Source organism: Lolium rigidum, chromosome 2 (genome assembly GCF_022539505.1).
Source record: "Lolium rigidum isolate FL_2022 chromosome 2, APGP_CSIRO_Lrig_0.1, whole genome shotgun sequence".
Lineage (NCBI taxonomy): Eukaryota > Viridiplantae > Streptophyta > Magnoliopsida > Poales > Poaceae > Lolium > Lolium rigidum.
The window spans coordinates 288,415,677-288,487,765 of record NC_061509.1 but is presented as its reverse complement, the minus strand read 5'-3'; the positions used below and the strand labels follow the sequence as shown (position 1 = coordinate 288,487,765).

At 48.7% G+C, this 72,089-nt stretch overlaps 1 protein-coding gene across 1 annotated transcript; it reads left to right on the top strand.

Annotated features, from left to right (window-relative positions):
- The first annotated feature begins 28,310 nt into the window (after positions 1-28,310).
- On the top strand, positions 28,311-56,794 carry LOC124691125. The gene is made up of 7 exons (XM_047224402.1): positions 28,311-28,399; positions 30,193-30,804; positions 54,849-54,927; positions 55,024-55,209; positions 55,656-55,871; positions 55,961-56,107; positions 56,423-56,794. Exons 1-7 carry the CDS (start codon positions 28,311-28,313, stop codon positions 56,792-56,794), a joined length of 1,701 nt encoding a protein of 566 aa, XP_047080358.1.
- Positions 56,795-72,089: the final 15,295 nt, after the last annotated feature.

The window sequence follows — 72,089 nt, the reverse complement described above, 5'->3', positions numbered from 1 at the left end:
ACCTTTCTTCCTCGTATATGGGGCCGAAGCCGTCCTACCAACTGACATCGAGCACGACGCGCCGAGGATCAAGCTATACACAGAAGCTGAAGCCAAAGAAGCTCGCGAAGATGGAGTCGACCTGGTTGAAGAGGTCCGGCTGATGGCCGAATCCAGGTCCGCCATATATCAGCAAAGCCTCCGACGCTATCACAGCCGGAAGGTCCAGTCCTTAGCATTCCGAGAAGGAGACCTAGTGCTCCGGCTGATCCAACGGACAGCCGGACAGCATAAACTGTCATCCCCATGGGAGGGTCCCTTCATCGTGAGCAAGGCGGTAGGCAATGATTCCTACTATCTCATAGATGCCCAAGAGGCTAAGAAAAACAAGGCAAACAAAGCCGACGAGGAGACTAAACGTCCATGGAATGTCAGGTTGCTTCGACCATTTTATACTTGAGAGCAGGAATGTATGTATCCCTTGTATCCCTTTTCTAAGCTATGAAAAAGCATGCGCCAAGAGCGCCGTTTCCGACAAGTTTTTCGCGTACTCTACTTTGTTTCGCCAATTGGCTTAAACCCTCTCACGCGGCCGGCTCAGTAACGTGATCCGGTTTCCGACAGCCGGCTTCCGATCCAGCTACAGACCGCAACCCGGCTGTCCGGAGTAAGGTCTAGGAAGCCGGCACGCGAAAGACGGCTAAGGGAAAGAGTAAAAGCGAGTTGACTTGCAACTTTTCATAAAACTGCCGAATTGCCAAATTCAGCTCGTTCGACTGAAATACTGTCGGCCTCACCCAGCGGCCCGCTCTTGATCCGGCGACGGATCGCAAGTCGGACGTACGACCGGCAAGAGCAAAGCCAAAGAGTGGGGCGGATGGGAAAAAGCGAACAAGTCGAAAGAAAGCAAGTCGGCACACAAGTGATTAACAAACACATTAAAGTGTGACATGATAAAAGAGATGATAATATTCATACATGTGCACCCGGCATCCCGGGGATTTAATAAATTGTCTTGGCAAAAGCAGCAATTGAGAGACAGGTAAATTAAGGACCAGCCGGAGGGGCATCAGCGGAGCCGGCTGCCGGGTCGTCCCCAGGCGCGTCTTCCGCCTCCTCGTCCTGCATCTCCTCATCCTCGTCGTCAGACGGCGGGTTCGGGTCCGCAACGAAGAGGCTCTTGTCGACGAAGTCGGCAATGGCGCTGGCTCGGGCAAGCCGGGCAGTCTTGTATTCGGCCGGGAGCTTGCCCTCCACGTCGGCTCGCCGGTACTCGAGCTGCTTGAGATCCACCTCGTTGTACCAGGAGAGGACAAAGGACAGCGCCATGTCGGCTCCAGCGCGCGTGGCCGACTCCTTCCAGTCGAGGAAGCGTTCCGGCGCCCGCTCCATCAAGGAGATGAGGTCGGAGATATCTTGCGGCACCGCCTCCGCGGGCCACAGCATCGGAACCAACTCCTCAGCCGCCTTCCCGTGCTCCCAGCCAAGCTTGGTGATGGGCTCGACGCGGGCAGCCATGGATGCCATATAGTCCTCCATGGTGAAGTACTCCGAGCTGCCCTCGCCAGTCGCCCGCCTCCTAGTCTCGCGCGCAACGCCAACGGCTGCTAATGCCGCATCCTGCGTTTCCGGGAAGGCTGCTGCAAGAAAAAGCACGTTAGAAATCATCAAAGCCGAAATAAGCTGAAAAATGCAAATTTTCGAAGTCCTAAAGTAGGCCAGGCGGCAGCCGGCAAGAGCCGACTGCCCCCGGTCCGAAGATGGAAATTCCGAAGGATAAAAGGAAAAGCCTGGCGGTAGCCGGCAAGAACCGACTGCCCCCAGCCCGAAGATGGAGATAGCGAAAAAATCAATTTCTGCCGCCGGCTGCCAACCTAAGCCGGCAGCCGACAGCCGAAAGCCGGCAAAGGGAAAGGAAGAAAGAATAAATGCACTCACCCGACAAGCCGCGGTCGAGTGCGCCAATCTCGCCCACCCAGCGTTTGGCGGTGGCCGACAGCTCCGTGGTCTTGGTGGTGACCTCCTCCTGAAGCGCAAGCCGCTGCTTCTCCACCTCGGTCAGCCGCTTGCTCAGCTCCTCCACCTTCTCCTTCTCAGCCGTCCTGAGGAGGGCAAGCTCCTTGAGGTGGTTCTCCTCAAGCCGGCGCAGCCACGCCAGCTCCCCATCAGCCACCTTGAGCTTGGCGGCAGCAGATCGGCCCGCCTCCTCGCTCTCGGCGCACTGAGCGCGAGCAACCCGAAGATCCGCCTCCAGCTGCGGGACCTTGGCGGCTTCAGCTGCAAGGCAGCCAGAAAGAAGCGTCAGCCAACCAAGGCTAAAGAAAGAAAACATCAAGTCAGAAGGAAAAAGATCTTACCCTTGACGGCCTCCAGCTCGCGAGCCAAGTCGGCCCGGTCCAGCTTGGCCTTGTGGTAGTGGGTCACGGCACGGTTGTACAAGCCGGTGCGCCGCTCCGCCACAGCCTAAGGAGAAAGAAAATCAATTAACTAGGCGAAACCCGGACCGGCTTCAAGCAGCCGGCCCATGCCTCGGAGGGCTACCAGGATGATAACCAAGTTGAAAAACAGATGAAGCGCTTACCTTGCTGGCTTCCTCCACCTTGGCGACATTGGCCGTGGCCTCGGCAGCCCTGGCCTTGAGGTTGGCCTGCAAGCTGGAGAAGAACATCTCCACCGATGCTTGGCCTGGGTTCCCCTCCCGGCTGGTCACCTCGTAGGAGTCGGCGCGGAGCCACGCCTGCTCCATAGTGCCAGCCGAGCCGAGGCTGGAGTCGGAGGCGGACGGCACGTGCAGCAGCCGGGCGCCCTTGGCCACATGCAGGCTCCCCATCGGCGCCGACGGGGCTTCCGTCCTCACCAGCGCGCGCGAGTCGGCGTCCTCCATGCGCGCCGGCTCATCCCTTGCCGGCTCCTGCCTGGCCGGCCCCTCCCTCGTCGGCTCCGGCGGCGGCGGCGCTCCGGGCGAAGCAGTTGGCCCAGTCGGCGCAGCCGTCTCCAGCACCTGAGGCTCCCCCTCCGGGCTCTCCTCCAACACCACCATGCTCGGCCCGGTTCCGGCCCCGGTCGCAGGCGGCGCAGCCCCGCCGGCTTCGGCTCCGGTCGAAGGCGGCATGCCCCAGCCGGCCCCAGTGCCTTGGTCCAGAAGACGAGCACGGCGCGGGAACATGTCGTCCAGCGTCGGCTGGTGCGTCGGCTCGGCCCGCGTACCGCGGCCAGGCGCTGAGGCCAGCGGCACGGCGAGAGAAGGCGCCCCTGCAGGAGGCGGAGTACCCGCAGGAGGTGGCGGCGTAGGCGCGCGCGATGGAGGTTGCGGCGTCGACTCCCTCCTCTGTCGCGGAAGCGGTGACACGACACGTGGGGCTTGCCGGGAGCCGCCGCCCTGAGCAAACTTGATGGGGGCCCTAGCCGAACAAATAAGAAAAAGATAAGCATAAAGAGTAAGGAAAGAAAAGGAATCAAACAAGAGAAAAAGAGAACTCACCCGGCCTGCTCCGGAACCTTCTTCGGCTGCTGCCGGCGGAGCTTCTTCGCCTTCGCCTCCAAGGCGGCGGTGGAGCGAGGGTCGCCGACCCGTTTCTTCCCCTTGGGCGCCGAAGTCGCCGTGGTGCTTGGCGGCCTCGCGCGCAGAGGCACGGCAGGGATTGGCCCCGTGGCGGACGTCGCCGGCTCCTCGTCCTCCTGCTGCTCCGGTGAAGGGGGCGGATTGTGCTCCCCCTGGCCGCCTAGATCAGGCGCCTGCAGCAGGTCGTCGTCGCCGGCCTGGTCGCCGGCTTGTCCAGCCGGATCAGCGTGATCCGGCGTCCACCTCCTCGTCGCCAGGTCACCGTCCTCGACGTTCTGGCGGTTGAAGAGCTAGAAAAACAGAAGACATGAGCAAACAGCAAGCCGGAAGTCGGCAGAAAGAAAGACAAGTCGGCCTCGCAGCCGCAAGCCGGAAGTCGGCCTCAACACTAAAAGCTTACCAGCTCGGGCAGCAGATCCCTGCTGCGGGGCGCCAGCCCGTAGTTCCACTCCTCCGGCATGTTCGCCTTGGTGACGTTATTCACCCGGTGGGCCACCTGGGCCTTGGTGAGCGGCGCCCTGGACGTCCGGGTCGGGTCGAACCGGCCGGACATGTGCCCAATCTTGTGGGTGCGCATCTGGAGCGGCAGCACCCGGCGCTCGGCGATGGTGCAGAGGAGGTCCTCGGCGGTCAGCCCGTTCTCGACGGCCGCCCCCAGGAAGTCCCAGAGCTGATTCACCTCAGCGTCCGGGTCCGTCGTGCGGGCGTTGTAGCTCCAGTTGATCCGGCCGACTGGAGGAGTCGGGTTGAACTCCGGCAGATTGATCCGGTCGACGAGCCCGCCCTTGTTGCGCACGTAGAAGAACGACATCTGCCAATTCTTCACCGAGTCAATGGTTGGAATCTTGGGGAAGGGCGTACCCGGCCGGGTGTAGATCGAGGCGGCGCCGCAGGCCCGCAGGCGGCCGTCAGTGGTTTGCGCCTTGAGGTAGAAGAGCCGGCTCCAGAAATCTATATCTGGCCACAAGCCGGCATAAGCCTCCATGAAGGCCACGTAGCAGCGGAGGAGGATGCAGGCGTTGGCCGGCAGGTGGTGCGGCTGCAAGCCGAAGTTGTTGAGGAAGTGGCGGAAGAAGTTGGACGCCTGCAGGCCCAACCCGCGGTCGAGGTGCGCGCCGAAGACGACGCGCTCGCCGGGCTCCGGCTTGGGCTCCGTCTCCTCGCCGGGCGCCCTCGCAACCACCGACGACGGGATCCGGCGGAGGCGCACCAGCCGCTCGATGTCGTCATCCCTCATGTACGACCCCCTCCACGGTCCGCTAGCGGATGCCATTGACGAAGAGGAGGGGGAAGAAGACCACGAAAGGCGGAAAGGTCAAGAAGAACCTCGCGACGGCGGCGACGGCGGCGACGGCGGCGGCGGAGGACGCTCCGTTGAAACGCGGGGCCCCGTGGCGCCGGCTCATCGGAGTAGCGGCGGCGGATCGGCGGAGATGCGTTCGCCGGAGTTCGCCAGTGGGAGACGCTCGCCGGAGCAGCAAGAGGCTCGAGCGCGAAGAAGAGAGCGAGAGGAGCGGAAGCGCGAGGAAAACGAAGTGAGGCAGTGGCCGCCTCGGTACCCTCCCCCGCGGCATTTATAGCCGCCCGCGGCGGACGGTTAGCCTCCAAGTGGCGATCGTGGCCACGTCGCCCGGATCTTCTGCGCATTAACTCCCCCCACGACCGCTGCCATTACCGAAAACCGCCACACCACGTCGCCCACGACCGCACCGGATCCGGAGGAGACATTGATGTGACCAGACGAACCGACGGCAGGACCCAGGCGTCAGACCGGTCAAGTCGGGTGCAGGACCCAAGGCGGCGGAGACTCCGGCGCGCCGCAAGCCGGAGCCGGACATTAAGTTCACCTCAGCCCAAAGTTCATCCAGCAAGGCGGAGACATCGCCAAAACTTGCGAGAAAGCAAAAGCTGCATAAGTGTAAATAGCAGCCGGCTAGAAGCAGCCGGTCGGAGCGAGCCGGATGAGGGCGCAGCCGGCTGAATGGAAATTCTCAGTCGGCCCCTCCGAGTGCCGTCAAATACGTTCAAGAAGCTAGGAAAACCTGCCTAGGTCCTTCTAAACGCAGGACCTTGCCAGCTTCGGGGGCTAATGTCGGGGGGAAGACCCCGGGTAGGGCAATGGACGCGGAGCAGCCGGCTCGCGGCAAAGGCCGGCTGAGGAGCAGCCGGCTGGCGCCGTGGCCGGCTGGTCCGGAAGCCGGCTGGCTCTAGGTCCTAGTCGGCCTGGCTACGGCCGCCGATGCTGTAGCTGGGCCGGCTTCTACAAGCCATATCCGACTGGGGGTTTGTACCTCAGACCGACTCGAGGCTGGCGAGTCTTGCACTAGAAGGAACCGGGTTGGTGATCCGGGTTCCCAAAGTCCACGCTGACTTCATCTTCCGTAAGCGCGGGGCACGCGTAGAGCAATAGTGCCACGCGCCGGACAGGCCATCATGGTCTACGTCGATCCGTACTGGCTACAGTGGCTGATGGCGACAGGGACACCTCCTCTCCATACCGCTGACCTTGGCAGCCGGATGGGACAGGCCATGAGGCCTCAACGGCTCCTGACGTCACTGCCTCGGGAAGGAGCGGAAGCCGGAGCCGGCCAAGCCGGCCAGTAGACTATAGGGTCTTATATGTAAAGTGCCAGCGCCTATATAAGCTGGGCTACCCCCTCGTGCGGGGACGATCGAGCATTCTCTCCTCACCACTTCCCTTAGCGCTGCCCTGAGAGAGAGACTTTGTCTTCCTTAGCCTCCCAGGAGCAGCCGGACACAGCTCAAGGAGCAACCTTGTATTGTGTGACCATCATATACACTCTAGCAGGAGTAGAGGTGTTACCTCCATTGGAGGGCCTCGAACCTGGGTACGTCGCCGTGTCGCTCGTCCCCATACCCGCATCCGGATACCGCCGTGAGATCCCTTAGGAACCACCTTCGTTAGCCACCCTATGGCATATGCCGTGACGACTCCATGACAGAAGGCCTTTAGTCGCGGTTGGCCAGGCCAACCGCGACTAAAGCCCCTCCCCTATATATACCCATCCAGCAACCAACACTTAGCCATTTGGAGCCATTCTCTTCACAAACTTCACAAGTGGGTGTTAGGTTTGCTTTTGGTTCCTCTTATGCACATAAGGTGTTTGATGAAATGCCCCAAGAGCATGAAACAAACATGATATGAAGTGTTGGAGCCACACTTGAGCTTTCTCATTTATTTTTTCCTCCTCGATCGCGGTTAGCAACTTGAACCTTTCATGTGTCATTGATAAAATATGCATGTGTGTAGTTCATTGTTTAATTTATATTGTTTGTAGCTAGTTAGTTTAACAAATGCATGATGGTTAATTATATATTTTATATTATAATAATGCAGATGAATCGGCAATGGATGTACGGTAACCGACTCCTCCGGCGAGTTCACTACGGGTTTGAAAGATTTCCTCGTAGTGGCTAATGCGAACAAGCATGGGGGTTTTGTTATCTGTCCATGTGTTAACTGTAAGAATCAGAAGGGTTACTCTTCCACAAGAGATGTTCACATGCACCTACTTCGGTACGGTTTCATGCCAAGCTATAATTGTTGGACCAAGCATGGAGAAAGAGGGGTTATAATGGAAGAAGATGAAGAAGGGGATGATTTCATTGATGAAAGCTATCTTGCTCATTTCGGTGATACTTTCATGGAGGATGCTGAAGGTGAAGGGGAAGGTGAAGGGGAAGGTGAAGAAGAGGCACGTGATGATCCCGTTGATGATCTTGGTCGGACCATTGCTGATGCACGGAGATGCTGCGAAACTGAAAAGGAGAGGGAGAATTTGGATCGCATGTTAGAGGATCACGTAAAGGCGCTGTACCCGGATGCGATGATGGTCTGAAAAAGCTGGGCTGCACACTGGATTTGCTGAAATGGAAGGCACAGGCAGGTGTAGCTGACTCGGCATTTGAAAACTTGCTGAAAATGTTGAAGAATATGTTTCCAAAGAATAACGAGTTGCCCGCTAGTACGTACGAAGCAAAGAAGGTTGTCTGCCCTCTAGGTTTAGAGGTTCTGAAGATACATCCATGCATCAACGACTGCATCCTCTACCGCGGTCAATACGAGAATTTGAATGAATGCCCGGTATGCACTGCATTGCGTTATAAGATCAGAGGCGATGACCCTGGTGACGATGTTGAGGGCCGTAAACCCGGGAAGAGGGTTCCCGCCAAGGTGATGTGGTATGCTCCTATAATACCACGGTTGAAACATCTGTTCGAGAACAAAGAGCATGCCAAGTTGTTGCGATGGCACAAAGAGGACCGTAAGTCGGACGGGGAGTTGAGACACCCCGCGAGATGGAACGCAATGGAGAAAGATCGACAGAGAGTTCAAAGATTTTGCAGCTGACGCAAGGAACATAAGATTTGGTCTAAGTACGGAAGGCATGAATCCTTTTGGCGAGCAGAGCTCCAGCCCATAGCACCCGGCCCGTGACTCTATGCATCTACAACCTTCCTCCTTGGTTGTGCATGAAGCGGAAGTTCATTATGATGCCGGTGCTCATCCAAGGTCCGAAGCAACCCGGCAACGACATCGATGTGTACCTAAGGCCATTAGTTGATGAACTTTGACAGCTGTGGGGCAGACCTGGTGTCCGTGTGTGGGATGAACACAAAGAAGAGGAATTTGACCTACGAGCGTTGCTTTTCGTAACCATCAACGATTGGCCTGCTTTTAGTAACCTTTCGGGACTGTCAAATAAGGGATACAATGCATGCACGCACTGCTTACATGAGACCGAAAGTGTACATTTGCCAAATTATAAGAAGAACGTGTACCTTGGGCATCGTCGATTTCTTCCGAAAATTCATCCGATAAGAAAGAAAGGCAAGCATTACAACGGCAAGGCAGATCACCGGCCGAAGCCTGCGGAACACACTCGGTGCTGAGGTATTTGATATGGTCAAGGATTTGAAAGTCATCTTTGGAAAGGGTCCCGGCGGACAATCGGTTCCGAAGGGAGCTGACGGGCACGCAGCCATGTGGAAGAAGAAATCTATATTCTGGGAGCTAGAATATTGGAAAGTCCTAGAAGTCCGCTCTGCAATCGACGTGATGCACGTTACGAAGAATATTTGCGTGAACCTCCTAAGCTTCTTAGGCGTGTATGGGAAGACAAATGATACAAAGGATGCACGGCAGGACCAGCAACGTTTGAAAGACCCCGATGACCGGCATCCGAAACGGTTTCAAGGTCGTGCCAGCTACGCTCTGACCAAAGAAGAGAAGGTCATCTTTTTTGAATGCCTGAGCAGTATGAAGGTCCCGTCTGGATTCTCGTCCAATATAAAGGGAATAATAAACATGGCGGAGAAAAAGTTCCAAAACCCGAAGTCTCACGACCGCCACGTGATTATGACGCAATTGCTTCCGATTGCTTTGAGGGGGCTCTTGCTGGAAAATGTTCGAGTAGCCATTGTGAAGCTATGTGCATTCCTCAATGCAATCTCTCGAAGGTAATCAATCCGGAAGTTCTACCACGGTTACGTAACGATGTGATCCATTGTCTTGTCAGTTTCGAGTTGGTGTTCCCGCCATCCTTCTTCAATATTATGACGCACCTCCTGGTTCACCTAGTCGATGAGATTTCCATTCTCGGTCCTGTATTTCTAGACAATAGGTTCCCCTTCGAGAGGTTCATGGGAATATTAAAGAAATATGTTCGTAACCGTGCTAGGCCAGAAGGAAGCATCGCCAAGGGCTATGGAAATGAGGAGGTAATTGAGTTTTGTGTTGACTTTGTTCCTGTCCTTAAGCCGATTGGTCTTCCTCGATCGCGGCACGAGGGGAGACTAAGTGGAAAAGGCACGATCGGAAGGAAATCAACAATATGTATGGACGGCCATTCTCCGATCGAAGCACACCACACAGCTTCCGACCAATTCCAGCTTGGTGGCTCCGTACTTTGAGAAACACAAGAATATTTTACGCTCGGACGACCACGGGAAGCCTCGAATCCTGGATTAGGAAGGCCCACATGGAGACTTTCGGCGGTTGGTTGAGAAAACATTTAATGAATGACGATCATGTTGTAGATCAGCCGTACATGTTGGCCAAGACACCATCTTCGACTATAACGACTTTCCAAGGGTACGAGATAAATGGGAATACATTTTACACGATCGCCCAAGATAAAAAGAGCACCAACCAAAACAGTGGTGTCCGCTTTGATGCAGCAGAACCGAGAATGGGCAAAAGGTCACATATTATGGTTACATAGAGGAGATATGGGAACTTGACTATGGACCCTCCTTTAGGGTCCCTTTGTTCCGGTGCAAATGGTTCAAGCTAACAGGAGATGGGGTAAAGGTGGACAAGCAATATGGAATGACAATGGTGGATTTCAACAATCTTGGTTACCTTGACGAACCATTCGTCCTAGCGAAAGATGTCGCTCAGGTTTTCTATGTGAAGGACATGAGTAGCAAACCGAGGAAACGGAAAGATAAGAAAACGATCAGTACATCATGCGATGATCCAAAGCGCCACATTGTTCTTTCAGGGAAAAGAAACATCGTGGGAGTGGAGGACAAGACAGACATGTCAGAAGATTATAATATGTTTGCTGAAATTCCGCCCTTCAAAGTGAACACCGACCCAAGCATTAAGTTAAATGATGAGGATGCTCCATGGATACGGCACAATTGTAAGCAAACAGGGACACAAGGGAAGAAATGATGTGTAATAATTTATTGTACCAAACTTTGTTGAATGGATCATGTGAATTATATTACCCGTGATGTGTTTGGTGTCCATTTTCGAATGATTCAATTGACTCGAGATAGCACTGATGATACATGAAATTTGGAGTGATTCAGCCATACTCCTCGCCTAGGCGTATAATATGCATACTCGTAGTCTTCATAGCCGCCGCCGTTGTACTGGTAGTCGTCGCCTTCTAAGTTGCCGCCGTCGTCGTCGCTGCTGTCGTCGCTGTCGTCGGGCGGCGCTCGTGGCTCGAACTGAGGGTAGCGCAGGCGGCCGGGATTCATCCGCTGCTCCGGTGTGAGGTCGAGGTAGTAGTGGTTCGTGATGGCCGCCCGGCGCGCAGTACCCTGAGGGACGGGAGGGACCGGCACGTCGCCGGCGCTTAGGCTCCAGCCGGCGGGGACGCGGTAGCCCGGTGGGCAAGGGTAGTTCGAGGCGCAAAGCTCCTCCACCTGCTGGTAGGTTAGAGTGGGTGCGGTGGAAGCTATGAGAGAGTGATGAGAGATTGTAGAGATGTGATAATGCTGGCCAAGCCGGGCTATATATATGTAGTGACAAATGGCGGGAAAAATGGGAGCGGGAAGACATGACGCGGGAAGAAAGTGGCGGGAAGAAAGAGGCGGGAAGAAATTGGCGGGAAGAAATTGGCGGGAAGAAAGAGGCGGGAAGACAGGGAAGAAATGGCGGGAAGACAAGGCGGGAAGAGGGGTCGCTGAAAGACATGAGGCGGAAGAGTGAGGCCAACGAGAAGACGATAGGCGGCCTGGAAGAAATTTTGAATTGAATTAGTTTTATTTTTATGAATTTATTGATGTATTATTTGTATTTTTAAAATTTTGAATTGAATTAGTTTTATTTTTCTGAATTTTTTGATATATTATTTGTATTTTTAAAATTTTGAATTGAATTAGTTTTATTTTTCTGAATTTTTTGATATATTATTTGTATTTTTAAAATTTTGAATTGAATTAGTTTTATTTTTATGAATTTTTTGATATATTAATTGTATTTTTAAAATTTTGAATTGAATTAGTTTTATTTTTATGAATTTTTTGATATATTATTTGTATTTTTAAAATTTTGAATTGAATTAGTTTTATTTTTCTGAATTTTTTGATATATTATTTGTATTTTTAAAATTTTGAATTGAATTAGTTTTATTTTTCTGAGTTTTTCTGTATTTTTAACATTTTGAAAAACAAAAAGTAATTCGAAAAATACCTTTAGTCGCGGTTGGGCTGGCCAACCGCGACTAAAGGGTACCCTTTAGTCGCGGCTCTCCTCCCCAACCGCGACTAAAGGGGGGGCTATAAATAGTTTTCCCGAACCGTCGCTCCACACATCGTCTTCTTCGCCGCTCGCTCCGTCTCTGCCGATCGATCGAGAGCTCGCTCGCCGCACCGCGCCTCGCCGTCACCGCGCCTCGCCGTCGCCGAGCCTCGCCGTCGCCGCACCGTCGCCGTGCAGACGCCGTCGCCGCCGCCCTCCGCGTGTACCGTGCGCCGTGTACGTCGCCGCCGCCCGGCCGGATCCGTGTACTATATACGTCGCACCGCCGCCCCTCGTCATCACCGGCGCAGAAGAGAGAGGAGAGGCGCCAGGGCCGCCGCCGCCGCCGCCGCTCTGCTCGCCCCGGCGGCGCTCTGCTCGTCGGCGGCCGCCGCATGTGCGCGCATGAGAGAGAGAGAGGGGGAGGAGCGCGCGCAGACGAGCCCCGGCCTGCCTTTTTTTTTTCTTTTTTTTTAGTTTTTTAGTTTTTTACTTTGTTTAACTATAAGTTTTTTTAATTAAAAACTAGTAAAAATGCAACTACAACTTTGACTTAATAAAAATTGAACTAAAATGGGTACTAAAAAAGAACTAAAATTTTGACTTAATTAAAAACTTTGTCTTAATTAAAAACTTTGACTTAATTAAAAACTTTGTTTAAAAAAAGAACTAAAATTTTGACTTAATAAAAATGAACTAAAATTTTGACTTAATAAAAATTGACTTAATAAAAAATGAACTAAAATTTTGACTTAATAAAATATGAACTAAAATTGTGACGCCGCCGTACCGTCGCCAACGCCGTCAACGCGCCAACGCTACCTCTATTCATAAAAATGTAACGCCGTCAACGCTACTGCCTCTATTCAACGCGCCAACGCCAACGCTACCTCTATTCAACGCGCCAACGCCAACGCCGTCAGGGGCACCAACGCCAACGCGCTCGTCCTCGCCTCCCTCTTCCGCGACACCCTCTCCCACCCCTTCCTCGCCCCCTCCTTTTGCCACCGCTATTTCACCACCGCCACCGGTCTCTCGGTCACTTTTAAAATAACTTAACAAAAGTTTGTCACTTTTAAAATAACAAAAATAACTTAACCACCGCGCGTATACGGAGGGGGCACCGCCACCGCGAGGGTTATGTGTCCTCGGAGCTAGTCAAACAGTTCGCTCTTTCTAAGATGTCCGACGTATTCCGGAAATACAAGCAAAATCTAGCCCATGACTTTGTCAAGCAGGGCAAGACTCCGGATTTCAAAGGACAATATGAGAAACTGCAACATGATTGGCCAGAATTTGTGAAGCAAAAGAAATCGGAGCCGTTCCTTCAAATATCGAAAAAATAAGGAAAATGCGGCCAAGAAGGAGTACAATCATATTATGGGGCCAGGAGGGTATCGCCTTTGGATGCCTAGGTGGGAGAAGATGGAGAACGAGCTGAGGGCGCGAGGAATTCGTCCAGGTACGGAGGGATGGGACCCAAGGGCCAAAAGCTGGTGCTACGGGCATGGGGGATCGCTGAACCCGGAGACAGGGGAGTGTGTTTACCAGGGCAAAATAATTAAACCCACCCAAAAGCTTATTGAGGCAATGAGGGATGCTCAAGAGGGAGGATCAAGTTCAACAGAGAGAACGACGCCCTGACAAAAGCCCTCGGGAATCCTGAACACGGAGGACGTGTACGAGGCATGGGGCACATTCCGTGGAAAGTAGGGTTCCCCCAGAACGATGACCCGTACGGTTACAGAAGCCGTAAGAGAAAGATGGATCGGGAAGCAGATGTTGTGGCGCGGTTGGCATCGGAAATGGATGTGATGAAGAAAACCGTGAGTGTACTAGTAGCCGAAAGAGATGCAGCTCGGGCGCAGCATGAAGATCATCCATTGGATCTCGGAAGCCAGCAGCGGAGAAGCGGCGTGGCTTCCACGGAGGCCCCACCGGCTGGTGCACCGACGATCGAAATTACTGCACCGGAGCCTCTGGTGGTCGAAATTACTGCACCGGAGCCTCCTCGCTACCCCGTGGACGATATAAAGGAGATGAAAGCATGTCATCTGTATTATCCTATCGGGAACATGTCCATGAAGGTAGCCATCGGCGAGTGCTTTACCACCTGGAGCACTCCACCACAACAACCCCATTCAAGATGGCTATGCTCGTGTCACGGTGGAGGACATAGTCCAAGGGTTTGAGGACCTGGACATTGACATTGCTACACCTGAAGGGGCGACAAGACTTGGAGATGTCAAGCGCCAGTTCATTCTATGGCAGAAGAAGTTTATCAAGTTTCCAGGCGAGGCGACAACAAGTCCACCCCCCCTACGGTGGTGGTGGTGGCGGCGGTGGTGGTGGTGGTGGTGCTTCACCTACACCTCCTTCACGTCAGCCGATGCCGCCCCCCAATTCACCTCCGACGGGTAAGCAGCCGCCGCCCCCTAGTCCGCCCCGGGCGGGTAGCGCACGCCGCCCCCCAATCCACCTCCGGCGAAGAAGCGTAAGCAGCAGTCCTAGATTATTAACCCGGACCCTTACGTACCTAAGAAAACAAAGGTACCGGAGCCATCACTGAAGCCTCTCCCCACGAGGCCTTGGGAACGTAGTGCCGAGGAAGTCGAGGCGGCCGCGACTGCTGAATTAGAGAAATGGAAGGCGGGCTGCAAGAAGAAAAGAGAGCCCGAGCCCAAGCCAGTATTTTCTGATGAGCAAAAGAAGTGGGCTAAGTCATTTTTGAACACACCGTCCCAAGCCGCGAACAATCTGCCTGATGACTATGCACGTGAACTAAAGAATCAGGCACGCATGTTCAAGAAGAAGAAAGAGGAGGCCGATAAAGCGGAATTACAAAGTGCACAAAGCGGGAAACGAGTTGTTGCCCAGCTCGGGGAACAAAGTAAACAATCGATTGCCCCGCTTATAGTGACAGCCGCCGGTCCGGATGCCCCCGAAATCATAGAAGCTGCGGCAGCACAGGGATTGATTGTAACGAGTGCCAGAGAACAAGCAGCCAACTTATGTATTACTCTTCGTGAACTGTTAGGCATTGATGAGGCGCTAGTGAAGGAGGTAGTACTTACATATGTGAAGAATGGGCCTCTCGTCGAGCTCCGCGCAGAAGAGGATCTACCTCCACAAATGAAAGGTCTCGCTGAACTGGTACAAGGGTTACATAAAACATAAAAACGCCAAAGATTATATTTTTGCGGAAGTTGGATATGAGCATCACTTCAAACGTTACTTCGTACAAATTCATCTGAGTGAATTGTTCCAGCTTTTCAATCTGCGCGAGCTCGACAAATCTATCATCAGTTGCTACGTTCTGTAAGTGATTTATTTCTACCCCATCTCGTTCATATTGCATGCACTATATATATATATATATGTCCTAACTATATTGTTGTGTCCGCTATTATACATGCAGATTGAAGATTAAGGAATGCAGAGTAAGGAACATCCATGATGTTGGGTTCATTGACCCACACATCGTTAATGGATATACGTTACAACATCACCCCACCGACGTGGAGGAAGACCTGTGGCGGTTTCTTGAAAAGCAGGAACTCAAAAGTGATATTCTATTTCCTTACCATTTTGGGTGAGTGTTTATGTCTTGAGCACATTCTCTTTTGTTTACTCCATGCATGGTATGTGGCTGGCTAATCGATGAGTTATGCATGACGTACTGTGCATGTATCGTGTCCGCAGGTTCCATTGGATTCTGCTAGTAATTAAAGTTGACAAATCAGAATGTCTCGTCCACGACTCTCCGAATATGGATAAGGCGGAGTGGGCCGACATGAGACAAATGATTCAAAAGTAATTTTTTTCATTCATTTGCGCTCTATATCGATCGGCCTATTTCGTTCATTTTCCTAATTAAGCTTCAAGTAATTAACTAATAACTCTCTTGTTCATTTAATTTTCTTTGCCTCGTAGGGTTTGGAGACGGTTCTCGATACAAAGGTCGGTCAATTCAAAAAAGAGCTAAATTTCATGCGGTCAAAGGCTAAGAATGGTAGCGATATTCAGCCACCGGGAACCAATCTGTGTGGATACTATGTCTGTGAGATGATCCGGAGATACACCTCTGAGCGCGTTCCGAGTGATCTCAATGCTCAGAGGAATAACCTCCGGATGATGCTTAGTCCAGAAGCTCGCTTCCGACCACTTCAAGAGGAACTAGCTGGATGGTTCAGGAGGGAAGTCCTCGATCCTAAAGGAGAACACCATTACGAGGACGTAGAACTATACATGCATTAAATTATGTATGGAAACTTGTTCAAACTTGTATATGGTCATCCGATGATATTGAATATATATTGTATATTCCTCTTGAATTCTTTTTGGTTCTAATTTCAAATTTGTTTGAAATTGTACATTCATATGCATGTATGTAGTACCGTAGAATATGTGAAACTCCTTCAAAATTACAATAAAGCACAAAAGAAATAAAACAATACAAATTAAACAGAAAATAGGTTTAGGGGGCAGGTTTAGGGGGGCCTAAAACCCTAAACCTGCGGCGGCCTTTAGTCGCGGTTGGCCGAAGAACCGCGACTAAAGGTCCTCCGCCCGACGGCCGCCCGGCGCCCACGTGGACGGGCCTTTAGTCGCGGTTCGTAAGCAACCGCGACTAAAGGGGGGGCCTTTAGTCGCGCTACTTTGGTCGCGGTTGCGCAACCGCGACTAATGGCAGTTGCGAACCGCGACCAAAGGCCCTTTTTCCACCAGTGGATGATGCGTATTCATCTGTGAACATTAACACCAACAACTGAAACTAAACATTAAAAAGTGTCGTGGTATCGTCACGGCATATGCCATAGGGTGGCTAACGAAGGTGGTTCCTAGGAGATCTCACGGCGGTATCCGGATGCGGGTATGGGGACGAGCGACACGGCGACGTACCCAGGTTCGAGGCCCTCCGATGGAGGTAACACCTCTACTCCTGCTAGGGATGTATATGATGATCACACAATACAAGGTTGCTCCTTGAGCCGTGTCCGGCTGCTCCCGGGAGGCTAAGGAAGACAAGAGTCTCTCTCACGTGGCAGCGCTAGGGGTGGAAGTGAGGTGAGAATGATCGATCCCCTGCACGAGAGGTGGTAGTGCGGCTTATATAGGCACCGGCACTTTACATATAAGACCCTATAGTCCATCGGCCGGCTTGGCCGGCTCCGGCTTCCGCTCCTTCCCGAGGCAGCTGACATTAGGAGCCGTTGAGGCCTCATGGCCTGTCCCATCCGGCCGCCGAAGTCGGCCGGTATGGAGAGGAGGTGTCCCTCGTCGCCATCGCCCACTGTAGCCAGTACGGATCGACGTGGACCATGATGGCCTGTCCGGCGCGTGGCACTATTGCTCCACAGTGCCCCGCGCTTTACGGAAGATGAAGTCAGCGTGGACTTTGGGAACCCGGATCACCAACCCGGTTCCTTCTAGTGCAAGACTCGCCAGCCTCGAGTCGGTCCGAGGTACAAACCCCCGGTCGGATATGGCTTGTAGAAGCCGGCCCAGCCTACAGCATTGGCGGCCGTAGCCGGGCCGACTAGGACCTAGAGCCGCCCGCTTCCGGACCAGCCGGCCACGGCGCCGGCCGGCTGCTCCTCAGCCGGCCTTTGCCGCGAGCCGGCCAGTGGCCAGCCGGCTGCTCCGCGTCCATTGCCCTACCCGGGGTCTTCCCCCCGACATTAGCCCCCGAAGCTGGCAAGATCCTACGTTTAGAAGGACCTAGGCAGGTTTTCCTGGCTTTTTGATCTGAATATACTTGACGGCACTCGGAGGGGCCGACTAAGAATTTCCATTCAGCCGGCTGCGCCCTCATCCGGCAAGTTCCGGCCGGCTGCTCCTAGCCGGCCACTATTTGCATTTATGCAGCTTTTGGTTTTTTACAAGTCCTGGCGATGTCTCCTCCTTGCTAGGAAAGTTTTGGGCCGAGTTGAACTTAATGTCCGGCTCCGGCTCGCGGCGCGCCGGAGCCTCCGCCGCCTCGGGTCCTGCACCCGACTTGACCGGTCTGACGTTAGGGCTCTGCCGCCGGTTCGTCTGGTCCCATCACTGTCTCCTCCGGATCCGGTGCGGTCGTGGGCGACGTGGTGTGGCAGTTTCTGGTAACCACAGCGGTCGTGGGGGGAGTTATGGCGCAGAAAATCCGGGCGACGTGGCCACGTCCGCCACTTGGAGGCCAACCGTCCGCCCGGGGCGGCTATAAATGCCGCGCGGGGGGGGGGGGATCGAGGCGGCACTCCCCGCACTCCTTCTTCTTCCTCGCGTCCTTGCTCCGCTCGCGCTCTCGCTCCGCTCTTCCTCACGCTCGAGCTCCTCGCTGCCCCGGCGAGCATTTCTCACTGGCGAACTCTGGCGAGCGCATCTCCGTCAAGCCGCCGCCGCCACTCCGTCGAGCCGGCGCCATGGGGCCCCGCGTTTCAACCGTGCGCCCTTCGCCGCCACCGTCGCCGCCGCCCTCGCGAGGTTCCTCTTCTCCATTTCACCTCTCGTGGTCCTCTTCTTCCTCTTCTTCATCAATGGCCTCCTCCAGTGGATCTTGGAGGGGATCGTACATGAGGGACGATGACATCGAGCGCTTGGTGCGCCTCCGCCGGATCCCGTCGACGGTGACCATGAGGGCGCACGGCGCGGAGGTGGAGCCCAAGCCGGAGCCTGGCGAGCGCGTCGTCTTTGGCGCGCACCTCGACCGTGGGTTGGGCCTGCCGGCGTCCAACTTCTTCCGCCACTTCCTCGAATATTTCGGCTTGCAGCCGCACCACTTGCCGGCCAACGCCTGCGTCCTCCTCAGCTGCTACGTGGCCTTCATGGAGGCGTATGCCGGCTTGTGGCCGGACATAGATTTCTGGAGCCGCCTCTTCTTCGTCAAGGCGCAGACCACCGACGGCCACCTGCGGACCTGCGGCGCCGCCTCGATCTACTCCCGGCCAGGTACGCCCTTCCCCAAGATTCCAACCGTTGACTCGGTGAAGAATTGGCAGATGTCATTCTTCTATGTGCGCAACGAGAACCCGCTCTTCGACCGGATCAACTTGCCGGAGTTCAATCCGGCTCCTCCGACCGGCCGGATCAACTGGGGCTACAACGCCCGCACGACGGACCCGGACGCGGAGGTGAGCCAGTTCTGGGACTTCCTGGGGGCCGCCGTCGGGAACGGGCTGACCGCCGAGGACCTCCTCTGCACCATCGCTGAGCGCCGGGTGCTGCCGCTTCAGATGCGCACCCACAAGATCGGGCACATGTCCGGCCGGTTCGACCCGACCCGGACGTCCAAGGCGCCGCTCACCAAGGCCCAGGTGGCCCGCCGGGTGAACAACATCACCAAGGCGAACATGCCTGAGGACTGGAACTACGGGCTGGCGCCCCGCAATAGGGACCTGCCGCCCGAGCTGGTAAGCTTGTTGTTCTGGCCGACTTCCGGCTTGCGGCTGCATGGCCGACTTCTTTCTCTTTCTGCCGACTTTCGGCTCGCTGTTTGCTCATATCTTCTGTTTCTCTAGCTCTTCGACCGTCAAAACGTCGAGGACGGCGGCCTGGCGACAAGGAGGTGGACGTCGGATCACGCCGATCCGGCTGACCATGCCGGCGACCAGGCCGGCGACGACGACCTGCTGCAGGCGCCTGACCTAGGCGGCCAGGGGGAGCACAACCCGCCTCCTTCGCCAGAGCAGCAGGAGGACGACGAGCCGGCGACGTCCGCCACGGGGCCGATCCCTGCGGTGCCCCTGCGCGCGAGGCCGCCTAGCACCATGGCGACTTCGGCGCCCAAGGGGAAGAAGCGGGTCGGCGACCCCCGCTCCACCGTCGCCTTGGAGGCGAAGGCGAAGAAGCTCCGCCGGCAGCAGCCGAAGAAGGTTCCGGAGCAGGCCGGGTGAGTTCTCTCTTTCTCTTGTTTGATTCCTTTTCTTTCCTTACTCTTTATGCTTATCTCTTTCTTATCTGTTCGGCTAGGGCTCCCATCAAGTTCACCCAAGGCGGTGGCTCCCGGCAGGTTCCGCGCGTTGTGTCGTCGCCTCCGCGACAGAGGAGGGAGCCGACGCCACAGCCTTCGGCGCGTGCGCCTACACCGCTGCCGCCTGCGGGTACTCCGCCTCCCGCAGGGGCGCCTTCCTTCGCTGTGCCATTGGCTTCAGCGCCTGGCCGCGGCACACGGGCTGAGCCGACGCGCCAGCCGACGCTGGACGACATGTTCCCGCGCCGCACTCGTCTCCTAGACCCAGCGGCTGGAGCCGGCAGGGGCATGCCGCCTGCGACCGGAGCCGGAGCCAGCAGGGCTGCGCCGCCTGCGACTGGAGCCGGAGCCGGGCCGAGCGTGGTGGTGTTGGTGGAGAGCCCGGAGGGGGCACCTCCAGCGCCGGAGATGGCTGCCCCGACCGGGCCGACTGCTTCACCCGGAGCCGGCGAGGGACGAGCCGGCGCGGGCGAAGGACACCGGCTCGCGCGTGCTGGTGAGGACGGAGGCCCCGTCGGCGTCGTTGGGGGGCCTGCACATTGCCAAGGGCGCTCGGCTTCTGCACGTGCCGTCCGCCTCCGACTCCAGCCTTGGCTCGGCTGGCACCATGGAGCAGGCGTGGCTCAGCGCGGACTCCTACGAGGTGACCAGCCGGGAGGGGAACCCAGGCCAGGCGTCGGTGAAGATGTTCTTCTCCGGCTTCCAGGCCAACCTCAAGGCCAGGGCTGCTGAGACCGCGGCCAACCTCGCCAAGGTGGAGGAAGCAAGCAAGGTAAGCACTTCATCTGTTTTTTAATCTGGTTATTATCCTGATAGCTCTCCGAGGCGTGGGCCGGCTGCTTGGAGCCGGTCCGGGGTTCGTCTAGCTGACTGATTTTCTTTCTGCTTAGGCTGTGATGGAGCGGCGCACCAACTTGTACAACCGCGCCGTGACCCACTATCACAAGGCCAAGCTTGACCGGGCCGACTTGGCTCGCGAGCTGGAGGCCGTCAAGGGTAAGATCTTTCTCCTTCCGACTTGATGTCTTCTTCCTTTAGTCTTGGTTGGCTAACGCTTCTTTCTGGCTGCCTTGCAGCTGAAGCCGCCAAGGTCCCGCAGCTGGAGGCGGATCTTTGGGCTGCTCGCGCTCAGTGCGCCGAGAGCGAGGAGGCGGGCCGATCTGCTGCCGCCAAGCTCAAGGTGGCTGAGGGGGAGCTGGTGCGGCTGCGCCGGCTTGAGGAGAACCACCTCAAGGAGCTTGCCCTCCTTAGGACGGCTGAGAAGGAGAAGGTAGACGACCTGAGCAGGCGGCTGACCGAGGTGGAGAAGCAGCGGCTTGCGCTTCAGGAGGAGGTCACCACCAAGACCACGGAGCTGTCGGCCACCGCCAAGCGCTGGGTGGAGGAGATTGGCGCGCTCGACCGTGGCCTGTCGGGTGAGTGCACGTTCTCTTTCTTCCTTTCCCTTTGCCGGCTTTCGGCTGTCGGCTGCCGGCTTAGGTTGGCAGCCGGCGGTAGAAACTCTGATTTTTCGCTATCTCCATCTTCGGGCTGGGGGCAGTCGGTTCTTGCCGGCTGCCGCCAGGCTTACTTTAGAGCTTCGAAAATTTCCATCTTCGGGCTGGGGGCAGTCGGCTCTTGCCGGCTGCCGCCAGGCCTACTTTAGGACTTCGAAAATTCGCATTTTTCAGCTTATTTCGGCTTTGACGATTTCTGACGTGCTTCTTCTTTGCGGCGGCCTTCCCGGAGGCGCAGGATGCGGCGTTGGCGGCTGTTGGCGTTGCGCGCGAGGCTAGGAGGCGGGCGACTGGCGAGGGCAGCTCGGAGTACTTTACCATGGAGGATTACATGGCATCCATGGCCGCCCGCGTCGAGCCCATCACCAAGCTTGGCTGGGAGCTCCGGAAGGCGGCTGAGGAGCTGGTCCAGATGCTGTGGCCCGCGGAGGCGGTGCCGCAAGATCTCTCCAATCTCATCTCCTGGCTGGAGCGGGCGCCGGATCGCTTCCTCGACTGGAAGGAGTCTGCCACGCGCGCTGGAGCCGACATGGCGTTGTCTTTTGTCCTCTCCTGGTACAACGAGGTCGACCTTGGGCAGCTCGAGTACCGGCGAGCCGGCGTGGAGGACAAGCTCCCGGCCGAATACAAGACTGCCCGGCTTGCCCGAGCCAGCGCCATCGCCGACTTCGTCGACAAGGGCCTCTTCGTCGCGGACCCGAACCCGCCGTCTGACGACGAGGATGAGGAGATGGAAGAAGAGGAGGCGGAAGATGCGCCTGGGGACGACCCGGCAGCCGGCTCCGCTGATGCTCCTCCGGCTGGTCCTCCTCCAGCCGGTGCTTAATTTACCTGTCTCTTAGTTGTTGCTTTTGCCAAGACAATTTGTTAAATCCCCGGGATGCCGGGTGCATATGTATGAATATTATCGTCCTTTTATTATGTCACACTTTAATGTGTTTGTTAATCATTTGTGTGCCGACTTGCTTTCTTTCGACTTGTTCGCTTTTTCCTATCCGCCCCACTCTTTGGCTTTGCTCTTGCTGGTCGTACGTCCGACTTGCGATCCGTCGCCGGATCAAGAGCGGGCCGCTGGGTGAGGCCGACAGTATTTCAGTCGAACGAGCCGATTTCGGCAATCCGGCACTTTTGTGAAAAGTTGCAAGTCAATTCGCTTTTACTCTTTCCCTTAGTCGTCTTTCGCGTGCCGGCTCCCTAGGCCTTACTCCCGCCAGCCGGACTGCCGGGTTACGGTCTGTAGCTGGATCGGAAGCCGGCTGTTGGAAACCGGATCACGTTACTGAGCCGGCCGCGTGAGAGGGTTTAAGCCAATTGGCGGAACAAAGTAGAGTACGCGAAAAACTTGTCGGAAACGGCGCTCTTGGCGCATGCTTTTTCATAGCTTAGAAAAGGGATACAAGGGATACATACATTCCTGCTCTCAAGTGTAAAATGGGCGGAGCAAGTTGACATTCCAGGGACGTTTAGTCTCCTCGTCAGCCTTGTCCGGCTTGTTTTCTCTAGCCTCTTGGGCATCTATGAGATAGTAGGAATCATTGCCTACTGCCTTGCTCACGATGAAGGGACCCTCCCATGGGGATGACAGTTTATGCTGTCCGGCTGTCCGCTGGACCAGCCGGAGCACTAGGTCTCCTTCTCAGAATGCTAAGGGCTGGACCTTCCGGCTGTGATAGCGTCGGAGGCTCTGCTGGTAGATAGTAGATCTGGACGCGGCCAGCAGCCGGGCCTCTTCGACCAGGTCGACTCCATCTTCGCGAGCTTCTTTGGCTTCGGCTTCTGTGTAGAGCTTGATCCTTGGCGCGTCGTGCTCGATATCAGTCGGCAGGACGGCTTCGGCCCCGTATACGAGGAAGAATGGTGTGAAGCCGACTGAGCGGTTTGTCATTGTGCGCAGGCTCCACAGCACATTGGGCAGCTCTTCAATCCAGCAGCCGGCTGCTCGCTCGAGCGGCTCCACCAGCCGGGGCCGGATGCCAGCTAGGACCAAGCCGTTAGCCTTCTCCACTTGTCCGTTAGACTCCGGGTGAGCCATAGAGGCTAGGGCCATCCGGATCCCCATTTCCCCGCAATAACGAGAGAAGATGCCTTGGGAGAAGTTGCTGCCGTTGTCGGTGATGATGCTGTGGGGGTAGCCGAATCTCACGATGATTTCCTTGAGGAATGTGATGGCTGTGGAGCCGTCCAGCTTCTTGATTGGCTTGGCTTCGATCCACTTAGTGAATTTGTCAATCATCACCAAGAGATGTGTCATGCCGCCTCGCGCTGTTCTGAACGGGCCCACCATGTCCAAGCCCAATACGGCAAACGGCCATGTGATGGGGATGGTTTTCAAGGCGGAAGCTGGCTGGTGTCTCTTCTTTGCGAAGCGCTGACAGCCGTTGCACTTCTTCACCAACTCTTCTGCGTTTCTGAGCGTAGTCGGCCAGTAAAAACCGTGCCGGAAAGGTTTGGCCACTATGGCTCTGGATGAGGCGTGATGTCCGCACTCTCCTTGATGGATTTCCCGCAGGAGTTCAATCCCTTTAGCCGGCTCGACGCACCGCTGGAACACCCCACTTACGCTGCGTTTGTACAGCTGGTGGTTGATGATTGTATAGGCCTTGGCCCTTCTCTCAATCTGCCTGGCCTGGACTCTATCATCAGGCAGCACACCGTCGGTGAGGTAGGAGAGGAATTCTTGTGCCCATGAAGGTACGCATCTTATCTCGAATACGCTAACCAACAAGGCCTCCTGCGTGGGAGCTTCCGGATTCGACTGCATAGTCGCCGGGTTCGACTTGCTAGCCGGCGGGTTCGGCTTGCTAGCCCCCGAGTTTGGCGATGAAGCCCCCGGGTTGGACTGAGAAGTCCCCGGGTTCGGCGTGGAAGCCGGCGGGTTTGGCTTGTTAGCCCCCGACTTGGGCGATGAAGCCCTCGGGTTCGGCTGAGCAGCCCCCGGGTCAGCCGGCACGAATATTGAATCCGAGTCCGGTGAGGGTATGATGGACGGCTTCTTGAGAACCGCCAAGGCGACACCCGGCGGAATGGCTTGCCAGGTTGAGCCAATCTTGGACAAGGTGTCAGCCGCCTCATTGTTTGCCCGTGGCACATGGTGGAATTCGCAGCCATCGAAGAAGCCGGATAGCTGCTGGACGTTGAAGCGGTACGTGGTCATGTTGGCGTCCTTCGCGTCCCAGTCGCCAGATGCTTGCTGTATGACCAAGTCGGAGTCGCCGAAGCAGAGTATGCGACGCACGCCAATCTCCTTGGCCAGCTTCAGCCCATGAATGAGCGCTTCATACTCCGCCACATTGTTGGATGCGGCGAAGTGGATCCGCAGGACGTAGTCCAGCCCGGTCTCCCTTGGGAGAGGTGATGACGATGCCGGCTCCCAAGCCGTTGCGCATCTTCGAGCCGTCAAAGTGCATCTTCCAATGTGTGGAATCCGGCACAGGCGGCAGGTACTGCATCTCGGCCCAATCGACGAAGAAGTCCGCGAGGATCTGCGACTTGATGGCTGTGCGCGGCTCTTAGAGGATGGTGTGGGCGGCTAGCTCCAGAGCCCACTTGGCAACCCGGCCATTGGCGTCTTTGCTGCCAATGATTTCTGCCAAGGGCGCTGTGGCAACCACCTTAATGGGGTGCTCTTGGAAGTAGTGCTTGAGCTTCTTGGCCGCCATGTACACGCCGTAGGTGACCTTCTGGTAGTGGGGGTAGTTTTGCTTCGACTGGGAGAGCACTTCACTGAGGTAGTAGATCGGGCGCCGAACCAGCCTGCTCCCTGCCGGCTTCTTTGCGCTCCACCACCAGGACAACGCTAACCACTCGGTTGGTGGCTGCGATGTACAGCAGCATCGGCTCCATTGAAGCCGGCATTGCGAGGATTTGCGCGGTTGAGAGCACGCGCTTCAAGTCACGGAAGGTTTCATACGCCTGTGGTGACCAGACGAACTTGTCCGCCTTCTTCATCAATTTATACAGGGGCAGTGCCTTCTCCCCCAGCCGGCTGACGAAGCGGCTCAAGGAGGCCAGGCAGCCAGCGAACTTCTGGACGTCCTTGAGGCACTGCGACAGTTCCATCTTCTCCAGGGCACTGATCTTCTCCGGGTTGGCTTCGATTCCTCGCTGAGAGACGAGGTAGCCAAGGAGTTGGCCAGACGGCACGCCGAATGTGCACTTGGCCGGGTTGAGCTTCATCCGGAATCTTCGCAGATTGGTGAAGGTTTCTCTCAGGTCATCAAGGAGGGTGGTCGTCTCCTTGGTCTTTACAATGACATCATCCACATATGCGTGAACGTTTCTGCCGATTTGATCCTGCAAGCATTTTTGCATGCACCTTTGGTAGGTGGCGCTCGCATTTTTCAAGCCGAACGGCATAGTCGTGTAGCAATAAGCCCCATACGAGGTAATGAACGAAGTCTTTATTTGATCATCCGGATTCAAAGGAATCCGGTGGTAGCCTCGAATAGGCATCTAGAAAAGACAACAGTTCACAGCCGGCAGTCGAGTCTATGACTTGATCTATGCGCGGCAGGGGGAAGGGATCCTTCGGGTACGCCTTGTTCAGGCTGGTGTAGTCGATACACATGCGCCAGGAGCCGTTCTTCTTCAAAACAAGGACCGGGTTCGCTAACCAGTCCGGGTGCAGCACTTCCATGATGAAGCCGGCTGCCAGCAGCCGGGCGATTTCTTCACCGATGGCCTTCCTTCTTTCTTCGGCGAAGCGCCTGAGAGGCTGCTTCGCCGGCTTGGCTTCAGGCCGGACGTGGAGGTGGTGCTCAGCCAACTCCCTCGGCACACCCGGCATGTCTCTTGGAGTCCATGCGAAGATGTCCCGATTCTCACGGAGGAAGCTGGTGAGCTCGCTTTCCTATTTCCTGCTCAAGCCGGCACCGATGGTGACGTACTTGTCCGGCTGCGCCGGGTCTAGCAGGATCTTCTTGGTGTTGTCGGCCGGCTGGAAGTGAGTCGTCCCAGCCGGGTTGCTCGCAGCCGGCATGTCCGTCTCGCGCGGCCTTGGCGAGGGCGACGGCGTCGTGGATGAGCTGCTTCTCGGTGGCGATGACCAGCATCCGGGCCATCTTGGAGCTCGCGTGGCGCAGTCCATGGAGCGGCGATAGTCGCCGGCTATGGTGATGACCCCCTTGGGGCCAGTGCAGCTTCATCTTCGGGTACCCATAGTGGGGCACCGCCATGAACTTGGTCAGGGCCGGCCTGCCCAGGAGCGCGTGGTAGGGACTCACGAGGTCCACCACCTCGAACTCGATCTTCTCGGTGCGGAAGTGATCCGGCTTCCCGAACATCACCTCCAGCGTGATCCGGCCAATCGGCTGGCAGCAGTGGCCCGGCACGATGCCATGGAAGACGGTGGGGGTGGGACGCAACTCGGCTTCTTGGATGCCTAGCTTGCGGGCGGTGTCGCGGTAGAGGATGTTGATGCTGCTGCCGCCGTCGATGAGGACGCGCGAAAAACGCACGCTGCGCCGAGTCGTGCCAATGGTGGGGTCGAGGACCATGGCGTAGCTGCCCGGCTTCGGCAGGACAGCCGGTGTGTCGCGGCGATCAAAAGTGATGGCCTGCTCTGACCAGTTTAGGTACTGGGGGACCGGCGGTATGACCGCGTTGACCTCGAGGGAACGGCTCTGCTGGCTCGTCTTGTCCTCGGGCTCGGAGGTGAAGATGATATAGGTAGCATCTTCGGCCAGATATCGGCCATGGTGCACTTGGTTAGCCTCGTGGTGCTCGAGGTTGGCGTTCTCCGCGCCGGCTGCGCCACCCGGCCCGCCGGCTGGAGGGGGCGGGGGTGGAGGCGGGAGAGGTTCACCGCTTGTCAGCCGCTTCATGAAGTGGCAGTCGCGGGTGGTGTGGTTGGAGGGGTTCTTGCCGCTGTGGTACTTGCACGGCGAGTCGAGCATCTGCTCGAAGGTGTACTTCGGCTTCCATTGCCGGTCTTGCTTCTGGCGGCGGCTGCCGCCTGCCGCATTGTCTGCTACGGCGGCCACGTGGGCGGAGCCGTACCGGCGGTCCGGCTGGTCGCTGTGACGCTTGCCGCGGTAGTTGTCCCGCCGGCTGCCATGGGAGGCGCCGTCTGCCGGCTTGTGCTCAGCCGACTTGTGGTGGTCCCGCCTGGAGGGAGCCGGTGCTGGTTCAGCCGTCGCCTTGCCGGCTTCTTCAGCCAGCGCGTACTTGTCGGCAATGGCCATGAGGGCGGCCATGGACTTGGGCTCGCTGCGGCGCAGCTTGTGCCACAGCATGGTGTTGGGCCGGCAGCCACCCATGAAGAAGCTGATGGCCTGGATCTCGTGCACGCCCTCGCAGGAGTTGCGCATCTCGCACCGGCCGCGTCGGTACGCGCGATCCGTCTCGTCCGGGCCCCGCTTGCACATCTCAAGCTGTCGGGGCGACCCGGCCGGCGATAGGTGCCGGTGAAGTTGCCGATGAAGGCCTCCTCGAAATCAAGCCAGCCGTTGATGCTGCCGGCTGGCAGGTTGTTGAGCCGGTGCGGGCGGAGCCGACCAGCGATCGTGGGGAGTAGCGCACCGCACAGCGCTTGTTGCCTCTGGAGATGCCGACTGCGGTGGAGTAGTCCTGCAGCCAGTCCTCCGGCTTGGCGGTGCCGTCGTACTTGGGTGTGTCACGGGGGAGCTGGAAGCCGTCGAGCATGGGCTCGTTGGCGATGCGGGGCCCGAAGCACTTGGGGCAAGCCGGCGCCTCCTCTTCCGCGATGCGGGACTCGACCAGCCGATCGAGGCGGTCTCTGGCGTCGACGAGCTCGATGCGGGGGCCCAGCCGGGAACGTGCCGGCTGGCGGGTGCCGGTTCGCTCTGGGGCCGGCCTGTGCTGGCGCCTTGGCGCCGCCAGCTCGGAGTCATGCTCCTCGTTCCGGTTTGGTGGTGGGCGGCTGCGGCCGCTGTGGCCGCCGTCCAGCCGGCTTGTCCGGCTTGAACCTGTGCGGGTGTCGCGGGAGTCTCTGTGCCGGCTTGGTGCGGGCGAGGCGGACTCGGCCGTGTCTCTGTGGGGGTCCTTGCTGGTGCCTGCAGCAGCGCGGACGGGAGGAGCTTTCGAAGCACCATACCTGGGGTCCTTGGTCTGCTCAGCTGCAGCCCGGCACAGTTCAGCTACGCGCTGCGTCTGGCGGCGCAGCTCTTCTCCTTCGAGGAGGGCTAGCTCCTTCGAAGCGGCTTCGGCTGCGAGGATGTTCTTGTCGGGGGTGTTGTAGACGGGCAGCTCCCTGGACGGAGCCGGTGCTTCCGCGCCGTCGTGCTCGATCTCGGCGCCTAGGCCGCCTCCGCGCTTGCGGATCATGCCGGCCCGGCTGGGGTTGTTGCCGCCTGGCGTGAAGCCATGGGCGTGCTCGTACTCGCGCTGGGTGATGGCCAGCTGGCGCTTGGCCGCAGCCAGCTCGTCGGCCTGCTGAAGGAGGAGCTGGCGATGTGCCTCCAGGTCCGCCTCGACGGTGGCGGCGTCGCCGCCTGCGGTGAGCAGGGTGCTCAACTTCGTCCGGACTTCGTCCAGCCGGGATGGAGGTGGGGGCGCCTTTGGGCCCGAGCCGGAGGTGTTGGGGTCGACGTTGCGCTCCAGGTTGGGTCCGCGGGTGCGCGGGTTCTTGGTGGGGAGCTCCTCGCCAGCCATCATGACTTGCACGACGGCGGGGCTGGCGGGAGCGCTGCTGCCGGCTCGCGGATGAGGGCTTGCGCAGCGCAGCACCTACCGCGGGTAGCGCGGCGGTGCGACGGTGGCGACGTAGACGTCGTGGCCACCGAAGGAGATGACGCTGCCGCCGGCTGGGAAGGGTCGGTCGGCGAAGCAGCCAGCGTTGTCGCTGACGCAGTCGAGGGAGCCGAATCTCCAGATCAAGCCTGAAGCGACTCGCTCGCCGGTGGTGATTGTGAGGCCCGTCCGGATGAAGACACCGGCCGAGGATGCTGAAGGCCCCACGGTGGGCGCCAAATGTCGTGGTATCGTCACGGCATATGCCATAGGGTGGCTAACGAAGATGGTTCCTAGGAGATCTCACGGCGGTATCCGGATGCGGGTATGGGGACGAGCGACACGGCGACGTACCCAGGTTCGAGGCCCTCCGATGGAGGTAACACCTCTACTCCTGCTAGGGATGTATATGATGATCACACAATACAAGGTTGCTCCTTGAGCTGTGTCCGGCTGCTCCTGGGAGGCTAAGGAAGACAAGAGTCTCTCTCACAGGGCAGCGCTAGGGGTGGAAGTGAGGTGAGAATGATCGATCCCCTGCACGAGAGGGGGTAGTGCGGCTTATATAGGCACCGGCACTTTACATATAAGACCCTATAGTCTACTGGCCGGCTTGGCCGGCTCCGGCTTCCGCTCCTTCCCGAGGCAGTGACGTCAGGAGCCGTTGAGGCCTCATGGCCTGTCCCATCCGGCTGCCGAAGTCAGCGGTATGGAGAGGAGGTGTCCCTGTCGCCATCAGCCACTGTAGCCAGTACGGATCGACGTGGACCATGATGGCCTGTCCGGCGCGTGGCACTATTGCTCCACAGTGCCCCGCGCTTTACGGAAGATGAAGTCAGCGTGGACTTTGGGAACCCGGATCACCAACCCGGTTCCTTCTAGTGCAAGACTCGCCAGCCTCGAGTCGGTCTGAGGTACAAACCCCCAGTCGGATATGGCTTGTAGAAGCCGACCCAGCTACAGCATTGGCGGCCGTAGCCAGGCCGACTAGGACCTAGAGCCAGCCGGCTTCCGGACCAGCCGGCTGCTCCTCAGCCGGCCTTTGCCGCGAGCCGGCCAGTGGCCAGCCGGCTGCTCCGCGTCCATTGCCCTACCCGGGGTCTTCCCCCCGACAAAAAGCAAATTAAACTAAATTAAAGGAGAATAAAAGCAAAAAAAAAGTACACAAAAATCATGCAAACAGTAACCGAACTCACATATGCCATTCTGACAAATATTAGAAAACTTAGTTTCCGAGCAAGATTGAGTTACAGAGGGCTGTAAGGATTGGAGTATTTCCCATGAAGGATTCAGCTTGTGCTCTTGAGTTTGCGGAGTAGAAATCTGTAGTGAAACCGACTGTCCAACTACAGGAAGTTTGGGTTCTAATTAATGGAGCTCCGGAGAGTATGTATCGAAACTATCTTATTTGTTGGAGTATGGGTCGTTTTATCGGCAAGACAAAGAAGATTGATATGGCATATACTAGAGAATATGTTGTGGTTCGAGCACTTGTTAAAGTGGTTGACATTGCAAGTATCCCTTATAAGAAATTGATTTTCCATGAAGATGAGGGATATTATCTCACCTTTGAGATTGAGGAAGAGGTGGACATGGTCGAGGATGATGATCCTACAAATGGAGATGAAGATTCTAATTCTAAAGAAAAGGAGCATGAGAAGAGAAAGGACCCTAAGGGAGATAATTCAAAGAATGGCAATTCATCCAGAGAGCCACAGGCAAAAAATGACTTTCCTATGACTGGGGGCAATGGAGTATCTGATGTCAATAAGGGTGCGCATACAGCTGCTCTTCAGACATTGCCTGATCTTGCACAATGCAGTGTTGTGGAGGCGGGTTTGGAGAAGATCACCGGATCTACACCGACCCCTGTTTCGAGCCGAAGACTTTATATCTCTCCCTCGACGAAACAGAATGGTTGTGCTCTGGTTGTTGATGACGGAGATGGGGTTGGCCTGCCTAGGACGCTAGGTTCTGATATACTCCAGTCTACCGCGATCACTGATGGTATTTCTACTCGCATATCTTCCCCTGCCGAGCCAGGGAAGTCGCGTGTCATGACAGCGTCTGCTGCCGTGGCAGACCTGCCTGCTTTCTCTGTCGTGGCAGAGCTTTCAGGTGCGGAAATGTCTGGCCCGAATTTCTGTTCTACTGAGTTGGTGAAGGCCCGTGTGGAGATGGAAAAAGTTTCATCTACTTCACCCACGCCTCAGGTATTAGATCATGATGTTGTTTCATCTTTGCAAAATTCTATTCTGGCATCAAGTGTTAATACAAGCAAGTTCCAAAATTTCTTGCGGACTCCTTCTCCAAAAATTAAGACTCCATGCGGGGGTCTGAATTTGAAGTTAAATAATTTTACCCCGAGGCCGCTTCAGCACTCCTATGAAGATATTGTTGCATACGGTGGCATTCCGTAGAGCTCGGCGTTTGGAACTCGATCAAGTGATCACTTAGGTGCGCAATCTAATGCGGATCAGCCGCAGTTGGAGAGGGCCATGCACCTTGCGCAGAAATGTCAAGTTCCAGGTTCGACCTCTGAACATCACCTTTCTATTTTAAAGATGTCAGATAATTTGATTGTAAATCGAGCTAGTAAGTTAGGGGTATCGCTTGGGAATTCTTCTGTAGCTGAGTTGTCTTCGGTTAGAGATATCAAAGAAGTGGAACATCAGAGAGAGTTGGTTATTCTAAATAAAAAAGAATAGTGTAGAGGAATCAGATCCTCAAAATTTATTTGTTTCTAAAATTTTTGGTCTTTGTGAAGACCTGACAGAGGAAGATCTTATAGAGGATGATATGATATGTCTGGATGATGGTCATACAGACCAGATATGCCATGATTTATAGAGGAGAAGGCCAAAGCTGTAGCAAAGAAAAAGACTAGAGTTAGTAAGAATGTAGTAGTGGAAAAGCCGATAGTTCGTAGAAGTTCGAGTGTTCGGAAAATAAAAAAATTAGACTTTTAAAATGAAAGCTTTTATTTGGAATAGTGAAGGCATTAGAGATACTGGTAAGCATTCTATTATTCATGAAAATATTACAGAACAAAATCTAGATATAGTCGCCATTCTTGAGACTGGAAGGAGGGATTTTTCGGCTTCTTTTCTTTCAAATCTATCGGCTGGCAAGGATTATAGCTGGTTCTGTTTACCTTCACACGGAAGGTTTGGCGGAATTCTAGTCACTAGTGGAAAACAGGGCTTTTGTTCCGGGTGGTAAGGGCCTTTTGTCGCGGGTGGCCATCCGCGACAAAAGAGGCGCGATAAAAGGGTCCACCTTTTGTCGCGGGTCGCTTACCACCCGCGACATATAGTCCACCACGTGGCAGGCGCCTGGCGCGCAGGGGACAGGCCCTTTTGTCGCAGGCGGTATTACCACCCGCAACAAAAGGCCCTCTACGTGGCGCGCGCACAACGCTGCTGCTTTAGGGTTTGAGGGGTGCAGCACCCCCCCGCCACCGACCGCCTGTTATTTCATTTTTTTCATTCAAAAATAAAAGTTGCATATATTTGTACGCTACTAGAAGTTGTACACGTTCATTCATTATATATATCGATCAAACAAATATTGGAAGCAAAAGTCGATTCCCCTTACATATTCTTCCCTTACATATATATATATACATGGAGCTCACGATCGACAGACAAGAGGTACTAACGACCGTCTATTTGGAGGTAGAGCATCTATTTGGACTAAACAAGCCTTTGTTGTTTAATACTTCTCTAACCAAAAGTCCCGCCAGTTCCTCGGCGATTCCTAGTAGGTGTTCCTTTGGTTGGAGTATGTCCCACATGTAGTCGACCTATATACGAAAATGAGATGAGTATGACTATATCAATCTTGATAACGAAATATTGATGATAATAAATAAAGTTGTGAATGTTATTGCTTACTTCAAATTTATTTTTGTTCTGCTTCTCAGTGGTTAACATGCGAATGGACTCACAAACGTAGTATCCACATAGATTCGTCCCTTGTGGCTGCTGGGGGCACGGTACAGGAGTAAATGTTAGCTTCTTTGCCCAGGTAATCTCCTTATGATGATTCTTCAAAGCTTGCCAAGCCCTACCAGGCAAAAGAATGATTGAATGAGTGGATAATTAATTGATATCTCACGAAAGATAAAGCGCGGCGATGAAGGAAATTACACTTGGAGCAACTTCTGCAAGTCGTGGAACCCGTCCACGCCTCTACTCAGTGGGTCTCTTACTTCAACTATTCCCTTATCAGGTTGAATGTCTAGTAGAATCCAGTGGAAGCTGCACATATTATGCATATACGTCAGGAATTACACTTAACATCGAGTAAGAAAAATTGAATGTGCATAAAAGATCATTAAGACTCTCACTCGTAGTTGTAAAGAAACAATATTGAATCACAGAAATATTGCTCCCCCAAAAACCTTAGTAGGTTTCCCCCCGTTTCTTCGCGTTTATGCTTTACCGTTTCAACATGTATTTTATCTGGGTCAATAAACCCAACATTGATAATGTTATTACTTTTGCATTCATCGATCTTCGATCGCATAAGAGAACACATAAGATATAATGAGTATATGCAATGAAAACGAACATGAACTGAATGAAAATGAACTTATATGTAGTTAACAACTTACAAGCAATAGCAACCCATGAGAGATTTGTCGAGGGCATCTAGATTGAATAACTGCCAGAGTTCATTCATCTCAATATGGATCTCCTCCTTTCGGTAGTAATATTCCCATGGTATACTCGCCACGATGTACCTTATGTTCTCCTTGCATGCATCAAGGTACCACTGATGCAAATTCCGCATATGTGTTGGCAGTTTATGCAGCTGCTCTCTGCTGACCAAGTCGGCCCCGTAGACAAATTTAGGAGCTATATCAGCAGTGGGTAGTGCAGCATCTGCCGCGGACGGCAATTCCTCCACGGTAGCCGAACAGGAAGCCGCTAGCCTTGCAGCTTCTTCCATATCGAGACCACCATGTTCCTGGTACACCTTGGGAACATTAAACACTTTGAGTGCTGGGATCGATTGTTTGGGCTGATCTCTGAGGAGGGGAACTTCCTTTCTCTTTTTGCCTTTTGTCGTTTGCTTGGCCTTGAGGGGTGCACTTGTTGAACCTGACTTTTTCTCGGCTGCACTTCTAGCTGATGATTTGCTCGTGCCAGCAATGGCCTTCTCCTTAGCCTTTTCATCCTTCTTATTGTCAATTACCTTCGCAAGAGTGCGTGTATAGTCATCCTTCTTCTCGTGTAAGTCATACTGCGATGGTGTGTTCAGAAAACTAGTAGCATATTCTATTTGCTTCTCTGTGTATGGCTCTGGCGCTGGAGGTTTTGGCTTATGAAAAAAATCATAATTGTATTTCTTAACAATGGCATCATTTTCCTCCTCAGTACGATCGTAAGGACGGGGGGAGGAACCTTTGGTACTTTTGGGAGGGGTGACATCTTGCAGACAGGACTCTTGAAACGCTTCCGGCTGGGTGCATTCCGAGTCTTAGTGGGCGGAGGCGGCGGCGCTGGAGATGGAGATGGACTACAGATGTCGTGGTCGACGTCGTACCCACGGGGTGATGGTGGCGACATGTGATCAGTAGGAGGAGGTGATGGTGACCTGCTGGGACGACTGGTACTAGGGGCTACCCAGCCTGGCAGCCTGATGTTCTTCTTTTCCCAGAGAATGATTTCTCCCAGCACCTCTCTGAGTGTAAGACCCCCATCACCTCCAGGGATTTCGAGCTCCAATGTCTCCCACGACGGGACAACTGAATCCACCCCGACACGAGCATACCCAGCTGGAATCGGATTGCCATGCCATGTTGCCGGCTCACCTTCAGGTCCAAATGCCGGTAAGACATAGCCGACCGCCACCTTAACAGACACCTTCCTGAACACCTCATGGAGATCACAAGGTGTTTGCTCTTTGATTCCATCCAAGGGGTCGCCAGGACCGGCATCTATCATCATCCGTGTAGGAGGGGCCTCCGAGTCGGCCACGCTGCTGTCTCGTCGCTGAGATATGACGGCGGTATTATCTGGCGGGCGCTGTCCTTTAAGTTCATTTATCTCCCGCTGCTGCTGCTGAAGCTCCCGCTGCTGCTGGTCAAGTCGGCGTTGGAACTCGGCCATCCGGTCATTCTACACCTCCAGCTGGCATTGTTTTGCTCTCGCTCGGCTTCTATAAGTCTCCGCGTCGGCCGGAAACCCAAGCGCCCACGGAACACTAGGGCCGAAGCCTCTTGTTCGTCCTCCCTTCTCAGGATTACCGAGGACAAGCGTCAGCAAGTCTTCCTCTCTATCGGGAGCAAACTTTAGTTTTCCCGCCTTTATATCTGTCGTCACTTCAATCCATTTTTTCCTGGGTACCCTAACCCTACTGTCACTTTCAACAATGTTCCCTGTCTTCATGTCATACTCACAACCATGCGCGAGGAACCAATTTCGAGCCCTAATGTCCCATCCTTCTCGCGTGGGTTCTGGAGTGATCCCATTCAGCTCCATCTCAGCCTCTTATGCATCCCACTTAGGCATGGCTACTCCCCTCGCCCCGTATGATGGTGATATTTCTTTTCGCTTGAATTCTTCTTGTTTTTCTTGGACAGGTTCACAGCCTCCTCTGATTGTTTGTACTTCACAAATTCTTCCCAATGATGCTCCTGCTTCGCTAGATAGTTCTCGAATAATGGAGGCTTCTTCTCTTTCTTATAATTTTTGTATAACCGGTTCTTATACGCCCGGAAAACTTCCCCCATCTTCTTAAGAGCCCATTTCTTCACTAGCGCCCTCTGCTTAGCATTCTCAGACTCCAATCCCAAATCTGGCAAAGTGAAATGTGCCATGAGGTCGCCGAAAAGTGTGTCTTTGTACCTATCGGCAACCTGATTTTCGGACACATTCTTGGTCTTGTTCCATTCTCTGATAGTGATCGGGAGACGATCTCTAACCACAACTCCGCACTGATTTTTAAATGTCACTCCGACATTCGCGGGTACCACCGGTTGGCCTTCCGGTGATATAGCCTCAATTGCGATGTGGTCTTTTTTGCCCAACTTCTTTGCCGGGCCTCGTTTCTCCAACTTATCTTCGGAGGCCTAAGAGAATACATATAGAATTCCATTAATGCCTCTATACTAATGCCTCTATACATATGTACATATAGAATTCCATTAATGCCTCTATACTAATCGTATACCTCGTCATGACCGGAGCCGTCGGCTTCTCCGTCACCGGAGCCGTCGGCTTCTCCATCACCGGAGCCGTCGGCTTCTCCATGACCGGAGCCGCGGGCTTCTCCATCACCGGAGTCGCGGGCTACTCCATCACCGGAGTCGCGGTCTTCTCGGTCGGCTTCTGTACCATCGCGGATTATGTTCGCGAAAATGTCTTCCTGTTCAAAGTCCCGTTCGAATGGATCCATTGTTTCTGCAAAAGAATTAAATCGATAAGTACATGTTCTAACCCTAACCCTAATCAAACACTAACCAAACCCTAACCCTAACCACAGATGGGGTAGGCTCAAGGAGGGGAAGTCTCGGCGTGGAGCAGGGAGAAGAGGGCGCGTCAGGTAGAGGATCTCGACAATGCTCACGTGTTTGCGAGAGTGAGAGGGTGTCGGCGACGCGTGTTTGCGAGAGGGAGAGGGTCTCGGCGGCGCGTGTTTGCGAGAGGGAGAGGGGTGTCGGCGCGTGTTTGCGAGAGAGAGAGTGCGTGTGTTTGCGAGAGGGAGAGGGGTGTCGGCGCGTGTTTGCGAGAGGGAGAGGGCGCGTGTTTGCGAGAGGGAGAGTGCGCGTGTTTGCGAGAGGGAGAGGGGTGTCGGCGCGTGTTTGCGAGAGGGAGAGGGCGCGTGTTTGCGAGAGGGGGAGGGTGTCGGCGACGGGTTTTTGCGAGGGGGAGGGTGTCGGCGACGGGTTTTTGCGAGGGCGGTTGTTTGCGAGAGGGGTCTCGGCGGGTGTTTGCGAGAGGGGTGTCGGCGGTTACAACAAAATTTGAATTAATACAAAATTTGAATTAACTAACTACAAAATTTGAATTAATACAAAATTTGAATTAACTAATTAACAAACTACAATATTTGAATTAATACAAAATTTGAATTAACCAACTACAAAATTTGAATTAACTAAATACTAATTAACTACAAAAATTTAAACTAACTAACTAATACTAATACTAACTAATACTAACTAAACTAAAGTAAACTAACTAATACTAATTAAAACTAAATACTAATACTAATACTAACTAAAGTAAACTAACTAACTAATACTAATTAAACTAAATACTAATTAAATAAACTAACAAAAATTACAAAACAAAAACTTAAAGAAAAGAAAAAGCCGGGGCGGCCGGCCGGCACCGGCGGCCGCGCGGGTCGACGGCTACCTGCGGACGGCGGCACGGGGCGGCGCTGGCCAGCGGACGACGGCACGGGGCGGCGCAGAGGTTGGCGCGCGCGGAGGCGGTGCAGAGGGTGGCGCGCGCGGAGGCGGCGAGGGGCGGCGCAGAGGGTGGCGCGGGCCGGCGCACACGGCGGCGAGGGGCGGCGCAGAGGGTGGCGGGGGCGGCTGCCGGAGGCGAGGATGACGGCGGCGCGGCACGCGAATTGGGCAGCCTGGCGAAGATCATCATCAACAGGATCATCTGATGCCTGTTCTTCACCTCCTTCTTCTTCATTGTCGTCCATTGCGGTATCATCGCATTCAGAGAACATAGATCGGTACTGCTCATCATTATCTTCTTCTTCATCGCCGTCTTCCATCATAACCCCTTCTTCTCCGTGCTTGGTCCAAACATTATAGCTGGACATGAATCCAAACCGAAGCAGGTGGCTCTTAATGTCTCTTGAGCAAGAGTAATCCTTCTCGTTCTTACATTTTTGACATGGACAACACATAAAACCTTGCTTCGACTTGTTGGCCTCGGCCACAAGCAGGAAAGAATTCACGCCCTCTCTCGAAAGCGGGGCACATCGGTTACCGTACATCCATGGATGACTCATCTGCATCATAAGTACAATTATATATGTATCAGATGCAATCACCTTGCTAAAATTAGTATTGTACGGACTATGTATATATATACAAGAAAATAGTTGCTAACCTTTTAGGATCAAAAAGAGGAGAAATCTTATCAAATAAAACCAAGTGGCATCCCTCTCACAAGCATTCCATCAAACACCTCTTGTGCACATGTAGAAAAAATGAGCTAGCATACACCTCCACCTTCACCACCAAGGAAAAAATGAGGTGGGGGTGGCTGGCTGCTTGTATATATATAGGCATGGCCATTTTGTCGCGGGCCGTATTACGACCCGCGACAAAAGGGGTGCCGACCCCTTTTGTCGCGGGTCGTAATACGGCCCGCGACAAAAGGCCGCGACAAAAGCCTCTACCGGATTCGGAGCGACGTGGCTACCCCATTTATCGCGGGTGCAGGCGCGCCCGCGACAAATGGCTCCCACGGAAGCGCTATTTTCCACTAGTGAGTGGGGATTAACGCTGAAACACTCTTAGTTAAAGAGTTGACTATGGTGAGTTTTTAGTGCGTTTGAATTTGCGATCAAAAAAAGATGGGTTTGAATGGTCATTTGTGGCTGTATACGGGCTGCTCAGGAGGCTCACAAAGTAGCCTTTTTGGCTGAGTTAGTAATACTGTGTGATAGTTCAGGAACACCTTTGCTTTTAGGAGGAGACTTTAATATTATTCGAAGTCCATTAGAGAAAAATAACGGGAATTATAATGCAAAGTGACCGTTTGTCTTTAATGCAATCATAGGTTCACTTAACTTGCGCGAGTTGATTTTGTCGGGCCGACAGTTCACTTGGGCGATTCGTCGTGAGAATCCCACCTATGAAAAGCTAGATCGTGTGCTAGCTAGTGTAGAGTGGAAACAAAAATTTCCGTTAACTTCTGTGCGTGCGCTGACCCGTACGGGGTCGGATCAGACACCTTTATTGCTTGATTCGGGAGATCATGCCCATTTAGGAAATAAGGCTCTCTTTTCTTTTGAATTATCATGGCTAAAGGAAGAAGGTTTTTTTGAATTGGTTAAAAATGAGTGGGAATCTGTAGCGAACAGCTTCAGCCCAATTGATACTTGTCAAAAAAAGATTAGACATTTGAGACGGTTTCTTCGCGGATGGGCGAAAAATTAATAAAAGGGGGTATATAAGAAAGAGAGAGACAGACTCACTAAAATTATTGATGATCTTGATATTAAGGCGGAATCATCACCCCTTAATGAAACAGAGAGTAAGATGCTAAGGAGTGCCAATGATAAGATCGGAAAGCTGAGACATGATGAGGAATCAAAGTGGGCTCAACGTGCTAAAGTTAAGTTTATCCAAGAAGGTGGAAATAATACGAAATATTTTCACCTTATGGCTAATGGTAGATATAGAAAGAAGCGAATTTTCCAATTAGAGCAAGAAGAAGGGACAATCATTGGTGAGGAAAACCTTAGATTATACATATCTGATTTCTATAAAAAGTTATTTGGAGCACCGGCTAAAAATAATTTTACTATAAGAGAGGATTTAGTTGCGGATATTACTAAAGTAACTCCTGAGGAGAATATAATTCTAACCGCTGCCTTCACCGAGAAGGAAGTGTTAGAAGCTGTTATGGATATGGAACATAATAAAGCTTCGGGACCAGATGTCTTTCCAGCTGAATTTTATCAATGCTTTTGGGAGGTGCTTAAAATGACCTTATGGCTTTGTTTGTACAATTGCAACACGGTGAGTTTCCGCTTTACAAACTAAACTTTGGAATCATTATGTTGATACCGAAAAAAGAGAATGCAACACAAATTCAACAATATAGACCGATATGCCTACTTAATGTAAGTTTTAAGATTTTTACGAAAGTTGGCACGAATAGAATTACAAGTGTTGCACCTAAGGTGATAAAACCTACCCAAACAACGTTTATGCCGGGGAGACATATTTTAGAAGGGGTAGTAGTTTTGCATGAAACCATCCATGAACTTCATCGGAATAAAATGGATGGAGTACTCTATAAAATTGATTTTGAAAAAGCCTACGATAAGGTTAAGTGGTCTTTTCTCCAACAAACCTTGCGTATGAAAGGATTCTCCCAAAAATGGTGTCATTTGATAAGTACATTTGTTGAGGGAGGATCTGTGGGAATACGGGTTAATGACGATATTGGCCATTATTTCCAAACTATGAAAGGACTCAGACAAGGTGACCCCCTATCTCCGCTCCTTTTTAATATTGTCGCAGACATGTTGGCTATTTTAATCGCTCGAGCGAAAGAATATGGCAAAGTAGAGGGACTTGTACCTCATTTAGTAGAGGGAGGAGTCTCTATTTTGCAGTATGCCGATGATACAATTTTATTCATGGAGCATGATCTTGAGAAGGCCGTTAACATGAAGCTCATACTTTGTATCTTCGAATATTTATCTGGGCTGAAAATAAATTTTCACAAGAGTGAATTTTTTTGCTTTGGTAAGTCGAAAGAAGTGGAAGATCAATACAAGCAGATTTTTGGTTGTGAATCTGGGACACTTCCTTTCCATTATCTTGGCATCCCAATCCATTATAGATGATTATTGAACAAAGAATACAGGTTCCGTCAAAACTCGTTTCGAACGTAAATTCGGGTGTTGGCAAGGCAAGCTCCTCTCATACGGAGATAGGCTGGTCTTGATAAATTCAGTGCTATCAAGTCTACTGATGTTCATGCTATTTTTTTTGAAATACCCAAAGGGGTTAGGAAAAGATTAGACTTTTATCGATCTCAATTTTTTTTGGCAGAACGATCAGCTAAAACGACAGTACAGATTGACTAAATGGAACATTATTTGTAGACCTAAGGAGCAAGGGGTTTGGGGGTAGAGGTCTTGGAACTAAAAAATAGATGTTTGATAAGTAAATGGCTATATAAACTTCTTAACGAAGAAGGAGTTTGGCAAGAAATTTTACACAATAAATACTTCAAGAACAAGACTTTTTCACAAGTGACTGCGAAACCCACCGGCTCTCCCTTTTGGAAAGGACTTATGGGAGTGAAAGACGATTTCTTCTCACGATGTTCGTTCACAATTGGGAATGTCAAGCAAGTATGCTTTTGGGAAGACACTTGGCTGGGTGATACTCCTTTGGTGTCCAGTATTCTTTATTGTAGTATAATATTGTTCGATGAAAAAATGTTTTAGTCGCCGATGTTCTTTCAAATACACCTCAGAATATATAATTTAGAAGGACTTTGATAGGAAACAAGTGGGATGCTTGGATTGCGTTGGTCCAACGTCTTATTCTTGTAAACTTGTCAGAGGAGAAGGACATTCGTATGGAAGTTAACAGTGTCTGGCTCTTTCACGGTAAAATCCATGTATGAAGATTATATGAATGGCCATACGATATATCTTCGTAAATATATTTGAAAACTTAAGATACCACTGAAAGTCAAGATTTTTATGTGGTTTCTTCATTAAAAAGTTATACTCACTAAGGATAATTTAGCTCGCCGATATTGGATTGGTTGCATGAAATGTGAGTTCAGTGATTCATCAGAATCAATCAACCATTTGTTCTTTGATTGTCCCTTCGCTAAACTTATTTGGAGAGTTATTCAGTTTACTTTCAATATTATTCCTCCAACAAACGTTACAAATATGTTTGGAAATTGGTTAAATGGAGTTGACAAAGTGTCCAAGTTCAGAATTAGAATTGGGTTTTGCGCGCTCATGTGGGCTATATGGAACTGCTGGAATGATCTTGTCTTTAACAAGAGTACGAACTCTAATTTTTTACAGGTTACCCGTATGGTTTCACGCTGGATCCACGAATAGTCTATTTTACTGCCGGAGACGCGACACGAGCCTATGCATGCTGGATGCCGCCGACTAGATGCGGTGGCACGGGCTATATACAACCAGGATGGCTGGCGTCCTTTTAAACGACTTTCGGATGTATAAGAGAGTCTCTCCTTTTTTTTCATTGGCTAGTTTTTGTGTACACGCTTTGTGATTCGTGAATTGTAAAACTAAAGATTATGTTATCTGGTTAAGGGAGATCGGGAAGGATGACATGAAAAGAGGAGTCACGTTCGTTGACATTTACCTCGCCGTGCGAGAGTACAGAGAGGGGTCGAGCTGCATCCAAGGGCTCAAGACGAACCATCCGTTAATTAGATGGATGAAATTTATTAATCTCCAGAATTAACGTGGTGTCTCGTGGGGAGTCTCCAATTAGTATATATATATAAGATATAAGATAGAAACCTTATATTTAGAGACTGGATTATGTACATTTAAAATGCATTATATTGTTCGGAGATGGAGAGTTAGGCAGGTCATAGTCTTTACTATTAAATGAGAGTTGGTCGTTTGACACTCAACGCACTTTGGTGGTCGTCATTGGAAGCATCCGGACTGTCCAATTTAATCTTACGGCCTCTGATCACTTTACAAGGCAAATCGTCCCTCCACCTTTCCTTATAACCGCTAATCACGTATTAAATTCGAATCAATACAAATATGTACTTACCTAATAAATCCGAATCAATACAAATTTGTACTTACCTAATAAATCTGAATCAATACAAATCTATACTTACCTAAACAAAGTTGTGTTCACCCCACGAGCCATGCACATACATACGTGCTACACCCCACCAGCAAGCCATGAGTCCCCCGGCACAAAAAAAAAGCAAGCCATGGGTCTCATCCATACGCGATCGCCGCCATCTCCCCAAGAAACTATCGATCCAACATCTAGGCCCACGAGGAAACTCCCCTACCAGCGGTGGGACGGCCGGTGAAGCAGCGCAGCTCCGCAAGCGCCAGCTGCCCCTCGACACGGCCGCACTGCGCGCCCAAGGGAAAGCATGAGCCGGCAGCCGGCGACGGAAATTTAGGTGATGGCCTGAATGGATGTTCTTCATGGATTTCTCCCTGTATGGTTTTCGTGGATGGGAATGGGCATAGGCGTGGATCATGGATGGGGATTGGTGTATTTTTGGCATTGTACTTCTTTTCTTCTTGATCTGATCCTGTATACATGACAATTCCATTTTTTGGTTATACGGAAAGATGTTCTGAATAGTGTTCTTGACAAGGGCATTTTCCTTGTAGTCAGATCCGTTTTTTTATGTAGACTGGTTCATGTGCAGTCCTGATTTTCATGTCCTGGGTCGTATTCTTGATCAGATCACGGAATATGTTGCATGATTTTTTTGGGTATTTCAAAGTGATCATTTGGTGCAAGATTTATTTATCCAAGTTTTTAACTTTCTCCACTCTCCTGTCTGCTTCTATTTACCAAGTCAAACACGGCAGATGATAACAGATAAAATATTGGATCTCTATTTTTTTGTTTGCTCATAAAATGGACACCCCCCATATTGAGTAAGATTTTGGATGGATTTCTAGAGGAACTTTATCCAATAAACTAATAAGCAACTGCAGCTATGTGCTATAGAGGTGTGCACACTACCGAATGAGCCGATGCATGCGAGCCTGATGTTGGAGTGACATTTCTGATTGCCTGCACTTTCCCGATGAAGCAAAGGTACAATTTTAGGGTTGTGATTTTTAAAGAAATTTGGTGTTCTCTTTGGACAATTTATATTGTTTGTAGATTGAACTCCCAATATAGGAAAATACAAGTCAACTTGTCCATTATTAGTTTCGTAGACCCGTGTCTAATTTAGCTGTTATTTTGGACAAAAGTTTGATCTTACCAAGTGTGAAATGTCTAGGCAAACTCAACAATATATGAGAATGGGTAGAATGCGATATTTATCCTCTAAAAAAGTTACTTACTTTGTTCACTAATATAAGACGATGCAGAAATTGTATGGACATAGGAGATGTCTATTTGAATGTTACCACTTCTAAAACTTCAGTCAATTGGAGTAAACTATAGCATATGTATACGTGTAGTTGATAATGTGTGTGCTCCTGGCAACATTTTTATTCCTTGATGAAATCTTCTCTGATTGATTATTTGATTTACTTTCACACATGTTGGTATAATCTGCGCTCAGATTCAGTTTACTCATGTTCTCTCTCATATGTGTAAATACAAATGTTAGGAATTTCAGCTCCGCACAGTGTTGTAGATTACTGTAGTTGAGTATAGATTTTGGGAACTACTGTAACTATATCTTCTTCTGATGATCGAAGATCCTTTGACCTTTCTTGACTACTGGTCTAATGGAAATTTTTCTAGAGTGTTGAGGAGCACAATTCCTTGTTGGTAAAAAAGATATTTACAAAGTTTAACATTTTTTTGCCTTCCACACATACTCATGCTTTTGCGATTTATTTTGCACACATTTACGTATCTTTACATGTTTATATCTCTGATTTCCGTTCAAGATTTTATATGCGGAGTTTTTTTATCTGCCATTGCATTATCTTGGGGTTCTTCCTTTCGGTCAATGATTAGGTGAAAGAAAAACATCTCATGTATACACGCTTCACAGAAGATTAGGCCAAGCTATAACTGGAGTAAAGAAAATGATTAGGTCGATGCACATCTATAAGAATATTTCTTAGAATAGAGGATTTTTTTCGCACCATAGGTAATCGATAATTGTAGAGAAGCCGGAGATTTGCTAGCACTTCATGATATTTATGCATGACAGAAATGCATGCCACATAAGAATCATGTTCCTCTCTTTGTATATACTACTGGTAATTTTTTTATGAGGAAAGCATCATATACAAACAGGAGGACCAACTTGTATCTCTGGTGGTTTGACAAGTATCTTGAATATATTTGATATGGCAATATGCAGATTAAGTTTGATAATCTGTTGAAAGAATATTATAAACTTACCATTTGAACTTACACTGTCTATGTCTATACTCTACAGTATGAACTAACTATTTGAACTTACACTGTCTATGTCTATACTCTACACGCAGTGGTATACACCATAATGGTGAATGCATTTGTAGTGGAAGCAAAATTCTATGCACCTCGGAGGCCGCCCTGAAGTGATGGATTTGCTATATGTGGAAGGACGAAGAGAAGCTGGTCTTAATAATTTAAAAGGACGACGATCATTTAAACAGTTGTCTATGCAGTTTGCGTTGTTAAGACTCTAAAGACTGAATTATCTCAGTTATTTGTGCCAATTTAGATTGAGCTGTCTACACAACCAGATTAAAAAATTACGTTACCAGTATCTTTCTATAATTTTTTTTGATACAAATTTACTTTGAGGTGCATCACCTCATCATACATGTTTACATGATAGAATACCATAATACACACAAATAGAACATTGTGTAGATAATTGTTATCCATTACACATTTAATTGTGTATCGGCTCGAATCCACCTCAACTGTAAATTTGAAAGAAAAAATGTCCATGAGACAGCCTGGTTCCTTTGTTTTCCTTCGCTTCAGTGCTACTGATTCTGCCGCTTCACTCCACTACACCATCTCATGCCATAAGTCGTTATCGTAAAAACAACATCACAGATCAATGATACCGTGTTTGCATTTTAACTATCCTTTAAAATTATTTTCGCCCTTGGCAACTTTTTACCGGTTTGTTTAGTGCTCAATTGACTAACCCGATGATGTATGGCGTCATGACCAAAGCAAAACATAACAAGCAAAGTAGAATGTTATTCAATGAGAAGTATTTGTTAGTTTATTGCTTATCGATGTGATGTGGAATCATGTATTTTTTTCTTGAAAATACATTGCAAGTAAATTGTATTTTTGGAATATTGTGTGGATATATTTTCTATGTAAATTTTCGTGTGTATTATATTTATATTGAAAATAATTTACGGACCGTAGCAACGCACGGGCATTCAACTAGTTCATATAGTAACTTAGACTATTGTCATGCATATGACACTAGTCTATGTTACTACTTCATAGTGCATACTATCATCAAGTTAGTATCATAGATGACTTCGTTAATTAGGTTGTAGACTCATTTTATCTTGGAAAATATAATTCTTCAGTAACTAGTTATGTTACTCTATCATCATATATCCTCATTAACTCATTCTCACAAAAGCAAATTTGTTGAGTTGAACCCAAAATTACTGCTGATATTTTTAAAGGAAAAGGTTACTGCTAAATTTACTTTCACTATCACTAGCTAGTGTTAGCAAATACTACCCGGTACGTATGCTTCTAGGTGGGTCCATGTGAAGGAGATATGCCCTAGAGGCAATAATAAAGTGGTTATTATTTATATCTTTATGTTTATGATAAATGTTTATATATCATGCTAGAATTGTATTAACCGAAACATTAGTACATGTGTGATATGTAGACAAACAGGAAGTCCCTAGTATGCCTCTTAAACTAGCTTGTTGATTAATGGATGATTAGTTTCATAATCATGAACATTGGATGTTATTAATAACAAGGTTATGTCATTGTGTGAATGATGTAATGGACACACCCAATTAAGCGTAGCATAAGATCTCGTCATTAAGTTATTTGCTATAAGCTTTTGATACATAGTTACCTAGTCCTTATGACCATGAGATCATGTAAATCACTTATACCGGAAAGGTACTTTGATTACACCAAACACCACTGCGTAAATGGGTGGCTATAAAGGTGGGATTAAGTATCCGGAAAGTATGAGTTGAGGCATATGGATCAACAGTGGGATTTGTCCATCCCGATGACGGATAGATATACTCTGGGCCCTCTCGGTGGAATGTTGTCTAATGTCTTGCAAGCATATGAATGAGTTCATAAGAGACCACATACCACGGTACGAGTAAAGAGTACTTGTCGGAGACGAGGTTGAACAAGGTATAGAGTGATACCGAAGATCAAACCTCGGACAAGTAAAATATCGCGAGACAAAGGGAATTGGTAATATATGTGAATGGTTCATTCGATCACTAAAGTCATCGTTGAATATGTGGGAGCCATTATGGATCTCCAGATCCCGCTATTGGTTATTGGTCGGAGTGAGTACTCAACCATGTCCGCATAGTTCATGAACCGTAGGGTGACACACTTAAAGTTGGATGTTGAAATGGTAGTATTTGAATATGGAATGGAGTTCGAATATTTGTTCGGAGTCCCGGATGAGATCCTGGACATCACGAGGAGTTCCGGAATGGTCCGGAGAATAAGATTCATATATAGGATGTCATTTTATGTGAAATAAAATGTCGCGGAAGGTTCTATGGAAGGTTCTAGAAGGTTCTAGAAAAGTCCGGAAGAAACCACCAAGGAAGGTGGAGTCCACATGGGACTCCACCTCCATGGCCGGCCAGCCCTAGATGGGGTGGAGTCCCAAGTGGACTCCACCATAGGGGGCCGGCCACCCCCACATGGGAGGTGGAAATCCCACCTTTGGGTGGGAGTCCTAGTTGGGCTAGGTTTCCCCTCTTATGGAAGGTTTTGGTTTCGGGTCTTATTCGAAGACTTGGACACCAACACTTGGGATCCACCTATATAATGAGGGGCCAAGGGAGGGGGCCGGCCACCCCAAGACCACAAGCTGGCCGCCCCCCTTGAGTGGCCGGCCACCCCCTCCCAAACCCTAGCCGCCCCCTCTCCTCCATAACTCCCGCGTAGCTTTAGCGAAGCTCCGCCGGACTTCTCCACCACCACCGACACCACGCCGTCGTGCTATCGGATTCAAGAGGAGCTACTACTTCCGCTGCCCGCTGGAACGGGAAGGTGGACGTCGTCTTCATCAACAACCGAACGTGTGACCGAGTACGGAGGTGCTGCCCGTTCGTGGCGCCGGAACCGATCGTGATCAAGATCTTCTACGCGCTTTTGCAAGCGGCAAGTGATCGTCTACCGCAGCAACAAGAGCCTCCTCTTGTAGGCTTTGGAATCTCTTCAAGGGTGAGACTCGATACCCCCTCGTTGCTACCGTCTTCTAGATTGCATCTTGGCTTGGATTGCGTGTTCGCGGTAGGAAAAATTTTGTTTTCTATGCAACGTTATCCTACAGTGGTATCGAGCCGTGTCTATGCATAGATGGTTGCACGAGTAGAACACAATGGTTTGTGGGCGTTGATGCTCTTGTTATCTTTAGTTTGAGTACTTTGCATCTTTGTGGCATAGTGGGATGAAGCGGCTCGGACTAACTTTACATGACCGCGTTCATGAGACTTGTTCCTCGTTCGACATGCAACTTGTATTGCATAAGAGGCTTTGCGGGTGTCTCGTCTCTCCTACTATAGTGAAGATTCAATTTACTCTTCTATTGAAAACATTAGTATCAACGTTGTGGTTCATGTTCGTAGGTAGATTAGATCTCTCTCGAAAACCCTAAACCACGTAAAATATGCAAACCAAATTAGAGACGTCTAACTTGTTTTTGCAGGGTTTGGTGATGTGATATGGCCATAATGTGATGATGAATATGTATGAGATGATCATTATTGTATTGTGGCAACCGGCGGGAGCCTTATGGTTGTCTTTAAATTTCATGTTGAGTAGTATTTCAAAGTAGTTGTAATAGTTGCTACATGGAGAACAATCATGAAGACGGCGCCATTGACCTTGACGCTACGCCGACGATGATGGAGATCATGCCCGAAGATGATGGAGATCATGTTCGTGCTTTGGAGATGAAGATCAAAGGCGCAAAGACAAAAGGGCCATATCATATCACATATGAACTGCATGTGATGTTAATCCTTTTATGCATCTTATTTTGCTTAGATCGCGACGGTAGCATTATAAGATGATCCCTCACTAAAATCTCAAGATAATAAAGTGTTCATCCTTAGTAGCACCGTTACCAAGTCTTGTCGTTTCGAAGCATCTCGTGATGATCGGGTGTGATAGATTCAATAAGTACATACAACGGGTGCAAGACAGTTTTGCACATGCGGATACTAAGGTGGCCTTGACGAGCCTAGCATGTACATACATGGTCTCGGAACACGTGATACCGAAAGGTAGAGCATGAATCATATGGTTGATATGATGAACACTTTGAGTGTTCGCCATTGAAATCACACCTTTTCTCGTGATGATCGGGTTTAGGTGCGGTGGATTTGGTTCGTGTAATCACTAAGACAATGCGAGGGATATTGTTTTGAGTGGGAGTTCACTTAGGTTTTTAATTATGTTGAATTAAAATTTGAACTCAATTTGTCATAAACTTAGTCTAAACTATTGCAAATATATGTTGTAGAGATGGCGTCCCCAATCAATTTTAATCGGTTCCTAGAGAAAGAGAAACTTAAGAGCAACGGTAGCAACTTCACCGGCTGGTTCCGTCATGTGAGGATCTTCCTCTCTGGCGGAAATCTGCAATTTGTGCTTGATGCACCGCTAGGTGACCCTCCTGCAGAAGATGAAACCGATGAAGTAAAAGCTGTTTACGCAACTCGGAAAACTCGGTACTCTCAAGTTCGGTGTGCCATCCCGTGCGATCCGGAATCCGATCTTCAAAAACATTTTGAGCACCATGATCCTCATGAGTTGATGAATGAGCTGAAAGCTATATTCGAGACTCATGCGGCCGTGGAATGCTATGAAGCATCGAAACATTTCTTCAGTCTGTATGATGGAAGAAGGCAGCTCCGTTAGTGAGCACATGCTCGCCATGACCGGGCACGCGAAGAAACTCAGTGACTTGGGAATAGTGATTCCTAACAGATTGGGGATTAATCGTGTCCTTCAATCACTGCCACCAAGTTACAAGAACTTTGTGATGAACTACAATATGCAGAACATGAACAAGGAGTTACCTGAACTCTTTGGCATGCTAAAAGCTGCTGAGATTGAGATCAAGAAAGAGCACCAAGTGTTGATGGTCAACAAGACCACCGGTTTCAAGAAACAGGGCAAGTCTAAGGGAAAATTCAAGAAGGGTGGCAAGAAAGCTGCCACGCCTCCTATGAAACCTAAGAACGGCCCTAAGCCCGATGCTTGAGTGTTATTACTTGCAAGGAGAAGGGACACTCGGAAGCGTAATTGCTCCAAGTATCCGGCTGATCTGAAAAGCGGCCTTGTCAAGAAGAAGAAAGAAGGTATATCTGATATACATGTTATAGATGTTCATTTCACTGGTTCTCGTTCTAGTACCTGGGTATTTGATACTGGTTCGGTATCTCATATTTGTAACTCGAAACAGGAACTAAAGAATAAACGACAACTGCTGAAAGATGAAGTGACGATGCGCGTTGGAAACGGATCCAAGGTCAATGTGATCGCAGTCGGCACACTTCCTCTACATCTACCTTCGGGATTAGTTTTAAGCCTAAATAATTGCTATTATGTACCTGCGTTGAGCATGAACATTATATCCGGATCTTGTTTAATGCAAGACGGTTATTCATTCAAGTCCGAGAATAATGGTTGTTCTATTTTTATGAATAATATCATTTATGGTCGAGCACCACAAAAGAATGGCTTATTTCGTTAGATCTCGATAGTAGTGATACGCATATACATAACATTGATGCTAAACGAATTAAACTTAATGATAATTCTACTTATATGTGGCACTTGTCGTCTTGGTCATATTGGAGTGAAACGCATGAAGAAACTCCATATCGATGGATTACTTGAATCACTTGACTTTGAGTCACTTGATAGATGCGAAGCATGTCTAATGGGAAAAATGACAAAGACTCCATTTTCCGGTATGATGGAACGAGCTACCGACTTATTGGAAATCATACATACCGATGTGTGTGGACCAATGAGCGTAGCATCGCGCGGTGGTTATCGTTATGTTCTAACCTTCACGGATGATCCGAGTCGATATGGGTATATCTATTTCATGAAACATAAATCCGAAACTTTCGAGAAGTTTAAGGAATTTCAAAGTGAAGTAGAAAATCAACGTAACAAGAAGATTAAATTTCTACGATCTGATCGTGGAGGTGAATATCTGAGTTATGAGTTTGGCATGCATTTAAAGAAATGCGGAATACTTTCACAATTGACACCGCCGGGAACACCTCAACGAAACGGTGTATCCGAACGTCGTAATCGAACTCTCTTAGATATGGTTCATAGTATGATGTCTCTTACTGATTTGCCGTTATCATTTTGGAGTTATGCATTAGAGACAGCCGCATTCACTTTAAATAGAGCACCATCAAAATCCGTAGAAACTACACCGTATGAATTATGGTTTAACAAGAAACCTAAGTCGTCGTTCTCGAAAGTTTGGGGTTGCGAAGCCTATGTAAAGAAGTTACAACCGGACAAGCTAGAACCCAAAGCGGAGAAATGCGTCTTCATAGGATACCCTAAGGAAACTATAGGGTACACTTTCTATCACAGATCCGAAGGCAAAATCTTTGTTGCTAAGAACGGAACCTTTCTTGAGAAAGAATTTCTCACTAAAGAAGTGACTCGGAAGAAAAGTAGAACTCGATGAGATTGATGAATCTATACTCGTTGATCGAGTAGCGCGATACGGAAGTTGTACCTGTACCGCCTACACCGGCAACGAGAGGAAGCTAATGATAATGATCATGAAACTTCGAACGAGGAAACTACTGAACCTCGCAGATCGACAAGGGAACGTGCCACTCCAGATTGGTATGATCCTTGTCTAAATATCATGATTGTGGATAACAATGATGAGGATCCTGCGACGTATGAAGAAGCGATGATGAGCCCGGATTCCAACAAATGGCAAGAAGCCATGAAATCCGAAATGGGATCCATGTATGATAACAAAGTATGGACTTTGGTAGACTTACCTGATAGCCGAAAGGCTGTCGAGAATAAATGGATCTTCAAGAGAAAAACAGATGTTGATGGTAATATTACTGTCTATAAAGCTCGACTTGTCGCAAAGGGTTTCCGACAAATTCAAGGAGTTGACTACGATGAGACTTTCTCACCTGTAGCGAAGCTAAAATCTGTGAGGATTTTGTTAGCAATAGCTGCATTTTTCGATTATGAGATTTGGCGAGATGGATGTCAAAACGGCGTTCCTTAATGGAGACATTGAGGAAGAATTGTATATGGTACAACCCAAAGGTTTTGTCGATCCTAAAAATGCTGACAAAGTATGCAAACTTCAGCGTTCAATCTATGGACTGAAGCAAGCATCAAGAAGTTGGAACCGACGCTTTGATAAGGTGATCAAAGACTTCGGGTTTATACGAGTGTCATGGAGAGGCCTGTATTTACAAGAAAGTGAGTGGGAGCTCCGTAGCATTCCCGATATTATATGTAGATGACATATTATTGATCGGGAATGATATAGAACTATTAAGCAGTGTTAAGGGTTATTTGAATAATAGTTTTTCAATGAAAGACCTTGGTGAAGCATCATATATATTAGGCATCAAGATTTATAGAGATAGATCAAGACGCCTAATAGGGCTATCACAGAGTACATATCCGGACAAGATTCTAAAGAATTTTAGAATGGACAAAAGTAAGAAAGGGTTCTTACCTATGTTACCGTGCAAGGTATTGAGTAAGACTCAAGGACCGGCTACTGCAGAAGAAAGAGAAAGGATGAGTAATATCCCCTATGCCTCGGCGATAGGATCTATCATGTATGCCATGCTATGTACTAGACCGGATATAGCACATGCTCGTTAGTTTGACTAGCGAGATATCAAAGTGATCCGGGAATGGAACACTCGGACAGCGGTCAAGAATATCCCGAAGTACTTGAAAAGAACTAAGGATATGTTTCTTTGTTATGGAGGTGACCAAGAGCTCGTTGTAAACGGTTACACCGATGCAAGTTGGAACACCGATCCCGATGACTCTAAGTCACAATGCGGGTACGTGTTTATATTGAATGGTGTCTGCAGATAGGCCGGGCAAGCTCGAAGCGATGCACGGTGGCGAAATCTTCAACGGAATCGGAGTACATAGCGGCTTCGGAGGCTTCATCGAAGCGGTATGGATGAAGAGGTTCATTGTAGAGCTCGGTGTGGTTCCTAGTGCATTGGACCCATTAATCATTTACTCGTGATAACATGGGTGCCATCGCCAATGCACAAGAGCCAAGGTCACACAAGAGGCTGAAGCATATCAAGCTGCGTTACCACTCGATTCGCGAGTACATCGAAGATGGAGAAGTAAAGATTTGCAAAGTACACACCGATCCGAATGTAGCAGATCCGTTGACTAAAGCTCTCCCTAGGGCAAAGCATGACCAACACCAGAATGCCATGGGTGTTAGGTATATTACAATGTAATCTAGATTATTGACTCTAGTGCAAGTGGGAGACTGAAGGAGATATGCCCTAGAGGCAATAATAAAGTGGTTATTATTTATATCTTTATGTTTATGATAAATGTTTATATATCATGCTAGAATTGTATTAACCGAAACATTAGTACATGTGTGATATGTAGACAAACAGGAAGTCCCTAGTATGCCTCTTAAACTAGCTTGTTGATTAATGGATGATTAGTTTCATAATCATGAACATTGGATGTTATTAATAACAAGGTTATGTCATTGTGTGAATGATGTAATGGACACACCCAATTAAGCGTAGCATAAGATCTCGTCATTAAGTTATTTGCTATAAGCTTTTGATACATAGTTACCTAGTCCTTATGACCATGAGATCATGTAAATCACTTATACCGGAAAGGTACTTTGATTACACCAAACACCACTGCGTAAATGGGTGGCTATAAAGGTGGGATTAAGTATCCGGAAAGTATGAGTTGAGGCATATGGATCAACGAGTGGGATTTGTCCATCCCGATGACGGATAGATATACTCCGGGCCCTCTCGGTGGAATGTCGTCTAATGTCTTGCAAGCATATGAATGAGTTCATAAGAGACCACATACCACGGTACGAGTAAAGAGTATTTGTCGGGAGACGAGGTTGAACAAGGTATAGAGTGATACCGAAGATCAAACCTCGGACAAGTAAAATATCGCGAGACAAAGGGAATTGGTAATATATGTGAATGGTTCATTCGATCACTAAAGTCATCGTTGAATATGTGGGAGCCATTATGGATCTCCAGATCCCGCTATTGGTTATTGGTCGGAGTGAGTACTCAACCATGTCCGCATAGTTCACGAACCGTAGGGTGACACACTTAAAGTTGGATGTTGAAATGGTAGTATTTGAATATGGAATGGAGTTCGAATATTTGTTCGGAGTCCCGGATGAGATCCCGGACATCACGAGGAGTTCCGGAATGGTCCGGAGAATAAGATTCATATATAGGATGTCATTTTATGTGAAATAAAATGTCGCGGAAGGTTCTATGGAAGGTTCTAGAAGGTTCTAGAAAAGTCCGGAAGAAACCACCAAGGAAGGTGGAGTCCACATGGGACTCCACCTCCATGGCCGGCCAGCCCTAGATGGGGTGGAGTCCCAAGTGGACTCCACCATAGGGGGCCGGCCACCTCCCCACATGGGAGGTGGAAATCCCACCTTTGGGTGGGAGTCCTAGTTGGGCTAGGTTTCCCCTCTTATGGAAGGTTTTGGTTTCGGGTCTTATTCGAAGACTTGGACACCAACACTTGGGATCCACCTATATAATGAGGGGCCAAGGGAGGGGGCCGGCCACCCCAAGACCACAAGCTGGCCGCCCCATTGAAGTGGCCGGCCACCCCTCCCAAACCCTAGCCGCCCCCTCTCCTCCATAACTCCCACGTAGCTTTAGCGAAGCTCCGCCGGACTTCTCCACCACCACCGACACCACGCCGTCGTGCTCGTCGGATTCAAGAGGAGCTACTACTTCCGCTGCCCGCTGGAACGGGGAGGTGGACGTCGTCTTCATCAACAACCGAACGTGTGACCGAGTACGGAGGTGCTGCCCGTTCGTGGCGCCGGAACCGATCGTGATCAAGATCTTCTACGCGCTTTTGCAAGCGGCAAGTGATCGTCTACCGCAGCAACAAGAGCCTCCTCTTGTAGGCTTTGGAATCTCTTCAAGGGTGAGACTCGATACCCCCTTGTTGCTACCGTCTTCTAGATTGCATCTTGGCTTGGATTGCGTGTTCGCGGTAGGAAATTTTTTGTTTTCTACGCAACGTTATCCTACACCATGTCCTATGGTTGGATGGGATCTCCCAAAATCTTTGTACACTGCTAGTAAGCAAATCACAGCGTCCAAATCTTTTCCCACATTAATTAGTATGTCAAAATCTTTGTCATAAAGGGGAGGCAATAAATTGTACAAGTATAATTGTAGTATCTAATACAATAAATACCATATTTTTTATGATCCTCCACTCATCAATGCAATTTATATCTCTCTCTTTAATGACTTCGTAAGTCCTTATAAATATGGTGGCATTGGTGTGGATGTGCAACCAGCATTTAACCACCCATTACTGAGAGACCACAAAATTCAGGTAAGAAGATATTATCATGAAGATATGATTACTTTCATGTTGTGGCTACATAAATATATATGAGTTTAGTATCATTGTGTTTTGCTCCTTAAACAGATGGAACCAAGTTCTCTCCCACTGAGTACATATGTAGAATCTCCATCGACGCATTCCATGCCACAAGCACAATTGCCTATCATTGACTGCCCGACAGGAACAATTCCAATATTGCGTAACAATAGAATGGACCACATGGCGGCGAAAACTATTGACGCAGTGATAGGCAAGGACCTTCAAGAAGATGTAAGTATTCAATTTTTTCTTATAGGTTTGGACTGATCTATTAATTTAGATAGATTATAATTTTTTTTATGAGAAGCTATTGAATGCACAAGAGTTGTAGATCATAGTTTGCTCCCAATAACTTTGTAGGATAGTATTCAATGGAAATTCATCCTTGAGGTGAAATACTTCTTCAAAGCACAAATAAGTATATGGAACAGAGAATTTTGTAAACAAGAGCCTTAGAGATCCTTTTAAACTTTCAGATTATGTTTGCCACTAATGCGGACGAAAAATATTTTTTTTTTCTTTCTACCATGTTCTGCTCACTTTTTTTATAAATGTTTGGTTTATATATTGACCATAGTATATGACATGAATTGATATTCATTAAATATTCTTCACGTTACCTTATCAGAGTGTAGTCATTAGTCTTTTCACTGAAAAGTAGCAATTCTTTTGGATAGGGTGCAGGAATCGAATATAAGGATGAGCTATATGGAACACGGGCAAAAATAAATGTTTATGCTCCAAAAGTGAAGACGAATAGTAAGGATTTCAGTGCATCAAGCATACAAATGAATGGGGGGCCAAAACCGGGCCTTCGAGATGCGATAGGTGCCGGTTCTTTGGTATATCCAAGATATAGTGGTGACAGCTTTGCTAGATTTCATGTTTTCTGGGTAAGCCATGTCTATCATTTGGATGCACATTTTTGTACGAACCATAAACTCATATTATTTGTTATTGACATGGAATACATTTGATACAGGATTATGGTGTACCAACAAATAGTTGCCTCAATCATGATTGCCCTGGTTTCGTGCAAGTTAGCCGAAGTGTTGTCCTCGGAGGAAGAATAAACCCAATATCTTCCTATAATGGACCGCAGTATGTAATAGATGTTCTTATATTTAAGGTATTTTTATTTCAAATATTCAATGTAAATTATAATTTTTATTATTATATCAAATATACAAGTTTTCTTTTCATGCAAAGTTGACAATTCAAAAGGCATTTCTTTAGCCAATTAGCAATTAACATGCCATTGGATAATTTAAAGTCTCCCGCTTTCTATTCATTATGTGAATACAAGAATCAAAAACATGTCTTCCGCTTTCTATTCATTATCTTTTAAAACTATAGGTATAATGGTACCACATCAGACATATTTTATTGTCAATTCGTTTCAATTTTGGTAAAGCATTTACCATGTAACCCTGATTTATTTTAGGATCCAAAGACTAAAAACTGGTGGGTATCTTATGGTGAAAAAAATACACCAATTGGATATTGGCCAAGCTCAATTTTCCAATACATGAAGGACACGTGTGATTTCGCATTTTGGGGTGGATATGTTCAAGGTCCAACAGCATCGACAAACTCTCCACAAATTGGCAGCGGTCATTTTGCTTCAGAAGGCTTTGGAAAAGCATCTTTTCTGAAAAATATCCAAATTGTAGATAAGAACAATAATCTTATTACTCCAAATGTTCATAGAGCCTATCCAGGCAGTACCAATTCTTCCAAATATACTTCATCTAATTATGATGTCAATAACTATGGTATCCATGTGTACTATGGTGGACCCGGTGATTTAGTGTGAGAATATATAGAGCGAATTTCAATGAAGTTTTTTTAGGGTGAAATATTTTTTATTCCTCCTATAAAAGCTCCAAGAAGACCCGGCCAACCAGGCCATCTGAAAGGGGCAAAAAGATCTGGTTCGTCCGTTTCACTTTGCACAGTAAAACTCCAATCCCGCTTTTCATTGCAGCCGTCCGATTGTTGCATTTGTCGTTCACGTTGGCTCAGCGCTGAAACGTCTATGACAAGCAGGCCCTCCCGTATGTGGGGTCGTGTGGTTGAGAGTAGAGGGTTGCTCCTCAGCGTACATGATATCTGCCCATCGCGGTGAAAACCTAGGCATCGAGCAACTCCCGTCCCCCAATCCCCGAGCCGCCTCCTTCCTCCTCCCCCAATCCCCGACCCGCCTCCTTCTCCTCTCCTCCTCCCCAATCACCGCCTTGCGCCGCCTCTCCCCGGGATGGATCGACCGGCAGGAGCGACGCCTTACTCCTCTCAGAGGCGGCTGGATGCGGGAGCCGCCACCGGCAGGGAGGACGCCGCGGTTTGAAGCGGCGGCGGCCTGCAGCGCGCGGCGAGCGATGGGACGCCTAGACGCGGCAGCGGCGACGGAAGGCAGCGCCGAGCAACGGGGGCGGTTGGACGCGGCAGCAGTGGAGGCAGGGAGCGTGCCCGAGCGAGGAGAGGTCGTCGGCGGCTGGTGCCCTGTGTACACATCGGTAATGGTTCCACGAATCCAACCTACACCATTTTTCTTTTCGTTTCTTAGGTCATTAGGATGCTCAACGTGCCATTGCTAACGAAATGGGAGTCTCACAGGGAGGAGGATCTGCCGTCGGCCTCACGTTTGTGCATCGTGCACCCTCCCGGCTGCCGGTGCGTCGAGGGTGGATTGGCTCTGCTCAGGCAGGTGGCGGGCACCATACTTGCTTCCAAGACTACGAGCACCACCTCTCGTCTTCCTCCCGATCAAAATCTTGCCAAAAGGTTAGTACTCCATATCCTCTTGAAACCGTGTCAGTATAAATGGTGGGATACTGCAGAATATGACATGGAAGATGACATCTAAAAAGAAATTTTTCTGCATAAAGCCAATTGCACACATTTTCGTATGCTAAATTTTCCTTATAATATTCACTTGCTTTTCTGACCGAATGTGTTCATTTGTAGTCTAGAAAGATGCCTGTAAGTTGTACAAAAACAAATATAAACTGATAATGCATATCCACCGATGAGAAAGTTGGTACTGTATCTGATTTTTTACATATTTGCATCGCTTTGAGCAGTGAGGGACTGCTCCTGGAAGGAAAAGAGGACAGGAGTGGCACGGGGCATGGACGTCGCGTGGACATCACGGTGCCGCCACATGCGCACCACCATGAGGTCCATCTCTTGATGCCGCTTTGGTGAGTCTCGTTAATTTCGTGCTCGCTGCTTGTTTCCTCTAAAAAAGATAAGGTGTATCTTGTTCAATTTGTGTAAATATTATATGGAGAAGTAGCATTCGAAGAGAGTTCTGATCAGATACACGAAGGCTTGGTTGCAGTGGCTATTTTATTTTGTCTACTGGAATATTGCCATGAGGAATTATTCACAGGCTTATCTTGTGGTGTGTAGGTGTTGAGTGTGCTCCATCATGAGCAAGGTCAAGTAATGCTCTCTTAATTTTCCCTTTCTTTTTTCATCTGCTCTACTATATAATATATTATGTTCTACTCCCTCCGTTCCTCTTTAATCGACGCGGGGTGTAGTGTCATGCAGGAAGCGAGCAGGTACATAGGGGCGTCAATTAAAACGGGACAGAGGTAGTACTTTATAGTGGCATGATCAGTGGAAAACATAGATGTAGTCACTTTGATTGTAAACTATTTAGTTTTTTGTTTCATTGCAGGGGCTAGAAAAGAACATGCAAGTCAAGTGACTGATTTTTGTAGCAGAGATGTTCACGGGCTAGAAGGGAAACTATGTATGACCATTTATTTATGTTTTTGTGTTCCCGCGATTGGTTACTAACTGAGGTGTTGGGTGAGCACATTATTAATTTTATTTCGATGGTATTTGCCAGGAACAACCTAAGTTGAGGCATTTCTACATAAATAAGAAGGTAAATGATTAGCTCCCGATGCCTTATATGTAGATTTTAGATGCGGATCATCCTACATTTTTCCTTGCGTGTTAGTTACTTATTCTTAGAGAGCATGGCTTGATTTCCTTCTTCTAGCTTTTTCCATTCTACATTTTTTTCTTCTGTTTAATGGAAGGATGCTTAAAAGTTAAAGGTGCACCTCAATTATTTGTATTACCTTGCAGCTTTCTTCTGCATAGTTGTGCTCCTATTGGAATATATATGCTAACGTGGTACATTATTGGTCAGGTTTCTGCACGTCCAAGTGTTGTTTATGGTGGTACCTATGTGCTAAATAAGCCAAATGGTCAGGTAGTTCTTATCCCTTCTATTGTACTCTCTCTGTCTCTAAAAAAAAGCTGCTCAACTTTGTGTAGATACGGAGGTATATATAGATGTTTTAGTTATAGATACATCCCTATCAACAAAAAGTTGAGCACTTCTTCTATTTTGTCACTTCTCTTAGAAAAAATATAAAAATTCAGAAATTCTGCAGTCTTGATTTCAAGATTTGAAGTGAACTAGCTGTCTTGATGTGATTCATATAATTGGAACCTTTTTTTTTGCGGGGCATATAATTGGAACCTGAATTGTGTAAAAACTGAATTTTATAAAAAAAAAATACTTATCTGAGCAGTCCCCTTTGTTTGTATTAAGATTTTGATATAAAAAGTTCCACAGTTTTGAGGTGAATTAGCTGTCGATATGCTTTTTGTGAGAACTATGTCCATGTGCTCAAGATGATAGGATATGAATCTTCTCTATAATTTAAGGTTATATGTTTTAAATTCTTTTGAGAGAAGTTGCTACAGCAATCATACAATTCAGGTTTGGAAAGATTAGGAATAAAAATAGAAGGGGCCATACACATACAAGATCATTCAAAGCTGTGCTGAATGAAATCGTAATCGGGACGACATTGAACTGAAATCATGTTCTTGTTTAGTTATGCCATAGATTTGTTTGGTCTGATTGTAGATGATGCCCTTTAACTTGGTACTACCTATTTAGAAGTGTTCACAGGAAGTTTCTTCTCTGCACGCTATAAGATTAAAAAATGATCAATTAGTTTACTTGTTTCTTGCTGTCATTTTAATTGAGGTGATGCTTAAATAATCTAGGATTTTTACGATGGATAGTGGTTTATCTATAGTTTGATAGGCCTCTGCCCATTATGATGATAGGTTGCATCAAATGATTCAAATTTACATCAAATGAGGCATACAGGAGGCCGTTGGATGGGTTCCAATGGTTCAAGTTGTCCTGGCTGCATTAGGTTTCATTGTGTTTGGAGGAGGTGCAGTCATTTTACTGCACTTTTTTCTACCTAAAATACTTCTTCAGCACTGTTATTTCATTGTGTTCATGTTCCAAGCAATTTTCCTGTGTTAGCCTGAGAAGCTAACTGAAAATTGTAGGACATATTGAATATTCAGTCCTTTGAACCAGGTTCAAAATTGCTCATAATAAATCCCAGTAGAAAATTAATATACTTTGAGTTCAGTCATGTAACAAATTAATATGCTCATTGTAGTAATTTTTGGCAGGATTGAGCTTTACCCGTGCTGTTCTTGTTGCTCCTGTCAAGGTTTGCTTCTGCTTGCCTGTGTAAAGTGTATGCTTGCCTGTGTTAGACAATTAATCTTGTCATCGGTTATGGAGAGTCAGTGTTGCATGCTAGTGACTAGGTGCATGATCGAAAGTTTAGTTAGCTAGTTAGTTGCATGTAAGGTTGTTAGCTAAGTCCGTGCGTGTGTTTGCATGTTGGCCGAGTCCTATGCATCCTGGAGTGATTCTAGGTGAGAGAGATTTGGTCATCCGGCCATGTAGTTAGTGGTTTGTTAGGAGTGGTGTTAGTGGCCGAGCATGGTGGCGTGTGTGCACGTGTAGGTGCTATTTAAGCATTGTAATCAGTTTGCTTTGGTAATGAGAAAGAAGAGAAAATGTAGTCACGGTTGGAAACCAGGGAAGTGTCTTTGGCAAAGCCTTGTCTCCTTCCTTGGCTAGTGTGTGTACGGGTGTGTTGTGTTGAGAGAAACAAGAGAGAAAGTGAGTGTTCAGAGGTAGAAGAAGAAGAGAGGGGCTGCGAGATGCACCCCCAACATTTGGTATCAGAGCCAGGTTGATCCACGGCGGCGCAGCACACTCCATGGAAGATGGAGGCCAGCAGCGTAATGAGGCTGGTGGAGGCTCTTTGCTGCTGGATGGACATGGCGTGGTGATCAGCGTCAAGAAGGCGTCGTCAACGTCAAGAGGAGACCGCGGTGTGATGCTGCGGCGACAAGGCGATGGCGGTGAGATGCCGCTGAAGCCAACAACGGCGGCGGCGGACTCCATGCGATGTGGAGATCGACGACGCGAGGCGAAGGTTGTTAGCGGTGTGATGCCGCTAGCAACCGACTGCGGTGCGATGCCGCGAGAAGATGGTGGCGAGATGCTGCTACAAGGAGACGACGGTGTGATGCCGTCACGCGGCGCCGGCGGTGCGATGCCGCTGGTTGCCAACAGCGACGGTGTGGTGCCGTTATGAGGTAGCAGCGGTGTGATACCGCTTGGTGCCGACGGTGGTGGTGCGATGCCATCGTCGTCAAGAAGGGTTGGTGAGAAGCCAACAAACTTCTGCGGCGTGAAGCTAGAAGAAGATGCCGTGCCGACCGACGCCGCGAGGGTGTCATTGACGGCAATAGAAGCTGATGCATGGGCCAAAGTAGCAAGGCGTGGTACTTGATCTGATGCCGTGAAGGCGTCGTCCCATTCGCTGTGTGCGGCAAGATGGCGAGCTGATGGACGTTGAGAAAACAGTTGTCCCCGGCAAGGTGAACTCGCCGGATTGCTGCATATGTCAAGATGTTGCCGTATGGACGATTAGGTGAGCCAAGATGACAAGATTAAGGGGGTGAATGTTAGACAATTAATCTTGTCATCGGTTATGGAGAGTCAGTGTTGCATGCTAGTGACTAGGTGCATGATCGAAAGTTTAGTTAGCTAGTTAGTTGCATGTAAGGTTGTTAGCTAAGTCCGTGCGTGTGTTTGCATGTTGGCCGAGTCCTATGCATCCTGGAGTGATTCTAGGTGAGAGAGATTTGGTCATCCGGCCATGTAGTTAGTGGTTTGTTAGGAGTGGTGTTAGTGGCCGAGCATGGTGGCGTGTGTGCACGTGTAGGTGCTATTTAAGCATTGTAATCAGTTTGCTTTGGTAATGAGAAAGAAGAGAAAATGTAGTCACGGTTGGAAACCAGGGAAGTGTCTTTGGCAAAGCCTTGTCTCCTTCCTTGGCTAGTGTGTGTACGGGTGTGTTGTGTTGAGAGAAACAAGAGAGAAAGTGAGTGTTCAGAGGTAGAAGAAGAAGAGAGGGGCTGCGAGATGCACCCCCAACAGCCTGTGTCACACCAGAAGCGAGATTTTTTCTTGTTTGACTGTGTGTTCTTGACCTCGGACCATGAGGTAAAAGAGGTGATACTCTTTATTACTATTGATAGTCAGTTGTAAAGCATTATGGGAAAGATTTTTAACTCCATAAACAGAGACTGATAGTCACTTATTGCCAAAGCATTATGTGTACATTGGCATGTTAGTCATTCAGTTGCCTTTAAACAAGATCCGTTCTTGAGCATGAGGAAAGTTATAATTCTTCCTATAAAGGTTGCAAGACTACTCAGCCATCTAGGGGGTCTGAGAGGGGCAAAACAATCTGGGCCGTCCAATCAGGTTACAACAGTAAATCTCAAGTCCCACTTTTCACCACAGCCATTCGATGCAGTTAAAAGATTTCTCACCTGTTGGCCTTCTGAGAGAGTCCATGACGTATGGGACCAGCTACCTGTGGGGCCGTATGGGACCAGCTACCTGCGGGGCCGGCAATGTGAGACAGACGCACGCTCTCGTTCAGGTCAACTTTCTATGCGCATGAGGGTGAAGGGAGAAAACCTAGATCGGCCGGCACTCCCCAATCGCAGCCTCCCTCGTCCTCCCCCAATCCCCACCTCCTCCTCTCCTCCCAATGGCAGCCTCCTCCTCTCCTCCTCCTCCTCTCGCGGACGCGCCTGGCCGAGGTCGGGCGGGAGGAGGCGGCGCGGCAGCGGGCGGCGGACCTGGAGGCAGCGGCGGTGGTGCTGGCCGCAGCGGACGCGGAGGAGGAGGCGCGTCTGGCTGAGGTCGGGCGGGAGGAGGCGGCGCGGCGGCGGACGGGGTCCCCGGGGAGCTCCTCGCCATGCTGCGGGAGGGCAGCTGTGCCGCGGTGCAGCAGCGCAAGGAGGCCTCGCAAGTCGTCGATCTCGAGAGGCGGTTCAAGGTGCTCGACGGGCTCATCCAGAGGGCGTCTGGTCATTGATCTTTGGCTGCCTTCTCATGCAAGTGCTGCTGGAGCGCGTCCCGGAGGAGGCCGTCGGCACGGGCGGCGAGGTCATCGTCGTCTCCCTCTCTTTCTCTCAGATTTTCTTTCCCTCACGTATTTGGGTTTCTCCATTTTCAGCAGATGCGACCACGGGTGATGTGAAGCTACCAAGCATGCGAGCAAGGGAGACGAGGCCTCCTTGCACTCGACGGCTCGACGAGTGAGGCCTTCTTTTCCTCTCAATGCATTTCTCAAATCCCCCTTTCACTTTCTGTCTACCTCATATCAGCCGACGCTTGAGACGGCAGGAGGGAAAGCAGGTGTGGAGGCACAGGAGGGAAGCCTCGACCACAGCCATAGTAAAAAAGGTACAGCTTTTTCTTATTTACACGACAACCCTGTGCGTCCATTCTACTTCTCACCCCTTCAAGAAATTTCAGGAATTGCTCATGTGCTCTAGATCTGCGTATATATTTGGATGTGTATTGACTATTTCTAAAGTTTTTGGTGATATTAAAACTGTTGATGTTGATGATGGTTTGCTGCTGTTTTTCAGCTTTGGCATGGATTTGAGCAAAAGAAAGAGTCACAGGAATATTTGGGTCATCTAACATGCAGCTAGGGTTTCGGTGGATAGAAGATTCTTACCAATGGCGATAACAGGCAACATGTGAGTTCATATTTTCCGTGGCTGGTACAAGCAACAACATCTTCCACACCGATATTTCCTCTGTCTCTTGTACTCTGTGTCTCCACACAATAATTTTTCTTGAATATATATCTCCTCTCTTCATGTTGTAGGCAGGAAATACAATGGAGGGTTGCTGCCGGAGTTTGGCGTGAGTTCTTGCGATGGCATGGTGAGGTGATTAATAGTATAGATGCAAAAAAAATTCTCTTTCACTAATCCTTTGTTTTTTTATAAGTGTGACATAATGCTTATTTCTACCTCTAGAAGGATTATGTAATTACTATCAAGAATGCTGCCATTTGCTGATTGCAACTAAATGTACAGATGAAAGACCCTTTTGTTTTAATTCTATTGATGCATCACAAGTTGGTGAAACTGATTTGTCTAGGTGGATGCAAAATTACGTGAGTTTATCCTGAAGCAATGCTATATGAAAAATCTCTACTTTCCATAATGACTTTTTAGCGCTTTGCTTCTAAATATCACCACGGGAAATTGATGTTCATGGAATCAGGAATTCAGAGAGCCGATACTTTAGGTATTGTTTTATTGGCATGTGTATAGGTCTGTCATGAGCCCATTTTCCCTGTTTTCTTCTCTTGGGTTTATGGGTGCTAAATAATATCTGCGCTCAATCCCAGATTTTCAGTGTCAGTATAAAAAACTGACAATGGTTTCTGCTATGCATGGAGTAGCTTTGCAACTCTCCAAAAAAGGAGTAGCATTACCAAGACAGGCATGAGTAGGGCTGAAAGCAAGGTATTACTATTATAATTCATTTTGTTGTACCCTGCAACCTGCTAATTTTTGTACCGTATTGTCATGAAAGTATTTAGAGTTCAATTTATGGGAGCCTGTGTACCGAACTGCTGAATTATCATGTAGATCTAAATAGTAATGAATTAAGGGCAGACTGTTTTCGTACTTTATTCCACGGAAATTGCAGTCAGTTATCTTGATAACATATCTCGATTCTTATGTCCTAACTATTATTTCTTTAGAAATTTGAGAAGATTTCTGTAGATTGGTGGTGAAATCCAAGATGCTCGATTTCTTCTTGGACGTGGACAAGCCCCGCTAAGGTATAGTAGATCTCACAGAGAATCCTTCACAATTAGGACCTTGTTAAAAAGGTATATTTGCTAACAAAAACAAGGATCCATTTTGATGGTTGATTTCAGGGAAGTGCAATACGCTGGCATGACAAATAATAGGTTCACAAGCGATCCCCCTGAACTATATTTTCTAATGCTATTTCCTTCACTGTTGATTTCAGGGAAATCGAAATTCACACAGGAGTAAGAGAGCAAGAACCGTGTATGTACAAAGGGATCAGGAGGAGCAGCTGGCCGCTTCATCTCTCTTCCTGTCTCGTTAGTTTAGCTTGAGCAGGTGACCGCTTCAACCATGTTTTTCTGAATAATTTGATATACTATCATTTTTCAGGTTCCAATCTTGTATACATAGAATATGGTTGATCGTCTGCAGAGTGCAGAGAAAGGTATGATGTTGATAACAATAAAAATACACGAATTCTGTTATTAAATCTTGGTTGCCTTTTCCAGAAAAGAGAACTGACTGTTATAATAATACCACTGAATAATTTTGCAGGACCAGATGTTGTGCGAAGCAAATAAGTGCTTCAGAAGAAAAGTAAGTTACAAGATTAATAATATTGGTAGTTTAGCATGCATCTGGTTATCTTGTTTTGAAGAGAAAACCATATATATGTACTTATTTCTGGATGTACCTGTTCCTAACCTATGGACTAAATGTTCCACAACACCATACGTATGTGTCGGCTCACAGTTGGCACAACAATGCCAGCGTGAGCCATGGTTTTAAAGGCGTCGCTTAGGCGTCCAAGCGATCTCCCCCCGCCTTGGAAAAAGGGCCGCTTTAGGCGCCTAGGCGTCCAAAGCGTCCGCCTAGGCGTCGCCTAAGCGTCAGAGCACCCCTCCTCCGCTTTGAGATGCCTTAACACCTTTAAAACCATGGCGTGAGCTTTGGACTCTTCTTTATAAGCCATTGGTTAAATTCAGTTCCACGAGGTCTTCTATCTGAATTACAAGTTTAAGCCCATGAGAGTGAATAATTCAGTTCGCCAGATTGATTTAACCAGCACTTCTCCTATATTGCCACACTAAAGCTTAATCGAATAGCCAGTGTAGAACTTCTGCTATATTGCCTAAACTAAAACTTAATCAAATAGCTGTAGGTAATTAGAGCAGCGACCACTACTGCTAAATTTTAGTTACACTGATAGCCCATCTGCGAATGGGCCAATCTTTCCTTCAATGGCAGATTTGTGTAATAGCATTTCTTATAGCTGTTAGAAGTCTCAGCCTTAGTGATTCTGGTTTCCGGCCCATGGCTTGGATGGTTGGTCGAGGTATCTGTAGATGTTGATGTGTTGTTTAAAGACGCGGTTGTCTGCAAGGTCACCAATAGCCCGAGAGGATGGTGAGGATCTTACAAGTAATTGTTATCAGTTAGTCCTTAATTGTTATCTGTTATTCCTTGCATCTATCAGGTGCTTACTTTTGATGTGTTGGTTTTATTAGAATGAAATAACCTGTAGTTTTGTAGTTATAAAGTCCACACACCTGGTTAGATGCAGGCTCATCCATGGTGGCGCCACCTCCAGCATCAGACAAGGTGTCACCGGCTGTCGTGTTCAACACCCACTTGTTGGCCCTTCGCTCAGGTATGGTGCTTGACAAAATTTTGCACCTACATTCTTCTTTAGACATGAGTCATGTCGTGGCAGCTGGAGCTTCCATGAAAATGAGCCTCACCGTGAGTGGTTGTGCCACGGTGCCTTCCACGAGAAGAGCAAAATGTTTATAATTTTACTTTCACGTCTATCAAGCTTGAAGTTGTTGGTGCACTTGCATGAGGTTTCCTCTTTGTACACATGTAATGAGAAGAAATTTCTCACGCAAGTGGAGGTTCAGTGGTTTGAGCAATATACAGTGCATAAGGTTATTTTTCATCCATATTATCAAATTTTGCTAGAGCTTTTTATCTGCATCTTACTTGAATATAAGGAAATAGGGTCCCTAGCAGAACGTCCCTAGCAGAACATAGATCAATGTCATTATTTATTTACGCTAGGAGGCTAATGTCTCTCTGTAACCACCCATGCATTTCTACACGCTTTCTACCTCTTTATTTTGGTTCACCATATTCCTTTTGTTATATTTGATGCATGTCTGAGTTTCTGCTTTTTTCACTGTAATGGAAAATGTATATGCATTTATTTATTTACTCTGTTGCTAATTTAAATTTGACTGATGATGTAGTGTTACAGGCTTGCTAATATGCAATTTCTGCTATCATGTAATTTTAGGTATATCTATGTTTGCTTCGCTAAATGTTAATGTATTTTGTCACACTGTTTCATTAAAAAGATTTTGTTGATGAGGAGTTCATGCAAATATATAAAACTAAAATAAGTTAAGCTAACATTATAACGCTTCCTCTTGCGATTAATTAGTTTTAAAAGTGCTCATTAGTGCTCTGTTCCCAAGGTTGCTGCAAACAAAAGGGTACAAACTTCTCCAGCTTAAACACAGGTACTTTTCCCCTCAAGTTTCTTGTCTATTATTCAGGGGCTGATGACATGTTTACAGCTGGTTCATTGTCAAGATTATGCCAATTACTCCTTGCTGTCAAGTATACATGCGAGCTCCTTCTTTTACAATGAAACTATATTATTTCGTTTTCATGGGGCGCAGAATTAGTTCCTTACCTTATGGGAGTATGCATTTAATTTACTGTCTTTATATTTGATTATATCATCTATCATCTGATCACTCAAGGTCCATGCTGTAAAGATATGCTTTGTTTGGATCTTCGAGAATAGACATAAATCCAGCGCACCTATTTTTTCTTAGAACATGTACAGTTTCTGAATTTTATGCTACTGTTTTTCTCCTATTAAGCATTGATTTGTACATTGTTGCCTCATGTAAAAGCATCTAGAAGATAATGCGGGTTCTGAAATTATTATCACATTTCTGTAGGTTTAGTGTCCTTATACTCATGTTTCTATCCTACTCCTCTCTCTTAAGTTATAACCTCAAAATATTTTAGCATGGATTACTTATATTTTCTTCAGGCAACAAGCACATGCTGATTTCTAGATCGGACACCGTACTCAAGTAGCCAAGCAAGTGGTGTTGCAAGGGAATTGGTGATCACGACTTTGCTATGGTCAGCAGCTACGTGCTTGAGAAAAGGCTATGGGTCTGGTTATTGTATTATTTTTGTTTTGTTAGCGTGCTAATTGGCTTGAAAAGGACACATTCCATTTTTATGACATAATCTCATATTCCTTTAGATTGAAAACTTGTATCTATGGAGTTTTAAAACTTGTGTATGTAGCTATCCTATGCTTGTTATATAATGCTACCTCTTTTGGTACAATAATCATAATTTGGTGGGGGAGCTTATACAAAAGCATAAAAGCTGAAAAAATGGTGTGAAATTGTACTAAATTGTCATATCTTACTGCAACACCTCAATGGAATGGTGTACAGCTGGGCATAGGCGTCCTGACCTGGATGGCTCGACCCAGCCTGAAAATCCTGGGCTGTGCCGGGTTGGGCTTGCATGTTGGGCAGAGTCTGGGCCTGATTTTGGAGCCCGAACGTCGGGCCGGGCCGGACCAGGCTTGCAGAAAACATGATTTTAGCTTAGTTTGGGCTGGGCCGGGCTTTTCCCTATTGGGGCGAGGTTTGGGCCTGATTTATAAGCCGGAAGGTCAGGCTGGGCTGGGCTTGTGCTTGAAAATTTAGGTTCGGGCTTTTTCAGGGCCGGGTTCCCAGGTGTGAATGGTGTGTCTACAAGATACTAAAGCAGCTAAATTACAGGATAATTCTTAATACTCAAATAAGCTAAAACTTATAGTTTAAATTCTACTTTGTTTCTGGCACTTGCGCGATAGCGCAACGGGTCATCTAGTTTTTATAACCTTGCAAAATTGTCTAGTTGGACATGTAATTGATGGAAATTGCACTTTGAAAATAGATGACAACGCACGGAGTATAGGACACACATTTGATCCTTGAAACACTATATGAACATTTTAATGCACGCTACCCAAAACAAAGTTGACTAGCTAATTAGAAAAACTAGACAAAAAAACGTTAAAGCATGATCAAATCCTACTAGCTAATCTACAACTGGAGCCCAAACGTACACGCCTCCATAGCTGAAAGGGCAAAGTGAGCGTCTAGAAGGGGGTTGCATACGCGGTACGCAATTTTTTTGTTCTTTCATTTTTATGGTGGAAGCGGGAAAGTAAAAGTGACAACTTGAAATTAGAGATGACATATATGAGGTGATGCAAAAAAAAATGAAATGGAAAAAAGTAAAATAGCATGAGGAAGAGGAACTGGTACAACTGGGGAGCAAGCGAAGACGTGACTCGATATGTTTCCCGTAGTTCCTTCCACAAGAGAAAGCATGTCTATGTTGAGGGGGTGTGACACCATAAAGGTGCCAAAGGCCACAAAGGTGTTATCATATTTCTTGTGAGCACACCACAAAGGCCTACCTACCTCTCCCCTAAGTAAGGCCGGTTGAGACGGCTAACTTCCATACAACGTTGGGGCACAACTCCACCAAGGACACATAGGCTCCCAACGACATCATGCCCTCAACAACAAGGACCGCCACAAAGGAGATCTAGGGTTTCCAACTCCACAAAAGAAAATTAGGAGAATCACGAAATTTCTTTGGTAGATAGGTAGACCTAGCTCTCGTCCTTCGATTCCAAAAGTTAGGTGTGATTTTATTAGCTAGGGAGGGAGATCCACGCGGTTAAAGTTCAAGAACTATGGAGGAGAGGGGTGTTTTTGCTAGTCAAATCTAATCTTAGGATGAAGAAGTCTCCCCCATTTGTAGCCCGTAAAGAAGATGTAGCCCATACAAAAGATCTAATTTGGTTTGCTAGTTGAAGAACTGAAAGAAGATTGTATCTGAGGGTCTCAACAAGTAGGACATTCAAGGAGATATCTAATGTGACCACTACCTTGCCGAGACCCTTTAGCTTTGAGGGTTTCTTGTCACCGTAGGAAACCATGTTGTTGCATGACCTCACTTCGGTAACTAAGTCCTTGCTTCAGGTCATATGGTTGATGGCACCGCTATAAAGCACCCTATTTTGCGCTGCCTAAAGTGAAGTCATCAATGACTTTGGCCATAAGGCACCATGGAGAGTAGGCGATGAGGTTCTCATTCGGAGTATCAAAGACATGGATAGTGGGAGTGGTAATGGCAATGACGGCGAACCCCTCATCCTCCTTGGTGAATTTCTTCTCATCGTCCTCATCGTCGGATGAGTACTCTTCACGTGACACGAAAAGGATTCCCTGGATTCGATGCTCTTGTTGCAGTACTTGGTGTAGTCTTTGGGGAGGGATTTGGACCTATCCTTGCGGATAAGCCTTCTACCATGGTCTTCCATTTTATCGAAGTGACAATCCGCGACAAAGTGGTTCTTGTCTCTGCAATTATAGCGCGTCCTTGCCTTTTGCACTTCTATTGGTGCACTTGAGAAGCTTCTTGAGGAGTCGTGATGAGAGTATCTTGAGTTGTCCCTTGGTGAATAGTCTTTTTTTCTTGGGCCTCTTCCCATGTTGCTTCCCCAAAACTTCTTGGCCGCAAGAGCTATGTGCTTGTGTTAGCAATACTTGATATCTTCAGGAGCCCAAACCATGGGGTCATCATCACTCTCACTATCCTCGATCGTAGCCTTGAGGGTGATCGAGATTGGACTTACAGGCATTGTGAGCACGAGCCATGGACCCCCACAAAGGAGATCTAGGGTTTCCAAATCCACTAACGAAAAGTAGGGAATCACAAAATTTCTTGGGTAGATAGGTAGATCTAGCCCTCCTCCTGCGATTCCCAAATTTTGGTGTGATTTGATTGGCTGGGGAGGTAGATCCACGTGACTGAAGCTCAAGAACTATGGAGGAGAGAGAGAGTGTGTTCTTCATATTGGTTATATATAATGTGAGGAGGAAGAAGGCTCCCCATTTTATAGCTTGTACAGAAGATGTAGCCGTTGCAGGGTCGAAGGGCGGGGACATGGGTGATCCATATTTATGAAAGCCCGGATGATCTGACCTTGGTGATGTTGAGACGGGGGCGGATGATCCGACCACCCCGGATATTCGGGAATTTCCGGGGGACCAGATGGAGTTTTCCTCCCACCTGGCGTCTGGGAGGTGGCTAACATTTGGTGTGGGGCTTGAAGTAAATATCATCCCACGGCTGGATGAAATTTACATCCGCCCCGGCCTTTGCGATCTAGCCAACTTACGGCATTGGGGATGAAATTAAAAAGCATCGGGGGTGGATGGAAATACCATCCGCCCCGCACTTTTTTAGCACATGTGTTAGCTCTGGGTGTATTCCTGGGGTTCCTCGTTGACTGGTACCGGATGGTACAATCTTCTTCTTTCATCACATCTCCTCACAATTTCTGGTCCTCTTTCATCACATCTCCTCACAAGCTCTAATCCACCATTACCAGAGATCAAACATCCAACAATTTAACCATATGATGAACTTTGGAAAAAGGTGGGTCATCATCCGCAATACTAAAATTTAGACCTACACACTTGAGCACACATGGTAAAATTACATTCACGTGTTGTTAACAAATACACAAAACAATAAAGATAGAGCTTCAATAGCCCTCCACTCTCACGAAGATGAGGTTCTCCCATCAAATTTGATAATAATACTACGTTAATACTCATAATTGTAAGAAACTAGTTGAATGCATGTGCCTTGGAAAGGTCACTAACTTATAAACATGCAGATGCATGTTCATCATTTAGCAGGAATTCATCCTGGAATCTAAAGGGGTGCTTATAAACATGTAAATTCATATTTTCTTATGTAAATCGCAATAAAAAACTTGCTACAGAATGAGGGATAAAGTAATGAACAAGTTCTTATATCATTACTTGTCTTGTAAAACATTTACAAACCTGACAAGAATGATTGTCTTAATATGTGAATCTTGTTAAAAAAACACCCAAACGCCAGGAGAGACCAGCACAAATCATTAAAGGGAGAAACATAGTATTTAATGGAAAATAAAGTTCCATACAAAAATGTGAGCTTTGACAATTTTATCCCCA

Excerpts from the sequence above, each read along its gene's own strand:
- LOC124691125 (XM_047224402.1), top strand. The coding sequence starts at position 28,311 with ATGGGCGTGCTCGTACTCGCGCTGGGTGATGGCCAGCTGGCGCTTGGC. Across the intron at positions 55,872-55,960 it reads CTAGATTTCATGTTTTCTGG|GATTATGGTGTACCAACAAA; the intron begins GTAAGCCATGTC and ends CATTTGATACAG. Across the intron at positions 56,108-56,422 it reads TAGATGTTCTTATATTTAAG|GATCCAAAGACTAAAAACTG; the intron begins GTATTTTTATTT and ends GATTTATTTTAG.